The 72,089-nt window shown below is 35.8% G+C and overlaps 2 long non-coding RNA genes across 2 annotated transcripts; one reads left to right on the top strand and one right to left on the bottom strand.

The window, feature by feature from the left end:
- Positions 1-16,234: 16,234 nt before the first annotated feature.
- Positions 16,235-41,675, bottom strand: LOC138695886 (uncharacterized). The gene is made up of 2 exons (XR_011331202.1): positions 41,527-41,675; positions 16,235-30,294 (listed from the first exon to the last, which is right to left on the bottom strand). It is a non-coding gene; the product is annotated as an uncharacterized lncRNA (long non-coding RNA).
- Positions 41,676-49,607: 7,932 nt separating this feature from the next.
- On the top strand, positions 49,608-57,097 carry LOC138697096 (uncharacterized). Its single transcript, XR_011331514.1, has 2 exons — positions 49,608-49,985; positions 56,420-57,097. It is a non-coding gene; the product is annotated as an uncharacterized lncRNA (long non-coding RNA).
- Positions 57,098-72,089: the final 14,992 nt, after the last annotated feature.

The following is a 72,089-nucleotide window of genomic DNA, read 5'->3' as shown; positions in this document are numbered from 1 at the left end:
TTTTCGGGGTTTCATTTATATATTATTTAATTTTATTTCCTAATTCTATTCTATTTTTTTCCATTTTAAATTTAATTTCATTTTCAATTTTAATTTAATTTTTATCCTTAATTTTAATTTATTTTTTCATTAATTTTAATGTTATTTGTTAATTTTAAATTAATTTTTTTACTTTCAATTTCAATTTAATTCAATTTCTCAAATCTGATTTTATTTTTTATTCCAATTAAAATTTAATTTTTTAAATTGTAATTTTAATCTATCTTTATTATTTTAATTTTTAATTCTAATTTTAATTGTATCTTTCAAGTTTAATTTCAAATGCATTTTATAATTTTAATTTTAATTCTGTTTTTTATTATAATTCTATTGTTACATTTTAGTTGAAATGTTTAATTTTTAATTTCAATTCGATTTTTTAATTTTTAATTTAATGTAATTGTTTTATTCCAATTCTATTATTCAACTTTACTTTAAATTTAAATTTAATTTTAATCATAATTTTTAATTTAACTCAATTTTTCAATTTAAATTTTATTTTCAATTTTAATTTCATTTTTTAATATTAACTTTTATATTATTTTTTAATGTTAATACAATTTTTAATTTTAGTTTCATTTTCTAATTATTTGTAAGTTCATTTTTCTATTTTGATTTAAATTATACATTTTTTTTATATTTTAAACTTCCTTTACTTTTCATTTTAACTTTCATTCATACTCAGGTTTTTAATTTTAATTTCTGTTTCAATTTTATTTCATAATTTCAATTTTAACTATACTTTTTATTCGAAATTTTAATTTTGATTTCTAACCTGTTCATAACAGGATGCGGTATTGTATAATGTATTCCCCCTTGACTTACTTCGGACACAATAGCATCAAATTGGTAATCCCGAACAAAGCTGAATTTCCAGAAAAAAATCAACTCCGCCAACATTCTCGCCGCCATAACTCCGCCATATGTGTAGTGAGAACAAAGCTGATACGTGGGGCGAATAGAGCTCCTCGAACCCTATCTGTAGTGCTAAGGACAACCCTCTGCCCCCAGACATATGGATGGTAGAGGCCAGCCAATTTTCAAAAAATGGTCATTTTGACCTTCCAAAACAGACTTTTCTCTACACGAGGAGAACGAAGGGGTTCAGAGACCAGACCTTTTCACTGTAGCATCCCCGCATGCTTACTAGTAATCACCAATAAAATCGAGCAAATCCGTTGCACTTTTTTTCTAGACTTTTTCTGACTACCTACAATGTTTCAGTCTCTAACCTCTGGAAAGAAAGGCGATATCGAGGAACGCGATGCGATGTTGTATTCCCCCTTGACTTACTTCACTCACGATAGCATCAAATTGGGAATCCCGAACACAAGCTGATTTTCGAAAAAAAATACTAAGACCTCTATTCCACCAACACTCTCGGAGCCAAAACTCTGTCATATGTGTAGTGAGAACAAAGTTGATAATAGGGCGAATAGAGCTACTCGAACTCTATCTGTAGTGCAAAGGACAACCCTCTGTCCCCAGGCATATGGACGGTAGAGGCCGGCAAATTTGTCAAAAATTGTCTTTTTTACTTTCCTAAACAGACTTTTCTCTACACGAGGAGAACGAAGGGGCTCAGAGATCCGCTCTTTTCAGTGAAGCATCCCCGCATGTTTACTAGTAATCGCCAATAAAATCGAGCAAATCCGTTGCACTTTTTTCTAGACTTTTTTGCGAATATTTGAAAAGTTTCAGTCTCTAATCTGCGTAAAATAATGACGATTTCCAGGAAGGAGATGCGGTTTTGTATTCCCTCTTGTCTTACTTCGGACACGATAGCATAAAATTGGGAATCCCGAACACAAGCTGATTTTCTAGAAAAAAAAATACCAAGACCTCTACTCCGCCAACATTCTCGCCGCCCTAGCTCCGCCGTATGTGTAGTGAGAACAAAGCTGATAAATGCAGCGAATAGAGCTCGTCGAACTCTGTAGTGCTAAGGACAACCCTCTGCCCCCACGCATATGGACGGTAGAGGCCGGCAAAGTTTAAAAAAATGGTAATTTTGACCTTCCAAAACAGAATTTTCTCTACACAAGGAGAACTAAGGGGCACAGAGACCCGCCCTTATAACTGTAGCATCCCCGCATGTTTACTAGTAATCACCACTAAAATCGAGAAAATCCGTTGCACGTTTTGCTAGACTTTTTTCTGACTACCTAGGATGTTTCAGTCTCTAATCTCGGAAAAAAAAAAAAAATGGCGATATCGAGGAACGGGATGCGGTGTTGAATTCCCCCTTGACTTACTTCGGTCACGATAGCATCAAATTGGGAATCCCGAACACAAGCTGATTTTCGAGAAAAAAAATACCAAGTCCTCTATTCCACCAACAATCTCGGCGCCAAAACTCTGTCATATATGTAGTGAGAACAAAGTTGATAATGGGGCGAATAGAGCTACTCGAACTCTATCTGTAGTGCAAAGGACAACCCTCTGTCCCCAGGCATATGGACGGTAGAGGCCGGCAAATTTGTCAAAAATTGTCTTTTTTACTTTCCTAAACAGACTTTTCTGTACACGAGGAGAACGAAGGGGCTAAGAGACCCGCTCTTTTCACTGAAGCATTCCCGCATGTTTACTAGTAATCGCCAATAAAATCGAGCAAATCCGTTGCACTTTTTTTCTAGACTTTTTTGTGAATATTTGAAAAGTTTCGGTCTCTAATCTGCGTAAAATAATGATGATATCCAGGAAGGGGATGCGGTTTTGTATTCCCCCTTGTCTTACTTCGGATACGATAGCATAAAATTGGGAATCCCGAACACAAGCTGATTTTCGAGCAAAAAATACCAAGACCTGTATTCCGCCAACATTCTCGCACCCAAAACTCCGCCGTGTGTGTAGTGAGAACAAAGCTGATAACTGGGTCGAATAGAGCTCCTCGAACTCTATCTGTAGTGCAAAGTACAACCCTCTGCCCCCTAGCATATGGACGGTTGAAACCGGCAAATTTTCCAAAAATGGTCTTTTTGATTTTCCAAAACAGACTTTTCTCTACACAAGAAGAACGAAGGGACTTTGAGACTCGCCCTTCTAACTGTAACATTCCCGCATGTTTACTAGTAATCACCAATAATATGGAGAAAATCCGTTAGACTTTTTTTTTCAGACTTTTCTGAATATCTAAAAAGTTTCAGTCTCTAATCTGCGTAAAATAATAACGATATCGAGGAACGGGATGCGGTGTTGTATTCCCCCTTGACTTACTTCGGGCACGATAGCATCAAATTGGGAATCCCGAACACAAGCTGGTTTTCGAGAAAAAAATACTAAGTCCTCTCTTCCGCCAATATTCTGCCGCAGAACTCCGCCGTATGTGTAGTGAGAACAAAGCTGATATTTGGGGCGAATAGAGCTCCTCGAACTCTATCTGTAGTGGAAAGGACAACCCTCCGCCCCCAGGCATATGGACGTAGAGGCCGGCAAAGTTAAAAAAAATGGTCATTTTGACTTTCCAAAACAGACTTTCTCTACACAAGGAGAACGAAGGGGCACAGAGACCCGCCCTTTTAACTGTAGCATCCCCGCATGTTTACTAGTAATCACCACTAAAATCGAGCAAATCCGTTGCACTTTTGTCTAGACTTTTTTCTGACTATCTAGAATGTTTCAGTCTCTAATCTCCGTAAATAATGACGATATTGAAGAACGGGACGCGGTGTTGTACTCCTTGACTCACTTCGGACACGATAGCATGAAAATGGGAATCCCGACAACAAACTGATTTTCAAGAAAAAATACAAACTCCTATTCGACGAACTTCCTCACCGCAATAACCCGTCTGAATATGCAGTGGGAAGAAAGCTGATATGTAGAATGAATAGAGATTATCGATCTCTATCTATGGTGCAAAGGACAATCCTCTACCTCCAGGCATATGGACGGTAGAGGAAGACAAAATTAAGAAAGAATGGTACTTCTGAGTTTCAAAAACAGACTTCTTTCTATAAAAGGAGAACAAGGGGGCCGAGGGCCCTAACTCTTTACCGTATGATGCCCACATGTTTACCAGTGACCCAGTAATATAATAGGGAACCTCTGTTGCACTCTACCTTTGGCTAAGAAGAACATTTTTGCCCGATTTCTGCGGAAATAAAGTGATGTCGAAGAACGGAATGCGATGCTGTATTCACCCATGATTCACTTCGGATGCCTTATCATCAAAATCGGAATCCAAGACACAAGCTTATTTCCGAAAGAAAGATAGAAACTTCTATTCGGCGAACTTTGTCGCCGCCATAACCCGGTCGAAAGTGCAGTGGGAAGGAAGCTGATACGTGGAGTGAATAGAGCTTATCGAACTCTGTCTGTGGTACAAATGACAACCTTTTACCCCCTGGCATATGGACGGTAGAAGAAGGCAAAGTTTTAAAAAATGGTATTTTTGAGTATCCGAAACGGACTTTTTTCAACAACAGGAGAACGAATGGGCTGAGGGCCCGGACCCAGGGCCGCCGAGAAGGGGGGGGGAGGGGGCGAGTGCACATGGGCCCGTGAGCAATAAAGGCCCGTCAGATTAAGTGAGTCTGATTATGTTTTATTATTATGGATAATTATTCGTAGATACATACGAGTACTATAAAATTTTGTAAGAATATTTGTTACATAAATTTGACATTAACTCAACAATAGTAGAATTAATACAACTTACCACTTCATATGTAAATATTTGACTTTTATATAGGTAATTGATAAGAACAGGAACGCCACTTCATAGTACTTCAGCAATAACATCTTTAGCAAGACTTCTGGCTTCTGTTGCATTCGAACAATTATAAAATACGATATTTTGGTCCAGGAAGCATCAGTTTTTGGTGTAAAGATAATTAATTATTTTGGCGTGTTTCTTAATTGAAATTACGAAATGGCGTTTCTGTGCTTAACAGTTAATCTTGAAAAATATTATGAAGACATTAACAAAGAGATCAGTGATGAGCCGAAATATTTAAAATCAATTCATGCCTTTAATTTAGGACCAACCTGAAACCTATGAATCTCCTAAATAGTCTGAGGGAATTAAAACTGGTCAGTTTATTTCCAAATATTTGTATAACTATTAGAATATTCTATACAATTCCATTGACAATTGCTGATGCTGAAAGATCCTTCAGCAAAATGAAGAAAATAAAAAATGTATTCAGATAAACAATGTGTCAAGAACGACTGAGTAACCTTAGCCTCCTAAGTCTGGAGAGCGATCTTGCTAGGCTTTTAAATTTTGATGATATAATTGATGATTTTACATCAATGAAGTCAAGGAGAGTTATTCGTTGATGTTGGACTGCAAGTTAGAAATAACAGGTGTTTAGGAATAATATTTTATGAATATAATATATTGTGCTAATGAGGAATTTTGCTAAAAGGTTTCATGTAATAAAAGTGTATATTTTTAGGTTCGTATCTGTGAATGGGGTTATCTTTTATTTATTTTCCAAATAATTATTATGGTTAGAATAACTGGTAACTTGTAACTTACTTTTTCAAGGGGATCTGAGTACAGTATTGCATAGGGGCGCATAAATTCTGTCAGCGGCCCTGCCCGGACCTCTTTACCATAGGATGCCCACATGCTTACCAGTGATCCAGCAACAAAATGGGGCTCCTCTGTTGCATTTCATTTTTGCCTAAGAAAAATATTTTTGCCTGATTTCTGCGAAAAAGGCGAAATCGAGGAACGGGATGCGGTATTGCATTTCCTCTTGACTCACTTCGGACACGGTAGCATCAAAATGGGAATCCCGAACATAAACTGATTTTCGGAGGAGGGGGGGGGTGAAAGGCCAGGCCTATCACAATTCGGTGAACTTTCTCGTCGTCTGCCGAATGTGCATCACAAAGGAAGCTGATGTACGTAGGGCAGACAAGTCCCAGATTCCTAACTGTAGTGCAGCGGGACCAAAGCGGGTGTCGTGATTACATCATGTAATCACAGACATTCAAACGGGTACGAGGAGTTTCCTGTACATTGCTGTGTTTTTCATTCACGTACCGAAGGCAAGCAGTGGCGGTATCATGTCGCTCTACAAACTCTATCTCTACAAGCAGTAAGAAGTGGTTTCGTAAAGAATGAGAACTTTTTTGTTGTTCTGTCGGACAAAATGTAATATGTTTACTTTGCTCAACGATTCAATTAGGAGTACATATATAGAAACATTAATTGCCACGCTGAATAATGTATTATTATTATTATTATTATTATTATTATTATTACTTACTTACTTACTTACTTACTTACTGGCTTTTAAGGAACCCGGAGGTTCATTGCCGCCCTCACATAAGCCCGCCATTGGTCCCTATCCTGAGCAAGATTAATCCAGTCTCTATCATCATATCCCACCTTCCTCAAATACATTTTAATATTATCCTCCCATCTACGTCTCGGCCTTCCCAAAGGTCTTTTTCCCTCCGGCCTCCCAACTAACACTCTATATGCATTTCTGGATCCGCCCATACGTGCTACATGCCCTGCCCATCTCAAACGTCTGGATTTAATGTTCCTAATTATGTCAGGTGAAGAATGCAATGCGTGCAGTTCTGTGTTGTGTAACTTTCTCCATTCTCCTGTAACTTCATCCCTCTTAGCCCCATTATTATTATTATTATTATTATTATTATTATTATTATTATTATTATTATTTACTACTAAGTATATGTGTTGCTATAGTTCTTCTGTACGTCCATGAATATTGATATTTTTAGATCTTCTCCCTAGAAGGATAAAATTATTAGGTTTTATCTCAATTTTAATCTTCTTAATCTTTAGATGAGGGTAACTATTTATTAGTTATTCATTTAAAAATAATATTGTAGAAAAACTGATTCAATATTATGTGCCAATGAACTGTTAATCGCCAGGAATTGACATGCCTTAAATCATAGCCAGGAAGAGAAAGACGAGATAAATAAATGTAAGGAAGTCAGCTACCTAATGGGTTTGAAATATCTCGTGCTCTAAAGGCTTTTAATAAAACAGAATTTCTCAAAAGAGTAATGATTAAAATAGCTCAAATAACTTGTCCATAACAAGTTTTTAATTTTGAAAAACTACGAATTTCTCGACCAAGTATAGAGATAAGAATTTAGAAAATTCCTGATTATATTCAAGAGGAGGGTTAAAAAAATAAGCAAGAAAAATCGTTTATTATTCACTGGCTCTTGAGGACAGCAGTGACATTACTGATACAGCAAAGCTTGAGATTTTTATCCGCGGGATTGATCAAGATGTTAGTACAGGAACCACCACTGGTTGTAGTTTTCATGCCAAGTACCTTTCCTCCGTCTCCTTACTTCATAGGCTGTCTGTCGCATGTAATCACTGCAGCTCGAGTTTTGGTCACCGCTGCTGTAGTGCAAGTGACAAACCAAAGCTTGGGGGAAGCATATGGACGGTAGGAGAGCAGCAACTTAAAAAAACCCGTCAAAACCTGTTGTTCGGAGATTTTGTTAAATGATAACGGAAGGGTTGACAGTCCCACCTAATTTACTGTAGTAGCCTCACACTGTTACTATATAAAGTTAGGAGTTTAGAAAATACCATTGGGTATAAAGGCGTCTTCTTAGCAGACAACCCCTGCTCTATTACTCATTGTAATATATAAAAAAATAATTTATTTACGTATTTTCAGGTTGTGTTGTGTTGAATTCTTTGAAACCACAAAGAATGCCACTACACCATTTAAAGTGAAGCGAGCGTTGAGGGACTTCCGCCGATTTTAGCAAGACTTCTGACTTCTGTTGCATTCAAATAATTATAAAATACGATAATTTTGTCCAGGGAGCATCCGTTTTTGGTGCAAAGATAATTCGTTTGGCGTGTTTCTTAATTGAAATTAACCTAAATGAGTCGGTGTCTATTCCAAAATCGCCCGAAGTCCTCAACGCTCGTTTAACCCAACTTAGTACTTTATGTAATAAATGTACACCTGAAAATGTAATTGCATTAGTGTATATTAATTTTCTTACGGAATAACGATAAAATATTCATCGTCTAATTAAGCAGTCAACCCTGCCTGCAATATCTATTAATTTGCTATCGGAACAGCGATATCAGTGTTGCCAACCATGTTGGTACAAAAGTAGATGGAAAACCCCCCCCCCAAAAAAAAAGGAGAGAAAAAAAGTAAGATTTGGAATATTATAATGGGTATTGTTTTTTGTGTGGGAATAAGAGACAGAGAGGGAAAATATGTCACGTGAAACTGCACGGTCGGTAAATCTGCTGTTTAACACATCATTCCTAATGGCGTTGAGTTCTTTCAATAAAGCCTACTTCGTTAAAGGTAAGCCGACAACCAAACCATTCCTAAGAAGTATAAAAGACTTCAGTTCTTATCATCAGATGTCTGAATACAGAAGTGGCCGACTGCATATGGACTTATGGACCAGAAACAAAACTTGTTTGGCCTACTAGGCAGCATCCACTGACTGCTGCAAACCAAACTCCATAAATAATCTGAATGTTGTTGGCAAGCCTTTCCTTGCTCGTGCGAATGAAATGCGGGTATCTTTAGAAAAGTGATACAATAAATTATTCAAAACAACAATTAATAAACATTGCAAAAATTACATCACATGCACGGGAAACGAATATCCTATGGTTTAAACCATAGCAGCCTTGCAGTGTTGTTTTGTAGTTAACCTGTTAACAGTACGTATTATATTACTCTTTTGCTGACCGCGAAACCAGGTGGTCCGGGTTCGAATCCCGGTTGGGGCAAGTTATCTGGTTGAGGTTTTCTTCCGAGGTTTTCCCTCAACCTAATATGAGCAAATTCTGGGTAACTATCGGTGCTGGACCTCGGGACTCATTTCACATGCATTATCATCTTCATTTCATTCAGACGCTAAATAACCTGAGATATTGATACAGCGTCGTAAAATAACCAACTACAAATAAACAAAAAAATCACTCTTTTGATATAAGACTGCAGACGCTAAATAATCTGAGATGTTGATACAGCGTCGTAAAATAACCAACTACAAATAAGCAAAAAAATACTCTTGTGATGTAAGACTGCAGACTCCAAATAATCAGAGATGTTGATACAGCGTCGTAAAATAACCCACTAAAAATAAGCAAAAAAAAAATACTCCTTTGATATAAGGTTGCAGACGCTAATTAATAATCATAGATGTTGATACAGCGTCGTAAAATAACCCACTAAAAATAAACAACAAAATACTCTTCTGATGTAAGACTGCAGACGCTAAATATCTGAGATGTTGATACAGCGTCGTAAAATAATCCACTAAAAATAAACAAACAATTACTCTTCTGATGTAAGACTGCAGACGCTAAATAGATGTTGATACAGCGTCGTAAAATAATCCACTAAAAATAAACAAAAAATTACTCTTCTGATGTAAGACTGCAGACGCTAAATAGATGTTGATATAGCGTCGTAAAATAATCCACTAAAATAAACAAAAAATTACTCTTCTGATGTAAGACTGCAGACAGTAAATAGATGTTGATACAGCGTCGTAAAATAACCCACTAAAAATAAACAAAAAATTACTCTTCTGATGTAAGACTGCAGACGCTAAATATTTGAGATGTTGGTACAGCATCGTAAAATAATCCACTAAAAATAAAAAAAAATACTCTTTTGATATAAAACTGCAGACGCTAATTAACAATCTGAGAAGTTGATACAGCGTCGTAAAATAACCAAATAGTTTTTTTTCTGACATCCCATGGTAGAAAGTTCACTTACAAGATCACATAATCATAGGTAAGATAGTGATCGATAATTTTTTGGTGTAAGTGTGGTTTCTTTAGTTATTACTTCTATGAATAGGTGGCGTAGATAATAGTCAGTGTTGGTAATAATTTATAGGCCTACATAAATATATCTGAATTACAGAATTCAAAATTTATTCCCCTCTACTGATTGTAAAACAACACTGGGTTTAGCTGGAAACGGCCGATATTGTCAATTATGAGAATTATTTATGCTTCACCTACATCATGATTAACCTCCTCAATAATGATGCTATTCAGAACTAGCAGGATTCTTCCAAAGTTTGTCAATTTCTATATCATTCGTTCTGACTTAACTGTTACTGACACACATGCCAATGTGGACAAAGGAATATTTAAATATAAAGTTTTAAAATTTAACTATTTATTCTTGTGTGTATTGCCATTCTATTCTCTCTTGTTTCATGTGCCTGGAGACCCTACTGGATGAGAGGCAGTATCAAGACTCGGAAGAAAGAAAATCAATTGCCTGCTAGTGTGTGATTACAAAATAATTAGTGAATCTCTTAAAATAAACTAAGCATCTTATTTGAAAGTAACTATTCCAGTGTGTTATGCATTACTGACTGAATTAGTATATTTTTTTACGTTATTTCCTCAGTGACTAATTACATTATATTCTAAGTAACTAGTATCCTATTTAAGAAGCATGTGGCATGTTACCATAGATTACGAGGATTGTAAAATTACTGTATTGTTGTTAGATTAATGTACACTGACGATGCCACGAATAACTGTATTCCAAAAGTTAATAAATTATCTATCTATCTATCTATCTATCTATCTATCTATCTATCTATCTATCTATCTATCTATCTATCTACCTACCTACCTACCTACCTACCTACCTATCTATCTATCTATCTATCTATCTATCTATCTATCTATCTATCTATCTATCTATCTATCTATCTATCTATCTACCTACCTACCTACCTACCTATCTCTATCTATCTATCTATCTATCTATCTATCTATCTATCTATCTATCTATCTATCTATCTATCTATCTATCTATCTATCTATCTATCTATCTCTACCTATCTATCTATCTATCTATCTATCTATCTATCTATCTATCTATCTATCTATCTATCTATCTATCTATCTATCTATCTATCTATCTACCTACCTATCTATCTATCTACCTATCTATCTATCTCTACCTATCTATCTATCTATCTATCTATCTATCTATCTATCTATCTATCTATCTATCTATCTATCTATCTCTACCTATCTATCTATCTATCTATCTATCTATCTATCTATCTATCTATCTATCTATCTATCTATCTATCTATCTACCTACCTACCTACCTACCTACCTACCTACCTACCTACCTATCTATCTATCTCTACCTATCTATCTATCTATCTATCTATCTATCTATCTATCTATCTATCTATCTATCTATCTATCTATCTATCTATCTATCTATCTATCTATCTATCTATCTATCTATCTATCTATCTCATGGGTAAAAAGTTCGCTTACATGATCATAAAATAGTAGGTCATATACAGTGCATTCGCTTCCCCCTGCAGCCAGGCGATGAACAGCAAGCACGCGGAGCAGCAATAATATAGCCTACCAACGTGCTGCCACCCGTGCTTAAGAATCACTCAACAGCTGCCCATCATTTTGCAGTCAGCTGACCTAATTGCATTATGTTTCAACAATCAGTTTGCTTTACTGAAGTGCTTTAAAAAAAAACGCTTGAAGGCCACGCGTGGTGGTTTCCGTGAGCAGTCAGTTTACGCTTGTCAGTGTAGAAAGAGGAAGATGTCAAGAATGCATCAATGCAGATGGACACCACTTTCAGCATCTTTTGTAACAAAGTTAGTACTCAAGTGATAACAATAAATGAGTAGGATAAGCTTGAGGATTGATAACTAATGCTCCGCACTTGCTGGCCGGCCACAGGGGGAAGCGAAGGCACTGTACTTTTAAACCTCAATAGACACTGGAGTTCAAAGATGTCTGACCCCTAGTAATCGATAATTTGTTCGTGTGTTGCTTTTTTAGTTATTACTTCTATGGGCAGATGACGATGATAACAGTCATTGTCACCATAAATATACCTGCATTATGGTATTCAAAATTTTATCCCCTCTGCTGATTGTAGAAGGCATTAGTAGGTATCTCTTTCTCTTTCTCACTTTCTTAACAAATAGAACTCGAAATTGAAGCTTCGCCCGAAGTTGTCAAACATATTTATTACAGTCTGTTCCAATAACGTCCCATCGTATGGTTTGTTTCCAAAAACCTGATATTTCACTTTCAGTTAGGCTATTTATACAGGAAGTAGTTTAAACATAAACGAGTTAATTTAAAAAAATACGCGTTTATTCTAATCTGAGTGATATTTCATACCATTCTATGTACTTAATGTACTATGACACTTCATAGTCTCTAAATTAAAATATAAGATAGTAGGTGTTTGGCCTGAAAAACAAAAAATACAAGGTTTTGGAAAAAAATAACCATATATATAAATATCATTTTCAATGATAAATAGTAGGAATTGATAAAAAAAAACTTTAACTTTGAATTCGCAGTTAAAGATATATGTATATTATGTATTGGGTTAAACCTGTTTTTGGAATCAAAACAAAAATATGCCAGTCATCAGTTACCTAATTTCTATACATTTTGTTTTGTCATATATGGTATGCGGCAAAACAAACGACACTGAAATTATTGATCATCTATCCAAGTTTCCCTGGCAACAAAGTATTTATTTACTGTATATAATAGTTAGACATAGACATAGACATTCATAGCGCGGGCTTCCGGTTGATGATCAGCGAACTAACGTTTTCGTTGTCATAAACCAGTGTTAGCAATATATGATATGAATCCTGTACAAGTAACCAATTGATAGCCGGGGCTAGTTTAGTACGCTCGTAGCGCGGGCTAGCAAAATTCTATGCATAGCACCCACTGTGATTTCAGTGTTGTGTTGATTTCTGCAATTATGGTTCTTACAACAGAGGAGGTGTTCATCATGGAACATTATTTCTGGTCATACGGAATAGGACGTCAGAATGGGCCAAGTTTGCTTCATGTTAAAGAACAGTACAAAGAGCGATTTATTAAAAAGGCACCAAATAATAGAACAATGTTGATAAATTCTGTCATATGGGATCAGTCTTATATCAAAGAAAGGGGACAAAAGGACGCCCAAGAACAGTCACCACAAAAGAGAATCATGGACAACTTCAACAGGTATTACAGTCCCCAAAGCGTAGTCTAGAACGAACATCGCTAAAACTTGGTTTGAGTGATAGATTTGTTTGGCGGACATTTAAAGAACTGGCTAGATTTGCATACTGCATTCAAATTGCTCAGCGTCTAGCAGAAAGAGATGAGTGAGCCCAATTACAGTATTGCAACCGAGTGTTGTTCATGATAAATCAGGATCCAGATTTCTTGTATAACATTATGGTTTTCACATGAAAGCTATATTCACCTTGATGGCAACATCAACCGACAACCAACTGTTTTTTAGGATTTGAACAGCCTTATGTCGTTATACAAAAACCACCGCACAGTGTGTGGGTCAATGGTGTAGCGTCAATGTAAGCTAAAAAGCTCAGCTTGCTCAGTTAATAATAATTTCATAATAAACCTTCAGTCTATGGACAAAATTATTTATTAATTTTAATAGAATTTATATTTACGCGTTAAATTTTGTGATGCGGCAGCTCAGGATGATTTGTGATGCAGCAGTAAATTAGAAGCCTGCACACACCAGCTTCCAAGCAGACTGGTTTCTTACACTTATTCTTCTGTGTAACCCACCCCGCAGATTTTCCATCCCTTTTTTAACTAAACTATCCTGGTCGCAAGGCTCGCAAGAAGCTAGCTTTGACATTGAAAATAAGTAGTTTCCGAGTTATCCCTTTTCGTCAGTTGTGTTCAGTTGAAGTGTTAGTGTGCATTGTGGCTGATATAATAAATAATGAATGAAATAACAGTTCCTGACACCAATTTACTTGAATTTTTTAAGACAATTCTATTATCAAGACTGACTTACGAACAAAAGTGTGATCAAAGAAACAAATGACCGACTCCCTTGCTGTCAATGAAGGACACAACCAAAAGACAGATGCATACTTACGTACTGTATCTATTGACCGTTAAAATTGTGATTCCTCTATGACAGGGAGTGAGCTAATGTTATATGTATAGGTGTCTATTTGTTAGAGATATGTGTAAACCGTGAAATCATATTTTACTACGTACCATTTGAGGTCATGCCTTATTTGTGTTACTTACGAGGTTCCAACCAATCTTCGACTGCTGACTTGACATTGGCCCGATTTCTTCAACCTTTGTTAAAATGCACCTAACATAGCGTTAATTAACTGTAAGTTAAAAGTATGAATTGCTGTTAAAAATATTGCGTTTCTTCAACTTTACATTTCACATTTTAACATTCTGTTTGTTAACTCTCTGTTAGGACCAGAGATTCTAGAGTTTAACCATAACCTATAAACAAGTACAGGCTCACTTCTGTTTTCTGAACTCTGACAATTGCGATTCTCGCTTGTTTCCGTTGTTTGATTCAGAGAGGATAGAAGTCTTTCTATTCTCTCAGGTTTGATTTCTGCTTCTTTCCTCGTCTGTATCACAATAGCTTGGAGTGGCGTATTGGTATTGCTGTTATGAAATGGAAAACACTGGAACAAAAAGAAATTGTGGGACTAATTTCTCTTCGTTCAAAAGAAATCTTCTGCTGGAAATTATTTCGCAGTATAAACCAATTAATGAGAATAAATAAATGGATCTAAGTTGAAAGCGAAAAGTGAGGCTTGGCAGAAAATAGCCTATACCTTTGTATGAACTTCTGGTCTGTCAAATCACAGAAATCATCCCCTCTGTTTATGTATTCATGGATATCATCTTCTAAATAATCCAAATATATAAGTTCAGCATCTAACACACCAGCCATATTGGGTACTTCTATGCTAACGGAGAGTTAAATGATTTAACTGCATGAAATTGGGCAGTTAAATTAACATAGGTTTTAACAGCCTGTTAGTACTAACAGTAGTTGAAGAAATGCTTCAACTGTTAAGTTTACAGTTAAAATGGAATAACACACTGTTATAATTTAACAAAGGTTGAAGAAACCGGGCCATTAACTACTATTTTTTGAAGACTATATTTTTGTAATACATTTTCTCATATTGCATGAAAGACAACATGAATTAGCTTCCCCTGCTCAAAATTTCATGCTATGCCACTGGTGTGGGTTATGATTTGGTGCGCCGTGTCTGGCCATGGAATATTGGACCCTTATTTCGTCGAGGATGCTGCACAGAATCCAAAAACATTAAACCAGCTACTCTACAGAGACCTAATTATTACCCCATTCAAGAGGGATTTTCGTCGTTTCTGTCGCGCCAGGAACTTACCCCCCCAACAATGGATGCAGCAAGATGGAGTTACAGCCCACACCGTGGGGTAGTCACTTGCCCTTCTGCAACGACACTTTGGAGTCACCTAATTCATCAGGCACCAAAAATGAAATATAAAGTTCCAATATCTTTATGATTTGTTGAAAATATTCATCGTTTCTCGTGGAACTCCATTCCCGTACTCTTCTTGCTCCCCAGATATCATGCCTCCAAATTTTGTTGCCAACAATTTGAGGAATGATGTTAACACTTATAACTGAATGTTGGCCTGGATGTAACGATAAACTAGGACAATTGAGGACCGTTTTTTGCAAAACTTGCTAACTGAAAAAACTAAATTTTACAGGAGAGACAAAACACTATAGTAAGCAAGTTTTGCTGTAACTCTCACTTATAGCAGAAAGCAAGTTTTGAAAAAACAATCACACTTTGACACACTACAATGAAGAGAAATAACCCAATTTTACTAAGACGCCTTGAACATCATGTAGAGGCCTGCCTTATGTTAACGAATCCATCAAAATCTCAATTTTGCAAATTTTGCAGTTAGCAAGTTTTGCAAAAACAGTCCTCAATGCTAAACTTTTGCTTATTTGGCAGGCTGAATTCAATTTTTGATGTGGAAACTTGTAATGCAGAAGTCAATGATTCTGAAGATGGGCGACAATGCTGAAAAACATAGTTAAATTTTTAAATAAACAAAAAATGGTTGGTAAATCTTGCTTAGAGCTCTCTCATTCAAAGATAATGTTCTTTAACATGCTGTAAATCTACATCAAAGTCACAGTAATGATTTTTATTGTCCTTAAAAATCCATAATCTACAGCTCAGTTTGAACCAGCAAACCTATAGCCTATCTATTGAAAAGTGTAGTAAATAATTGACCACCTGGGAAAACTATAGTTGACACAAAACAACTATGAACATAGAGTTAAGCTCTTTACAGTCATTTTATAGCGACTAACCACTAAGATAATGCAAATGAAGAACCAGTTCACTGTAACAATAATTTTTATTATTATTTATTTATTGGTACAGAAGTTATTACTGATTTTATTGTTTCAATGGTATAATGAGACATAGCTGAGATTTCAAAACTGACTAACCAAACCAATGTCTTAATGATTAAGAAACCAGGAGATAGTGTCTGTTCTTGAAATTATAACAAAATATAAACAAAATATAAGCAGACCAATAAACGAAGCTGATCAAAATGAATCAATTCTGCCAATTCAGTAAATGGTAATTTAAATATTTTAGTGAATAAAATAACACAATTTTTCGTTATCTTAACAATGAATGTCACATAATAATAACAAAGAAAATTTTTTCTAATTGAAGACCTCCCTGGAAAAGGGTGTAACATCAAATTAATTTTTTTTGTAGGTTATTTTACGATGCTGTATCAACATCTCAGGTTATTTAACGCCTGAATGAAATGAAGGTGATAATGCCGGTGAAATGAGTCCGGGGTCCAGCACCAATAGTTACCCAGCATTTGCTCATATTGGGTTGAGGGAAAACCCCAGAAAAAACCTCAACCAGGTAACTTGCCCCAACCAGGATTCGAACCCGGGCCACCTGATTTCGCGGCCAGACGTGCTAGCCATTACTCCACAGGTGTGGACTAACATCAAATTAATGAAAAAAGTGAAAAAAGTAATTTTGAAACATTCATTTATAACAATAAATTATTGCATCTAATACCTGAATAAACTTGTATCCTTGATAAATCAAATGGTTTTGCTGGTAAATATAGGGTTAACGAAATATGTTCCTGAAATTATTTTCTTTTCTCCTGTAATGTGTATTACAGATTTGTTGGTTACACCCTTACCCTGGGGAGGTCTTCAATTGTAGATACATGTGAGGTACATAATTAAAAAAATTAATATTAGATTAGGACTGTCTCCATCTAACTTCATTAATCTCTTGCTGTAATGAGATATAAATACATTTTACAGAATTAAATTAACAAAACCTATATTGTGTGAATAAAATCTTTCAACAATGATCTTCTTACAACATCCTTTTACCTTTGTCTTACTGTGGAGGAGGTGGAACCAGTAAACATAATATGATAGAGCAGTGCACAATTTCTTTACAGTGATTCCTGCTACAATATGAAAAGTGAGAGCATGGAGAAAGACAAGGGTAAAGGTTTTATAAAATAAAATGTATCTTGATTAGCTACCAGTTCATATCCCTTATAGCTAGCTATATTTTCCTTTGTAAATTATACCCTGTGATAGGAGAGGGGTATACACAAAATGGCCCAGAATAAAGTATATTGTCTGCGAAACTTACCTAGGCAGCTAAAAGAGAGGGACGCGGGGAGCAGAGAAGTAGCTTCTAGCGGTAGCAAGGCAGGAGAGGGGAGGACAGTCTACGAGTCAGGTAAAATACATTTGCTTGCTTGCTGCTAAAGATACCTAGGCAAGAATAAAGAAGTGTATACAGTATTTGTGGACCTAGAAAAGGTGTTTCACAGAGTGGATTGAAATAAACTGATGGGGGATCCTAAAGAAAATTAGCGTGGGTTGGAAACAGAGGAGGTTGTTCAGTAACGTTTTGTATAAAACAAGTCAAAGTCAGGATATGAGAAGAAATGTCAGAAGGAAGTGAAATAGAGAGTACAAGGATGTCCTTTATCATATACCCTGCTCAACATCTACTTGGAGAATTTAGTGAAGAACTGTTTTCAGAACATGGGAGGAGTGATTGTAGGAGGAGGAAGAATAAATTGTGTAAGATTTGCTGATAATATGGCATTGTTAGCGTTAGCACAAGAGGAGACGATACTAAAGGATATGCTACTGGAGCTAAATGACAGATGTGAGCAGTATGGAATGAAGATAAATGCCAACAATGCTAATGCTAATGTTATGTTTTATTTAACGACGCTCGAAACTGTCGAGGTTATATCAGGTGGTGTGCCGGAATTTTGTCCCACAGGAGTTCTACTGACATGAGCCTATCACATTTAAGCACACTTAAATGCCATCAACCTGGCCCGGGATCGAACTCGCAACCTCGGGCATAGAAGGCCAGCGCTATACCAACTCCGCCAACCAGGCCGACTAAATGCCACCAAGACGAACATCATGGTCATACTTACTTACTTACTTACAAATGGCTTTTAAGGAACCCGAAGGTTCATTGCCGCCCTCACATAAGCACGCCATCGGTCCCTATCCTGTGCAATATTAATCCAGTCTCTATCATCATATCCCACCTCCCTCAAATCCATTTTAATATTATCCTCCCATCTACGTCTCGGCCTTCCCAAAGGTCTTTTTCCCTCCGGTCTCCCAACTAACACTCTATATGCATTTCTTGATTTGCCCATATGTGCTACATGCCCTGCCCATCTCAAACGTCTGGATTTAATGTTCCTAATTATGTCAGGTGAAGAATACGATGTGTGCAGTTCTGCGTTGTGTAACTTTCTCCATTCTCCTGTAACTTCATCCCGCTTAGCCCCAAATATTTTCCTAAGCACCTTATTATCAAACACCCTTAACCTATGTTCCTCTCTCCGAGTGAGAGTCCAAGTTTCACAACCATACAGAACAACCGGTAATATAACTGTTTTATAAATTCTAACTTTCAGATTTTTTGACAGCAGACTAGATGATAAAAGCTTCTCAACCGAATAATAACACGCATTTCCCATATTTATTCTGTGTTTAATTTCCTCCCGAGTGTCATTTATATTTGTTACTCTTGCTCCAAGATATTTGAATTTTTCCACCCCTTCGAAGGATAAATCTCCAATTTTTATATTTCCATTTCGTACAATATTTTGGTCATGAGACATAATCATATACTTTGTCTTTTCGGGATTTACTTCCAAACCGATCGCTTTACTTGCTTCAAGTAAAATTTCCGTGTTTTCCCTAATCGTTTGTGGATTTTCTCCTAACATATTCACGTCATCCGCATAGACAAGAAGCTGATGTAACCCGCTCAATTCCAAACCCTGCCTGTTATCCTGAACTTTCCTAATGGCATATTCTAAAGCAAAGTTAAAAAGTAAAGGTGATAGTGCATCTCCCTGCTTTAGCCCGCAGTGAATTGGAAAAGCATCAGATAGAAACTGACCTATACGGACTCTGTTGTATGTTTCACTGAGACACATTTTAATTAATTGAATCAGTTTCTTGGGAATACCAAATTCAATAAGAATATCATATAATACTTCCCTCTTAACCGAGTCATATGCCTTTTTGAAATCTATGAATAACTGATGTACTGTACCCTTATACTCCCATTTTTTCTCCATTATCTGTCAAATACAAAAAATCTGATCAATAGTCGATCTATTACGCCTAAAACCGCACTGATGATCCCCAATAATTTCATGGTCATAGGAAGAAAAATAAAGAAGGTAAACTTGCGAATTTTAAATGAAGCAGTAGAGCAAGTGGACAGCTTCAGTTACTTGGGAAGTGTACTGTAAGCAGTAACATGAGCTGCTGCCGGGAAATCAAAAGGAGAATAGCAATGGCAAAGGAAGCTTTTATTAGAAAAGAAGCATCTTCTGCGGAACTCTGAAAAAAGAACTAAGAAAGAGACTAGGGAAGTGCTTTGTGTGGAGTGTAGCATTGTATGGGGGCAGAAACATGGTCATTACGACGAAGTGAAGGGAAACGAGTAGAAGCATTTAAAATGTGGATATGGAGAAGAATGGTGTGTGAAGCGACAGAGTGAAAAACGAAGCTTTGTTGGAAAGAGTGGATGAAGAAAGAATGATGCTGAAACTGATTAGAAAGAGGAAAAAGAACTGGCTGGGTCATTGATTCAGAAGAAACTGCCTTCTGAAAGATGCACTGGAGAAGAGTTCGGGGCAAAGAAGATATCAGATGATACGCGACATTAAGATATATGGATCACATGAGAAGAAAAACAGGAAGACAGAAAATAGGAAAGACTGGAGGATGCTGGGTTTACGGTGAAACACCTGCCCTTGGACAGAACACTATGAATGGATGTATACAGACGAAGAAGAATGCGATTTATTTATATTTTTGTGGAACCATACACCTTAACCTACCATATCCAATGGAATCCACTGAAAATAAATACCGAATGATGTTTTTGTAACTGTACGTACAACTGCAGCATCGACAGTCAGGGAGCTAATAGTTGGCTACGGGGCAGCGAGTGAGCACTAGGGGACCCAGCTGCCTAGATAAGTTGCGCGAACAGTACCGAAGTTTGATCATGTTGCACTTGCACTTCAGTGAGAAAAAAATATTTATTTATTTATTTATTTATTCTGGTGTAGTTAAGGCCATCAGGCCTTCTCTTCCACAACACCAGGAATACAAATACAATAACAGAAATAAACAGAAAAAGAAAATACACTTACAAAGTAAAGCTACACAAGAAATAAAGAGAGAGAGAGAGAAAAAAAAACACTATGAACAAAGTAAAGCCACACAAAAATATACACAGGTTGCAGTCACACAAACTTTAATTGAGTGATTAAGTATCATAATTAATTGTATCCTAACTAATTAGCTAACATAAACAAGAAACTTGCAATTTTAATCTAGATTAAAAAAGAAAAAAAAAGAAAAAAAAAACACAAATCAATACTTATAGCAATCCCTAAAAAACATTAACTAAGACAAAATTTTCCAATTTAATTTTGAATTGTGATAAAGTCCGGCAGTCCCTGACGTCATTAGGTAACGAATTCCAGAGGCGAGGTATTTATACGGTATAGGAAGATGAGTGTAAAGACGTTCTATTATGAGGGATAGAAAGAAGTGCTTGATGTCGGTTTCGAAGAGTTGTAAGAAATTGAAAGCGCAATAACAGATAATTCGGAGTAAAAGTATGCATGATTCTAAACAGAAAAGACAGTGAATATTGGTGGCATTGTTAATCGTTACTTTAGTTGTTGCTAAAGAAGGCGTGAAAGAAACATAATCAAAATGGTACTCAGTATCCAAGAAAAAGAATTCCTCATAGACCGTTATTCTCGTTCAGAGATGACAGAGCTAGTGTGAGATTGGTATGTGAACTTTATGAAGAAGAGTTTCATAAAGATCCACCATCAAAGTGGACAATATTAATGGATCATTAGTTAAACTGACGTTCTCTTCAGATTTAATTCCTTGGTGCTCCATCGCTGGCTTTTCTTACGAGAATCCACAAATTTTGTCAAACATCATATGTAAAGCACTATATTCTCCAAGCAGAACAATCTGCCATGTTGAGTCCCAAGCGAGTGACGTCTGTGTGGTGGAAACAACAATACGGAAAGTAAAATATCTTGACATGTGGGTGTATTTTAGTTTTAAACATTAAACTGTATTATTAATTTTACAAAAGATATTTGTGATGGCCAAGGAAACGATTGACTGAGACCATAACATATCACATGATCTAACATGAGCAAGAAAGAAGATGATGATGATGATGCTTATTAATTTTACACAATGGATGGTTGTGAAACTCCAAATTGTACAAATAATAGTAGGCATTAAATCTATAAATTGTAAAATTTTCCTGCTGATAAAAAAGAATATCGCAGTGGCTCATAAATTCGAGATGCAAGAAATGGATGCCAACAATAAATAATTACCTGTGTAATTTAAGTATGATTCAACATATTTCATGGTGAAATATTCCAAGAAATGAAATGTGATTTCAATATTCGCATTCAGTAGTCATCAGAGGATTTTAAGTGCATTCATTGAAATATTAATGCATACTTCATATAGGGAGTTTAATTCATTGTTGTCACTGATAGCCTAGTGGTTAAAATGCTGATTTTAAAGTCGGAAGTTCGAGGGTTCGAGTCTCCACATGCAATTCTATTTTTTTTAGTTGTAATTGCTTTAAATTAATTTATTTACTTCCATTGAAACATTAATTGACACAGTATTTACTTTACTTTATATTTTTTTAATTAGTTACTGAATTAATTAATTAATTAACTGATTAATTTTCATCTAAATATTAACGCACACAGGGTCTACTTTAATTTAAATTTTATATTTTTAAGTTACTTCATTAATTTTCACTTAAATTAATACACATATGATTTAGGTATTTTAATTTATATTTTTAATATTCTTTTGAACTTTATTAATTCACTCACATGGATTTACTTTACCACTGTATTTGCTTATTTCACAGGTAACTATAGCAAAAGCTTACCGTTTCCCAACCTCAAACATGCATACATAGGCCTAATCTTGTCCTCGTATACAATCTCATATTAAAATTATGTCGCCTTGACTGTGGGATTCAAAATGGCGGATTGTTCTGCTTGTTATAATAAAGTTCTGTAACCATACCCATATCGTCGGTTTCTTGGTAAAAGTGACCAAGTCCAAAATTCAAAATTGTTGGGAAAAGGCATTTAAAGGTTTAATGATCCATCCAAAGATAACTGTACTTCTTTAGATGTTAGTAATAAGTTACTCTGAAGGTAAATGTGCTATATTATTAGTTTTTAATATAAAATTATGTCTTAAATTTTCATAATGCTTGGAAGCCTTGGAATGTGACTTGGTCACTTTTACCAAGAAACCGACGATATGTGCATTGTCTGTACATGTTTTTCTCCTCTCACTTCTTCCTTTGCATTGACACAAAATTGAAACAGTTCGTCTGAATTTACTCACCAAGAATAATGTTTAAAGCCCGGATTTATAAGCAAAATGCATATTCTTTTCCACACTTTTAAAGGTAAACAGAAAGGTTATACTGCATGTTCAGTTCAAATTGTGTCATGGCTCACTGTATGACGTCATGTGGCTAGTCGATGAGCCTAGACAATTTAATCTTGCTACACTTCCACAGAGGCATATTACCTATGTGCCAGAGAAGTTGCCTAGCAAATACGACGTTCATTCTGAAGAGTACTTACCGATATGTACGGTAACACCTGTAATGGCAGGAATGTGAACTGTTCGGAAACACGTACTGGGGTGAGTTTTTTTCTTACTGTCGGGATATAGGGGGAGGATTAAGACGATTACTTACGTACAGTATTTGTCGACATTAACTTCGACTGTCAACATGGAAACGGAGCATTTGATTTGTGTTGTGGAATGTTGCCGTACGCAACCAATGATAACAAATACCCTGCGTATGACTTGCAAAACACAGTTCGAAAGAGGTTATGGTAGCACACAGACCATACAGACCGCCATCTGTTGCTACGACATTCAAAGTTATACCATACACATTCTCAAGTTCAGATTGAACGCCTTGATTAATAGGAAACTTCTCTGACATAAAAGCTGAAACTCACTTCAAATCGCTGACTCACAACAGTGATGTCATGACACACTTTGAAATGAACACTCAGTACTTCGTAAGACACTCCTAGATAAGCAGTTTTAAGTACGTTAGTGCTTATATAAATGCTTATTTGGCAGGAAAAAGGTTCTTGCTTACTTATTTTACGATTTTTAATTAAAACAGCATATTTTACACAAAACTGTAATTTTAAAAGTCATTTATCATCGAGTCCCTTTCTTTTATTGGCTAATAAAAAGTTAACTTCAGTCGAATGCATAAGAAAGCAATGCTAGGGTATGACCCAGGATGTTGTGAAATAATACTGTGTAGTTTTAATTAGGAGAGAACCTTGGGATTCCCCGCTAAGCTTCTGCATCTAGGCAGGCCAACAAGTTAGATTACTATAGAGAGGCAGTATACCTCTGATAAGTGCTGCCTGCAGAGGCTGGCAGTACTATGGACCGTACCAAACAAAACATGGCGGTCCATGCCTCTGCAAGGAGTGCTTATCAAAGGTATACTGCCTCTCTATACTAAACTGTGAAACTGAAACAAAAGCGTATTGTAATCAAAGTAACTCTAGTTAGTTATATGCACAACTTGTGCGCATTTCCGTATTGTTATACTATAGTATTATAACTAGTATTATAACTCGTTGGCTTTAACAAGTGTTGGCATTGTAAGCTTGGCGTAAAAGAATTTTTTAATGCTGGAATAATGCCGGCTGTGTGTTCAGCATACAACTGGACAAACAGAAGCAATAAAACAGAAGATATATCTTATTTTATGTAAGGGTGTAAGCTTCGTAAAGCATATTTCTTTTGGTGTATATTATCTTTCACGAAGGTCCTAGGTACATAATGAAAAGACGTCATGTACTGAAAAAATGCATAACACTTTGTGCTGCGATTCTTCATGAAGTGACAAGAGTGCTATTGGTGATAATGTAATTTAATTCTTTAAGTCATCTGATGAGATGTTTATTTAAAAATCCGGGAGTTAGTGAAAAATTGTGTTTAATTTCTAAATATGTTCGCTGATTTGTTTCAATATAAATGTTCTTTCATGAGCAGTAGTTAGTGGGTTAGTATTAATTTATATTTCAATGCAGAAATGTATAAGAAGCAGAAAATTGTACCTTAATTACTGTTAAGGAAATCTGCACACTTACAGCTCGACCAAGTCAAGTCTGCGACCCGAGAGGGGAAGTTGGAGGCAGTTCTGTAGTGAAAGGAGGCGGTAACGAGAGAAGACCAGTACAGTCTCATATGACAGCAAAGTTTTCCTACTGTGCTTCAGTTTATAGAGCGGTAACAATTTAAGACGCTTTGAAATAGACTGTACTTCTACTTCTGCTTGACAGTGAGGTTTGGCGTTCTGATTGGCAAGCGTGGAGAAAGTTGCATGAGGGGAGAGGCTGGGAGACAGCGTAACTGTTGCCTTTATCTGAAGACAAGGACAAAAAATGCGTGTGCTCCGTAGTGTATTCTAAACGATGTGCTTACGTTGAAATCTGAGCATCAAGTGACCTATGTGGCAACTGTGTTTTGCCTCTACATTCCATCCCGATATCCCCACTTGCAGACTTGACTTGGGCAAGCTGTAACAAAAATAGACTAATAAAACATAGGCCTACAGCTGTTATAAAATGTGAAGTTTTGTCTGTATTTTACCTTTTACTTATTAACATTGACTTAATATGTAACTCAATTCACAATAATACTAACTTCATCACTGTCATTTCCTACAACATTCGAGCCACGCCCCTTTGTTTTGACTAAACAAAACATGGCGGACTAATGTTCAATTGTTTTCAACTAGAAGGAGTTGTGGCCTCTCTATAGTATCTAACTCGTTCAGGCAGGTCAATCGGTTATCGCACTTATTGCATTATCGGAATGATGTCATGTGCATGGATGGTGAATCCCCAAGTTCCAAGCTGCAGTGTGCAAGTTGTGAAACACGCGTTGTTTCAGTAAGGTGTGAGTGATTGCTCACTGTTGTACTTAAGGAATCCCACCCACAAAAACCTCTCAATCAGCATGGCAGTGTCTTATTTTGTTTGGTGTGTGAAAAGAGAGTTTCTGCAAAGAAAAAAATATGACATTGTGCAGCATATTAATGTTGTTGTTTCCTAATGCCAGGCGTTTGACAATAAAGTCATTTGACCTCTTGCGCTCCAATATTTTTCAAGATATTATCATGACCAGCCACTGAAGCACAGATTTTGAGGTGTTCCGAATCCATTTCTTAGTTTGAGTTGCACAATGGGCAGTTAGGGGACTGATATATTCCAATTCTATACAGGTGTTTGGCCAAACAATCATGGCCTGTTGCCAATTTAAATGCAGCTACAGACGATTTTCGTGGTAAATCAGGAATTAACTGTGGATTTTGATGCAGAGAGTTCCATTTTTTCCCTTGGGATTGAGTTATCAAATTTTGTTTGTTGAAGTCTAAGTATGTAGATTTAATAAATCTCTTCACAGAGTAATACGTAGATTTAGTAACAGGTCTGTAAGTAGCAGTGCTGCCCTTCTTTGCTAGTGCATCCGCATTCTCGTTTCCCAGGATTCCACAATGGGATGATATCCATTGGAATACAATTCTTTTATTGAGTGATATTAATTGAGAGAGCATTTTAGTTATTTCTGCTGTTTGAGATGAAAGTGTGTGCTTAGAGACATTGATAGAATAGCTGCTTTGGAGTCTGACAGTATAACTGCATTCCTAAATTTATTGATGTGGCATAGAAGATTCCTGAGACTTTCACTTATTGCAATGATTTCACCATCAAAACTTGTTGTTCCATATCCAAGAGATCTATAAAGTGAGAAGAGACAGCACGTAGCACCTGCACCGGCACCTTGTTCTCTGGAGATCAAGGATCCGTCGGTGTATAAAAGAAGCCAGTTTTGTGGAGAGTACCTAATATTAATTGTCTCTAAAGATAATTGTTTCAGTATTTCAGTGTTTACTTCTGATTTCAGTATTTCTTCTGTTAAATTTAGTTTATATTCTATATTTAATAGAGTTAAAGGGCTTGGTTTAATTTGTAAGTTTTCTTTTAAATTCGGGATATTGATTTTCTGTTTTAATTCTTGAACAATGGATATGAAACTTTTTTGAGTATTCAATCTACAGAGAGGACTGTATGAATGCCAATTGTTTCCTGGTAATCTGATAAGTTTTTCATATTGAATCAGTGCTTTTTCTTCTATTGTCATTTTGATGCTGTTAATATTAGTGAGGAATCTCATAGAATCTATTGGAGTTGTTTTGATTCCACCAGTAATGAGTCTGAGAGCTTGGTTTTGAACATATTCTATGTCGTTTATGAAAGGCAGCATATTAATACAACACGGCATAAGGAGAGGTTTAAGAATAAATCTAAGTTAAACCAGCAACTGATTAAAAGCAATGTGGGTGAACAATCGAGTTTTAGTGATACATTTTTCAAAGAGTTGTGTTTAGCATTAGCAGGTTCCGACATTCCGCTGAAAGAACATTTTCACTGACAAACGCAGGAGCTTCACATAGGAAAATCTCTTTGTATACTGGAACAGCCTTCAATAAGGTAAGAGTTCTACGAAACAAATAATTGGATACTTTAAAGTAGAAGGGTGCAAAGTGCCAAATTGAAACATTGGAGATAAGACAAACAAATGTAGCTATAAGAATAATTCTACACATATCTGTCATGGTTTTTTTTTTACTGATAGGCAACAGCAATAGTACAGTGTCACTCATTAATAATAGTAGTACGTAAAGACATTATTTCTCCAGATTTAATTATATAACACAAATTGTGAAAAGGGTTAAGTAATGGGTACGGTTGCAGTAGAATGGTGCAAAGTCCAATGCCTATTTTTTCCTATTCTGGAGCAATTGTTATTCACAGATCTGCCTGTAGAACTGCCTATGCTCCTCATTTGGAAGGTAGGGAATCATTGCTAGTAGATCCCTCTTTTCTTCAGTAATTTCCTTATTTTGTACTTTAACTTGAATCAACGCTGACTGCACATCTTTCATGTTTTTTTTTCCCCCCTTTTTAAGCACTTTAATGGTATGCACTGCTTCATTATTGTAGGACTGTTTCGCAGAAACACTACCTGCTTTACTAACATCATAATGAATGCAACATGCCTTAGAAATATTCAAGTTCTTGATAGAAATTAGTTGATCAGCAACATCTTGGATATTAAAAAAATCTGACTCTAGCATTGGAACTGTATGAAATGGTTTTACAACTTTAGAGTCTTGTACGATTTTAAGTAGGTCACTATGAATGAAGGCTTTTGTCACTTTCTTTCGTTTCTCAATCAAAGCGAAATCAGAATCGCATTGCAAGAAACTGTGGCTATTGAGAAGGAAACGTTGTTTTATGTGCTCAAATAAACCAATGGCAACTGAAAAGAGGCACAAGAAAACCATGACACGGTTTTTGTTTTGAGCTGCACAGTTATCAGATTCTTCTTGTTTGTTATGTCCATACTGATCAGTTTTAGTAGACACGAGGCAATCTCATTGGCACCTCTACTCGCGATGCTTTCGTCCCACATACACATATAAGACTGCATTGTATCACATCCACAAACTCCAAAGTTATAACGCGAAAGCTGACATCTGTAAAACATTTTGCTGTGTGTAAGTTTGGGCACAAACATGATCTGTGAAAGACTGATGTCAGTCTTCATAATATTTTGTGCACACTCTGCCCTCCTATGATGCAGCTCAAGAGGGCACTTACCGTCTGAAACCGCACGGTGCTGGCAACGTGACATCTAAATATCTCGCTTATGAAACACAAGTGGATGTAGCCTCTTTCATACATCATCCTCCTAGGCACATTGCACTTTTCTGCGTAATAATTTCGTTTTCTATGATTTTGGCACTTTGCACCTTTCTACTTTAAAGTATCCAATTTATCGTCATATTTCCGTGTATTCGTTTTTGCTTATTTTCACCATTTTTCGTGCTTATTTGCTTGCTTATTTTACTGTTTGATTTTGCTTAGAAATCCGGGCTTTAGTAATGTTTCTTTCACAGCCTTCTTTAGCAACAACTGAAGTAACAACTAACAATGCCCCCAATAATTTTTTCTCACTAAGCTGCAAGTGCAACATAATCAAACTTCGGTATACTTTATTCTGGGACATTTTGTAAATTCTTCTTATAGGCCTAAGGAATACTTTCATTATTGACACACAACTTATTAATAAGGGACAAATATTATCACATGTTACAGCAGGAACATCTGTATAAAGTTAATCACAGACTAAATTCATAAAACCAACCTATACCATTATTCAAACCGTATATCAATGTTATTTTTTCTCATTTCCAATCTAAAACATTCTAGTTCCTTTGCAGAAATCCCTCGCCAAGTGCATAATCCACCAAGGACGGCAAGATTACTACAATGTTCTAACAAAACTCTCACAGTTCTTAGGCTTAAGAATCCACAATTATAAAGCCTTAATTCCACAAGCTGCTTCAGAGCGTTCTTCGAAACAACACCAAGCACAAGTTCGTCACATATATCACCGAAGAAATGAATCTTCAATACTTTGACATTTACGTAATTAAGTGGTTGAAAATGAATATTTATTGGTGAAAAATTTGTTATATCAAGATGTAAGAGACTATGAAAATGAGATTTTGTGTTTTCAGCAGATGCCACGAGTGAACTTTCAATGAACGTGTAGACTTCCCAACTCAGTTTCTTCAGATGAGTGCAGAAGCAGGTGATAGCACTTATGTCAGCATTCCATACGTAACTCAGCTGAAGAGAATCAAGTTCGTGGCCTTTGATACGCAGAAAACCAGTTAGATTGGTAACAAGACAATTGCAACGAGAAAGTGATACGTCCTTCAATTTCTTCAGCTGACCGAGGGCAGATAAATCACACGTCACGTAAGACAGACTAACTTCTATTAGGTTTGGGCAGAGTTCAACCATCAAATGAGGTGTTGTCAACTTGCTGCAGGCATAACTCTCCAGATTGCGCAAGCCTGTCAAAAGCCGAAAGGATCCTTCTTCTGAGAGGTTAGTACAACTAACATCCAATTTTCTCAAATCTTTGAGTTTGAGTATGGACTCAACGCTATGGTCTGAAAGCCTCGCTGATAGTGATATGTCTAAAACCTGAAGCTTCCCACAACTGTCTCCCAGCTTAGATACAATGTGATCAGAACAACCTCCTCTGTAAGTGAAAACAACCAAATTCTTTAACAGGCAGACATACTGTTCTATAAAATCCTTCATCTCTTGATCACAGGCAGATATTGAGTGTAACTTTAGCACCTCTAATCCTGTTAGCTTGTGTAAGTTCTTACAAAATACCATCCACATAAATTTTGGCCACTGTAGAAAATCCATAACACGAATATATGGACTAAGTACACACTCGATCAAGTCCTCTACTATATGCATGCATTTTCGATCACCTTCCCAAGTAAAGAGAAATGACATGCAATCTGTCTCTTTTACAATCTGGGTGATAGCTGAAAGGGCATATCTAGTCACATCATCAGCATACACACTGGGTAAGTTGGTCAGCAACAATTCCTGGAGCCAGCAAACATCGTAAAATTCCTCATTCATGTCCATTGCTTCATTGTTCAAAATCCTTGGTGATACTGTACACACAGTTTCAATAAGATTGTTTCCTACAACACGTATCATCTTCGCCACAGTTCTTAATGTCAGATGGACAAGGGACAATGGCTGCTTATGTCGTGGCATATCTCCAATGTTGCTTTCAAATTGCGAGTTACCATTCCTAGAGAAAAACAAAACAAATCAAGTGAAGTAAGCAAATAGGTTGAAGCAGCAATTAACATTTCAATTGCCTGAAAAAAAATTTAGAAAAATATTTGCGTTCAAAATTCATAATCGATTCCGTCCTCTGTTGTGGTGTGAGCATTTGTGTCTAATGAAAGTGACTGAGAATAAGTACAGATAGAAGGCAAGGACTAGTTGGGGTAATTTGAGTATAATAAAAAAACAGTCCTTTTTAAGGGGAGAGGATGGTATTTTTTTTAACTTTTTTCCTATTCGGTGTAAATTATTAATTTTTTGTATGTAGAGAGCTCATAGCTGTGGAAACTCAACCAAATAAAAATATTTTGAAAAAAATTTACCCAATGCAGGATTGTACTAAAACCGATATATCTAAACCGTTTTTAAAGATAGATTCAAACAGTTTTTGCAATGTATTTGCAAAAGTATGTTCTACAAACTGTCTGTACAGTTGGGACGTTCGTTCTGTGCCGGTGAGAATCATGTGGTAGCTAGCCAGTGAGCCTACACTCTCGCGCATGCGCAGAATATGGCAAGTGGCCAGTCTCGCAGAAAGCCTTGGCTGTGTAACATCGTCCTGCCACGTGCGTGATAATTGCAGTTTGTTAGTTTAGTTAGTTCATATTCATATTGTTTATTTATTATCGTGGCAAATTGCAGTTGTGTGTGTTTGTGTAGACTAAAATGCCTCCTATTCAGTCTAAAGTTGGCGCAAAAACACTGCATAGCCAAACTCGGGAAGTTGTGAACAATATACATTCTTTCATGAAGAGTGAAGCAGCTTCTGGAGACTTTTTAATACCGCTGAAAAAGGTGCAAGAACGAGTGAGTGCAGCAGCTAAAGTGCCCGAAAGAACAATAAGAAAGATAATTAAAGAAGGGAAACAGTGTGAGGAAGAAGGGACCTCTTTTGGAACGCCCGGTAAAGTTCATCGTGTACCGAAACGCATCACAGATGTTGATGATTTTGATAAAAGAGTTGTACGACAGACAATTTATAATTTTTATATAAATGACAAAACAGTGCCCACTGTCAGTAAACTGCTACCTAAACTAAAAGATGCCATAAACTTTAACGGGGGTAGTACAAGTTTAAAGATCATTTTACGTGATATGGGGTTTAAATGGAAGAAGACAAGAAATAATAAAGCGGTATTACAGGAAAGGCATGATATTCGAAAACAGCGCGTATCATATTTACGCGCAATAAAGAAATACAGAGAAGAAGGTAGGCCTCTAATATACGAGGATGAAACGTATATTCATAGCACCCATACAAGACCAAAAAATTGGAGTGATGACAAAACCTCAGGTTTACTGGCGCCTATTTCGAAAGGACCTAGGCTTATTATTGTTCATGCGGGGGGTCGAGCGGGTTTTGTACCTGGCGCATTTCTGATGTTTAAATCAAACAGGAAAACTGGAGACTACCAGCATGAAATGAATGCCAACAATTACCAGAAGTGGATAACGGAAAAGTTGATTCCGAATTTGCCCCCTAGATCTGTTTTTATAATAGATTATGCACCTTACCATAACATGCAGTTGCATAAAGCTCCCTCAAGTAATTCAAAGAAAAGTGATATGCAGGACTGGCTTAGAAGAAACAATGTGCAGTTTCAGGAAAATATGCTGAAAGTGGAGCTTTACGGGCTCATTAAAGCACATAAGCCACTTCATAAAACTTACGTGATTGACAATCTCTTAGCTATAAATGGACACTGTGTACTCAGATTGCCGCCGTATTCACCTGAGCTAAATCCATTGGAATTGATTTGGGCAGATATCAAGCAGTGGGTAGCCGGTCAAAACACAACTTTTAAATTAGAGCAAGGGATGAAATTGTGCCAACAACGGGTTGATGACATTAGTGTAGAAAAATGGGAAAAAGTATGTGAACATGTTGAAAAAATCGAAGATGAATATATTGAACAGGAAGGAATTATGGAAAATGTAATTGAAAGCTTCATAATTACGGGCGGAGACAGCAGTAGTGAAAGCGACGACGATGAAGATGATGATCATAACGAAAATCACGACGACAATGGTGGTGATATATCTGGTATCGAAAGTTTGTCTGATGAATAGATATATTGACTGCGTCTGTTTCTCTTCATTGCTATATAATTGAACCATGAATATCATTTTATGTTTATAATCAGTTTGTATATATTATGATAACACGTGTGATGTGATAAGTGACACTGGACAACTGTGAGTGGAATGCACCGTTCATCGCACGTCCTGGAACCAACAGCGCATGATGATGTCACTATACGCTGCAGATCCCAGCCGAGGCGGTAAGTCACGTGTTTATATAAACTCACTCTGTTGCTCAAGTAACCAAGCACACCGGCACAGAACGACCGTCCCAACTGTAACTGAATTTTGATATTAGTCCCTACATTTGTAAACTAAACAATTAAAATTTAGTAACAATTTTCTGATTTCCTTTCTTGCAAACAAACGGACGTATTTTTTAAATGAAATCGATTAACAAAATTCTGTTACAGAGAAAAGTTTCCTAATAGTCTAAAGAATGTGTGTTTTAAATTTCTTGCATGTATCTTTAATAGTTCAGAAATTATATCCATTTTGTCTGGCAATGTAGCAAAAAAAATGAAGTTACGGGAAACCGATAAAAGCGGGAGTGTGATTTAAAAATCCATAGCGCAGGAAGTTTAAGAATGACGTCTCAACATCCGATAAGGGCACAAATACCCACAGAATGTATGCAATGGATTCCACACATATCAAAGGGTATTTTAAAGAAAAAATATTTTTGAAAATTTAATTTCCAGAAACAACAATAAAAGTGGGCGAGTGATTTAAAAATCCATAATGCAGGAAGTTTAAAAATGGTGATCCACACATATCACAGGGTATTTTAAAGATTTTTTTTTTTTTTTTTAAATTTAGTCATTTTTCGTCAAAAATACCATCCTCTCCCCTTAAGTTTAGAGACCCATAGCCTGTTACCATGATAAAATTTTTCAGTCAGTTTTTTTTATATGTTAGCACTGTAATCTTCTCGAATGATTCATTTCATTTTCAAGTATCCTGGCCTCTTCCTATCATAATAATAACTCTAAGTTTAACTATATACTCAGTTTACCGCATGGATGTGGGAATTTAGGTATAATGTGTGTTATTGAAGTAAAACATGCTTTAAAGTCCTTATAAAATCACATTATCCCAACCATAAGTTAGTGTATGTATACTAGAACAGAATGTAGAGGTTAGGTAGACATTTTTAAAATGTTAATTAGATCTAACAAGATAAAAAAATTTCAGCCAAGTTCTTGATAAGGTTTATTTTATAAATGAAGAGTCCACTGCAAGAATGATGGATGTCACTTTCTTGTCGAAAATGAACCAAGACTGTCAATGGATAGCTTAAGACATATAGAATGTACATACAGAGTTATATGGCATTAACACTGATAGTCACTGTCCAGTAATGATCGGAAAATCACAGTTAAGCTTTGAGCGATAAGCATTTCAAACTTTCAATTGCTTCTCCTGCAAAATGTATTCCAAATGACATCCATCATTCTTGCAGTGGACTCTTCAAATGTAAAATATATCCCATTAAAATCAGGGACAGAAAACACTTACGATATTTGTTTTTCACCAATCCATTAATTTATGTAGGTATGTGGCAATTTTTTATTTTAGTAGATTATTTTACGACGCTTTATCAACATCTTAGGTTATTTAGCATCTGAATCAGATGAAGGTGATAATGCCGGTAAAATGAGTCCGGGGTCCAGCACCGAAAGTTTCCCAGCATTTGCTCATATTGGGTTGAGGAAAAACCCCGGAAAAAACCTCAACCAGGTAACTTGCTCCGACCAGGAATCGAACCCGGAGCACCTGGTTTCGCGGCCAGATGCGCTGACTGTTACTCCACAGGTGTGGACTGTATGTGGCAATCTTAAAAGATTAAGTTAAGTTTAAAGTGCTCCGTGTAGGCTACTGTTGTAATGACTTATTCATTACGTGAACATACTTATCCATAGTCTATACAATACACACATAAGGAAACGAAAATCTTGTGCGGCAACAAGACACAAATTTCGGGAAAAGTTTCCAGAGAGACCTGTTCCAGCTGCCAGCACAATAAGAAGACTTTATAAGAAGTTCATGTGGACAGGTTCGGTAAACGATGAAAAATAGAAAAGAGAATGCTGTGTTCTTTCGGAAGAGAAATTAGACGAGATTGGTGAAAGATTGGAACACACCCCTCAAAAATCCCTCAGACTTTAGCACAGGAAACTGGAATAACTATGAATTCTGCTTGTGTAGCGATAAAATTATTTAAATTAAGGCCCTACAGAATGCAAGAAACTCACACTCCATAAACGAACTTAAATGGAATAAAAGAGATGTAATAAATTCTATCATCAGTGCTAAAGAACTTGCAAGAGTGAATGCAAATTTTATAAAAAGATGTCAAATGTATGTTGTAGTAAATGGAGGACATTTTCAGCAACAAATGTGAGCTTGGTAAGTTCTATAACTTATAAGTAGAGGCCAGATGTTAGGCAAAATGGCTTTTTTAAACTGAGTGTATGTATGAAAGACCTATTAGAGATAAACACATTTCCATAAATTTGGGAACGATAGGCCCAATTTTTATTTTGCCTTTTTTGCCTCTTTTAAGGTTAGATGCCTTTTTTAGCCTTTTCACGTTGTTATTGTACATTTTATATATTTTTTAATGCATTTAAAATAAACCGCACATAAATTATATCAAAAAACAAAAAAGAACGGTTGTACAAATTAAAAATATATATTCACCTCACACAAATATTTGCTGAGAATCTTATTCTTCAGCAATACATATGTTTCGAAGAAGTCATAAACTTTTCTCCCCTACCGATTCCACCTTTTATGTCACTTAACAAAGATGTTTGAAGAGTATTACCCTCAGTGCTCAGGTCACTTCAGGGTTTATCAGCGAAAAAAAGGGGATGAGGGAAGTATTAAAAGCAAGTCTCCAGGTCCCGTTACTGTTGTCGCTTGCACACACAAGTCACGCATACTTTGAAGTCTCTAATCCCTTCTCACACCCCTCTTTTTGAGACAATACACAGTCGGTTTTTCCCGATCTCTGAAAGGAAGTAGAGACAGTCCTTCTGAAATAAGTTGTTTTAAGTTTGCTCCAATCACTTCAGTGGAAGTAGAAAGATCTTTCTGACAGGCAGCTCACTATGACAGTTGACAACTTATAAAAGCATCTTGTTGTGACATGTAACCAAGGAAAGTGAGTATTGTATGGGATAATTCATTAAGTATTTGTCTGTTTCCATGAATAATAAATGCCTATTTCACTGCTTATTTTTACTATTTTTAATGCCTATATGCCTGCCTATTTTAACCAAAATAAATGCCTAAACATCCGGGCTCTACTTATAAGCATTGTACCAGTAGGATTGTAGGCCTAAAAATGCCGGAGACGCCAACACATTGATAGCCATAGCTGGGCCTGTTCTGGATGAAAACTCGAGTATCCCAAACTAACCTCACTTTATAATAGGCTAATAGTAATCACTGTTCCCAACATAACAATGATCTGAGAAGCCTTGGAACTCCTTTCAACGCATTTACAGTGTTATTTAGACAACAGACGTTGTCTGAAACTACATTATGTTGCTTTCTCCATTTGACTTGTGGTGAAAATTGCGAGTCAGAGGGTTGCTTTCTATCTTCACATTAATTGTCCTGATTCCCTTATCACAGCCTGAGATTACTGGACGAAATGTTTTGTACAACCTCTACACATTGATTCTCTATTACAACAATTATAAAGAAAACTGGAGTAAAGACAGAATAATTTGCTGATGGTAGTTTGGTATTCACAGCAACAGAACAACTTTAAAAACACTGAAGCAACTATATGGATTGCATTGAAGCAACTCTCGAAATGGTGCAAAATCAATTTAATGAAAATAAACAATAGACCTACACAAACATTTATTTTCAGCATTTTACTTTCAAGACAACATCAGCTGGAATTAATATGGAATATGACGATACCAAAATACATAGAACAGAAAATTCTAAATATTTAGGAAAATTTTAATCACAATATAAAACCTGTTTTAAAAAATTGTTCAGAAGTCTTCAAAGAGAAAATCCAGAAAGGGATAGTTGCCCTTTAACAAGGGGTACCGTTCGGTTACAACCATGTAATTTCTTTGTTTATGTACAAAAAACAATATTTCTACATTTAAATTCTTCTTTGCTCTTTAGCAGCCATCCCTTTAACCGAATTACATATTTATTCATTTATAAAACTCTATAAATGGTGATTTACAATTAACAAAGAGGAATTTAAAATTTGTATAGACACAGCCCACAGAATTGATCTATGGAAAAAATGTACACAAAATTTTGAATTGTTCCACGTGCTCCAAACACCCAGTGATTTTCAGGTATGTTGTATTTTTCTTTCATAGCCTATATTTAAAGCAAGGTTCAAAGTGCATCTCCTTTTCACGATCTACTTCTTTGCTCTGTGCATCAATTTTTTCAAAATGTGTTGGGTCGATAACAAAACCAATGTTCATCTTCCAGTTGATTGCAATGATGTCAGTGCATTTGTTGCAACATTCGGTTGAGATACACAGTACTTCTTCATAGATTTCAAAGTTTTCAAATTTTCTAAGGCATTTGGCAATGTTACTCCTTACCCTGTGGTATCTGTTATTCTTAATAGCTCCCCTTTGGGACAGAAACCAAGAATAAATGGTACAATTAAAACTACACCCTTTGAAACATTAAAGTCATCACTTCAATTAAACCCACCAATCTAGAATTTGACATTTAAGCCCTGTTAAATTATGAAAAATTAACCAGACAAAAAAACATGGACCAGATATAAAAATTCCAACATCATATTAAAAATACTTGTTGCTTTTATACCTACAGGAGGTGAACAAATAATGGGATAGATTAGGCATACTGTAGCTACCAAACTAGACTTAATCAATCAATCTTCTTAATGTATGCAGCTGTTTGCTGACACATAAAGTCCACTATAGTCCACTGTAGTCTATTCAGTTGTTGTTTTTCATGAGAAATGAGGGGTATTTTGATCGGTGTTCATTATAGATGGCTGTTGCTAGTAGCCAGAGGTGGAGTGTAGTCAATATATACTGCAGGGCTGTGTCTTCTGCAACTGGTACTGATGATTTTAATTTACTTCTTTTGTGGTTTATGGATGGACAGTATAGAAGAATGTGTTCCAGATCTTCATCATGATTATTACACCACAGACAAGTAGGATTATCAGAAATGTGAAATCGGTGTAGGTTGTGTGACAATGTGACCTGTTCTGGCTCTTGTTAAAAATGTTTGAACATGTCTGGGCAAGTTTTTGTACATTTCCAGGTCATTTGGTTTCTTTTGTACAGACTGTAAAATTTTTCCTTTGTCAGAAGAGAGCCTATTGTTGATCCATAGGTTTGTAAAATGAGACTTTACAGAAGCAAAAGCAATGGATAGAGATATCACTTGAAGAGGTCTTGGTTGCAAATATGTTGCCTGTTTAGCAATATTATCGACTTTCTCGTTTCCAGGTATACCACAATGACTAGGTATCCATTGAAATGTTATTTCCTTTTGGAGTTCTTTTAGTTTACTTAGTTGTTTCTGAATTGGAATAATTCTATGTGCATATAGGTTTGGTACATATTTAATTATATTAAATATAGCCCCCTTGGAGTCGGTAAGTATGCAAATAGATTTTTCAGAAATTTGAGTAACACACTGAAGAGCAGCATCAATAGCTAGCAATTCAGTGTCAAGACTGGAGGAGGATGAACATGATATGAAATAACTTTCTTGATATTTTGGAATATAATACCCTGCTCCTGATGTCCCATTATTAGGATTTAGAGATCCATCTGTATAAATTTGAAGGTGAGTTATTATATTGGGTTATTTTACGACGCTGTATCAACATCTAGGTTATTTAGCGTCTGAATGAAATGAAGGTGATAATGCCGGTGAAATGAGTCCGGGGTCCAGCACCGAAAGTTACCCAGCATTTGCTCGTATTGAGTTGAGGGAAAACCCTGGAAAAAAACCTCAACCAGGTAACTTGTCCTGACCAGGATTCGAACCCGGGCCACCTGGTTTCGCGGCCAGACGCGCTGACCATTATTCCACAGGTGTGGACAATTTGAAGGTGATCCTTATATGTACTGCAGAGTAGTTCTACGGAATCTAATCACAGACACACTCATTGCTAAAATTCCAGTTGTGAACGAAATTCCTCCATGGGAATGGGTGATTCCAGAACTTAGCATACAAATTCCAGGAAATCATTCAAAAAAAAAAAAAAACCTAGACTTAAGAAAATGTTATAATTAGGCCTACATCAATAATCCAATAGATAATATCTCAGTAAAATTACAATCTAGACAAACTATCCATCACATGAATGAAAAATATAATTATATTGACGCTTTCCTCTCAGATGAACCTGAAGGAATTGGAGCAGATGAAACTTGTCGGTACCTCTCTTTTTATAGGGAAGTAGGCCTAGGTGAAAAATACCACGAATCATGATGGTGAAATTAAAGAAAAATATATATTTATGTGGTTACAACACTGTAAAATCATTGATATTTTAACTGATTCTAAGGCTGTGATTCAAGTATCAGCATCAGTTACATGCCATAAAATGGAAAGATGTAGAATAACCTTATGTCAACGAAGACATTCATTTATTGACGAAGTTGTCTGTCTGCAATCTTCAAGAGTAATGACGAGACAGTTTTATTTACAGACAAGAATTATTGCTTGGGGCTAGGAGGGAGGGTTGTTACTTATGCTCAGGCATATAATGTAAGAGATGTCACGACATAAATCTAGCTTTGCAAGACAAATGATGGAGAATTTGTAATTTAAAAAGTTTAGAGTGTCGGAGACTCGAACCTTGAACTAAGTTAGTTCTATTTAGCCTACTTATGTCCCTGGCACTGTAGGAAATTGTTAAAATACCTTGGATTATCTACTTGGAGAATTTGGTGAAGAACTGTTTTCAGAACATGGGAGTGGTAAAAGTAGGAGGAAGAAGAATAAAGTGCATAAGATTTGCTGATGATATGGCGTTGTTACCAGAATAGAAGGCAATACTAAGGGATATGCTACTGGAGCTAAATGACAGCTGTGAGTAGTATGGGATGAAGATAAATGCCAACAAGACGAAGACAAATAAAGAAGGTAAATTTGCGAATTCTAAATGATGCAGTAGAGCATGTGAACAGCTTCAAATACTATAAGCAGTAACATGAGCTGCAGCCAGGAAGTCAAAAGGAGGATAGCAATGGCAAAGGAAGCTTTTAATAGAAAAAGTAGCATTTTCTGCAGACTTCTGGAAAAAGAACTAAGAGACTAGTGAAGTGCTTTGTGTGGAGTATGGCATTGTATGGGACAGAAACATGTACATTACGATGAAATGAAGAGAAATGAATAAAAGCATTTGAAATGTGGATATGGAGAAGAATGGAGTGTGTGAAGTGGTCAGACAGAATAAGAAATGAAGTTGTGTTGGAAAGAGTGAGTGAATAAATGATGCTGAAATTGATCAGAAAAAGAAAAAGGAACTGACTGGGTCACTGGCTGAGAAGAAACTGCCTACTGAATGATGCACTGGAAGAAATGGTGAATGGAAGAAGAATTCGGGGCAGAAGAAGATATATTATATACGACATTAAGATATGTGGATCATATGCGGAGACTAAGAGGAAGGCAGAAAATAGGAAAGATTGGATTGGAGAATGCTGGATTCGCAGTGAAAGACCTGCCCATGTGCAGAACACTTATGTATCAGTATGTATGTAATAAGCTATATAGTATGGAGTAGTAGAAATTGGAGCTGTAAGCTTACCCAACCCGCCCCAAATATGTACTTAAATTACTTATATACGAAAATCGTCTTGAGTGAATGAAGATGACCATATTTCGTTAATGTGACGTAATTTTAATGAAAGAATGGAGAGGGGGTTCAGTGTCGCCAACATAGTAACAACACTACACACCTAATCTAATGTAACCTAACCTAATCTCTCACATAATACTACACATATAACCAAATCTAACCTATCCAGTCACATAATCTTATACACCTGTAGTAACATTCCTCACAATTAGTATCATTTCTTTTCCATATATTGCCATCCCTGCTACGAGCCATGTCGGCTGCCATCTATGAAAGTTGAATGTGATGGCGGGAAGAAAATATTGCGACTTTCATAATTACATTTACTTCGTTCAGTGTATGTTTTGTGAAAAATTAAATATGTTAATGTAGTAATAAGAATTTAAATGTGTTGTGACTGTGATAAAAGTGTTGAGAATTGCTTCATAGCGCCACATTGGCAATGATAAAAGTGTGCAGTATTCATTACATTGGCGGATGGATGTTCTACCTTGTCCCGATCAAAGCCTACAACTACACAAGGCATGCGATCCTGCCTCTCTGCCGGCTATCATTTTTACAGCAACTTTTCATGCTTATTTCGGTTCTAAATTGACGTCGCAGCTCAATTTGTCTCTTGTTTACGGAATGTATGACTCGCCTAAAAACAAAGTATTGAAATACATCTTACCTTTCTCTGGTAACGCAATTGTAAAGAAATTTCTATAATTTTGCTGCAATACAATATTATTGATTAAGCCCATGCAAAAATCCAAAAATTGCCACAACGAATGAGAAGTATTATTATCTTATGCAACTGTCCTTCGAACATAATACAGTAACTAAAATATACCATATATCATAGCCTACTACTTAAAACGTTAAATCAAATAGGCCTGCAGGTGTAATAATTTTTAAGTTTTAAATTATAAAGAACTCCACTTCTCAGTGCGTTGTCTGTACCTATGCTTAGAGTTAATCCGGTAGGTACATCATCTATTCAATTTTACATGAAATAGTTTACATTATGTAAATAAATTTCAAAATTCGAACCAAGGACCCTTGAGAAACGTTATAGTTAAAAGTAATTGCTGTCAGGAATATTATTAAGTAGCCTACACTATGAAACTATTTTGTTAATAAACTGGGTTAACAGGCAATTAAACGTTTTATGGCGCACTTATAACTAAACAAAGTAAATGTGTTGACAAACATTGAAAACGTAACCTCACCTCACCCACACGAAACAAAATTCACAAGAGTTCTTCACATATTTACCTTATACTTCTTATCCATTTGGAGAAGAATTACTAGGTTGGGTTTTTATGATTTCGAAAAGTCAAACTTACATGTAATAAAATAAAGTACAGCACACAGCAATGAATGGAATAACACCTTAATGCCGTTCGCTTCTTCACGTCCATTAAAAGTACTTATCAATGTTGCCAACATTAATAGAGATGCAGTTTGAAATTCTGTGTGTGATCTGTGGTTGAAATTGCTTTACCATTAATTTCATGAAAATTGTAAATATAAAAAATTGAGGAAATTAAACATTTCTCTTACTCTTAATGATATCCTATACATTCACTACTTTCGCATTCTTACTTCAAAATTTTTGCGATAAATATTTCTAAAAAAAAAAAGTTGTTTGTTGGAGCCTTGAGAAATAAAGTATCATCCCTGTGTCTTGAGGAGGACACATTTTCTCATTGTACGGTAGGCTTAATACATTTTACGCGTTTTGTAACAGTTTAGATCTACATAATGTAACCAAACGTTTCGTAATTGTTTAGCCTCTTTCTCGTGTAAATTAATCTTTACACTTGCCGTATTATATTAGGCTATATTTAATTTTTAAGTGCAAGTCAAAAGACGCGCTATGAGCCTGACCTACGTCACAAAGAAAGAAGCGTAGCTAACGAAAAGGAGCGTGGTGAGCGAAATAAGGGGTTTATTATTCTGTAATGCGAATTGTTATGTGTATATATTAAAACTCAGAACATCGACTACTCACCACTATCTAAAAATTGCACCTCTGTCTTATTGAAGTAGGTTAATTGAGTCTGACAGAGACAGTGAGCGGATGTTTTTAATTTCAGCATTGTGAAAGATTTGTTTTTATATAAATAATGTCACACTCATCCCTTTCTCCCGCAAGTACGCTTCCAGGAATTGAAATCGTTGTCGTAACGGCCTTCGGGCTCAGATATAATATTCTTTGTCTACTGTACTGAATTCATTGACTGCAGCAGGGTCGCCCATAGAAATTGTGTCCTCCACCAGGTCCTCCACAAACATTTGTCCTTTTCCTTCGTCAATATGTTAATGAATGTTGAAATTATACACCGTGTTCCTTTCAAACCTCCCAGATTTTAATTAATCATTGCTAACAATTATGAAATGAGACTGCTATTAAAAGAAAGAGAAACTCAAAGAATTGTTATTTCAGTTGTTTGAAGTTAATTCATCTGTCATATGTTGGGCAACAATGACATAAAACAAAATGGCGACTCCGCAGCAACGCGCAAACTGTTTTCTGGTATGCAGAGACGAAATCAATAATTACAGTGCAAAGAAATTACCGGAGAGAATGTGGAGGAAATGCACCTGATAGGAAAACCATTAAGGCATGACGTGAGAATTTCTGGCGACTGGAAGTGTTATTACTTATTTGAACAGATAGCGAAGATAACAGTCAGTGTCGCTAATAGTACATATAAAATTCAAAATTCCAACCCCCTCTAATTATTGTAAAAACGTTAGATTTAGCGGAAAACCACTAGCACTGTCAATTGAGGCGCTCAGCGCACAAATGGCGCAACCCAAAAAATTGACATATTTAGTTTATTGCTTTATAGAGCTCCTCATATTGTTTTCTTCAAAGTGTAAATCGGCCTAATCCTCATTCCCAGTTTTTCCATAAAATTTCAGCACAATTATTTTCGTTTGTGTATCGCATTTCGCACACTGTTGCAAAGAGGTAAAGTGGAAATATAATTTTGTGGGCTGGGCCATTTGTGCGCTGTGCACCACAATTACGATAATAATTCATATTTGATCTACATCATCATTTTCCCAAATATGTTTTTTTAGCAATAAGTTCACATATCGAGAACTAGCGGAACTATCTCAAAGTTTGTCGATTTGTTATATCTTTGGTCCTGACTTATCCCGTAGCTAGAAAGTTCGCTTACACGATCAGAAAATTGGAGGTCAGATATCTTTGAATGCCAGTGTACGTATTTTGACATACGTCTGTCTGGCTGTCTGTGCACAATGATTTCTCTTAAATCATAATACAGATATTTTTCATATTATCCAGTATTTACGAGTTAATTCATCTAGGGATGATAATGTACTTGAAATACACCAGTATCGGTGCCTAACAATTTTACTCAATATTTAATGAATGCTTATTAAAAACATTATAAAAGGTTTCTGGACTATTTTGTCCTATTCCTGTTTCTTCCATTCTCTTTGGATCTTACATGGTCTTATCGTTCAGTAGTGTATTTGTGTGAATCATTTTCTAGTAAACCATCAATTTCAACCTACAAAACAGGTAAAGCCCAAATTGTACTGGTATTTCTGTATATTATATTATATTGTGTTCAAATTTTAGTTTTTCTCGTCTGTCGGGTATCTTTGAGAAGGAAAGTTGAGAGGCTTCAAGTTGTCGGAACTCTTTTTGACCTGTTACGTCTACATTAGACTTAAATGAATACGTAGGAAAGAAGGAATTTGGTGAAACGGAAATTACACTGACATCATTAGTATTCGGTCGCTATGGAAATGTTTACTTCATATGCGATAATGCTATAACTCAATAATGTGGACGATTCCATTCCTATATAGAAGGGGAGTCTGCATATATACGAGTACATAACACGTGGACGATTTTGTTATAATCCATAGGATGGATTGCAATATATTAAAAAAAAAATAATGTTATTCAGTTGTGGTTTGACATGGCCACAAAATAGACTAGTGCACAAATACATGCTAAACTATAGAAAGTTAATATACGATGGCTGTTCAATAAAGACTGGAACTAATGCTCATTTATTATGGAAGATTATCATACAGACTTTTTCCCCCCGTCAAAATATAGAGTGGACCGCTCGAATGTACCTAATTTCAATTGTATGTGACTGGTAAACGGTTGAAGATAGAAACCTACAGTAACGTTTATATGAAAGGAGAACTCAACAAGTTTCGATATGCACATCACCATATCTCTACGTGAATTCCAGCTGTCACTGTGACGATATCGAGACGATCAACAATTTCTTGCCATGCACGTTGGAGCATGTCTTCTGGAATGCTCTCAATAGCCTCTATGATGCGCTCCCGAAGATCACGAAGGTCTCTGACTGGGGTGGCGTACACTTTATCTTTGACGTAGCCCCAGAGAAAAAAATCGTATTGGCGAATTTCCACTCGCTTGGGTTTGTCATTCGGCTCCAGACATTGCATTAACTGCACTTTGTATGCGTACAGTTTGAGACGTTTGTGGACAATTCGTTGCAATGTTGATTTTTGGTACTTGAGGTTCCCGCGAAACTCTTCTTAATGACTTCCGCGGGCTTCGCTCATACGCGGCTTGAACATTTTTCGTCGGATGTTCTACGACCGCCACCATGCTTCTTCAACACCGATCCTGTAGCTAAAACTGTACCGTGCCACTTCTTAATCCTTTTAACAGTTGGAGCATCATGGTTAAACACTCGCCGATACTCCCTCTGAACTCTAACAATTGATTTAAACTCCGCATACCATAACACAGTTTGCTCTTTCATCTGCTGTGTCGCCATTTTGACAATCGATACAATCTACGAAAATAAACCGTGCCTGCGCACCATCTACCGACAGGATTCGAAACTTGTTGAGTTTTCCTTTCATATAAACGTTACCGTAAAGTTCTATCTTAACCGTTCACCAGTCACATACAATTGAAATTAGGTACATTCGAGCGGTCCACTCTGTACTTCTCCCCAATGTAATGCACTTATCCCATCTCTTCTGCCATTCCTGGAAGACGTGCATGAAGCCATTCCTTGACATCCTCTTCAGAGTCGCCTCTAAAGCTTGCACTGCCTTGGTCTCGGTGTCGAACCGACGTCCCATAAGGTCCTTTTTGGCCGTGGGGTTTAGAAAAAAGTCACACGGAGCCAAGTCGGGACTGTAGGCCGGATGGTGTACCGTAGAGATGCCTTGTTGTGCCAGGAACTCGGTAACAGTAATGGCAACATGAGACCTGGCATTGTCGTGATGGAGCTTGCACTTCCCAATGAGGTTCCTTCGTTTTCGGGGAATGTGATGTTTTATCAATTGCTTCAGGACAAAATGTCCTGAAGCAATTGGTAAAGGATCATGGGAGAGAAGAATATACTGTACTCCAGCCACGAGAAAGTCTCTGCGGAATGAGACGAAGCGGGGTAATGCTGTGAATGAATTTTTATTTTATTTTTTATTTATTATATTGGGTTAATTTACGACGCTGTATCAACATCTAGGTTATTTAGCGTCTGAATGATATGAAGGTGATAATGCCGGTGAAATGAGTCCGGGGTCCAGCACCGAAAGTTACCCAGCATTTGCTCGTTGAATGTTGATGTCATAAGATGTCATAAGGTCACACACGTGGGTACTCGTGTCTCTATTGGCTAACTCTCACAGCACAAACAATAACATTCATACACATATTTATACTATCCTAGTTACAAAATTAGATCACTGTTAATCTCCTGGTCTTTTAATCCCTTCATACAGGAAATAACATATGCAGGAGAGCGCATGGTTTTTAAACTGACGTTATAACGGTAATACTGTATAATCTATCTACTTCGCTCCAATAGATGACGCAATAATAAGCACATTCCTTTCACGGTTGATCTCCTGGTTGGAGGACAGTATATTTTGCAGTACGCGACTGTAGACAAGAAAGTTTATATTCCTAATGAAACAGCTATGATGGGTGTACGCATTTTCGTGTCACCCTATTGTATATTTCTTCTTCCTAAAGTATAGGTTTCCTTCCTTGACGTCAGAATCACGTCACGCAGTTCCTCTGCCACTTAACTGGATTATCGTCGCAGTAACCTCTCGGTGACATTTCATCTTCGACCCAATGAGGAGGACCAGGAAATCAGCAGCAAGTGTCTGCCCTTTGATTTTAATTGAGGAACCATGAAACACGTTTGCTTTAATCTGTAGGTGAGGACAAATATACGCAAAGCACGGATGCTATTAAATGTCAAATATTTTCTGAGTAGGCCTATACTTATAGCTAGGGCTAGGATTTTGATGACCTATAAATCACAAAAAAATGTCCTAAAAACAATGCATTTATGACCTAAAAATCTTTAAAAAATACCCTAAAAAATGTCCTAAAAATTGATCTTACATTCTAAAATTGGCTTAGTAGGAAAAGGAGTTTTGTGATACTTAATATTTAGACTAGTAATTAAATTAAATTCTAGTTCCAACATTTAAGTTTATTTAATTTTACATATTTTTTTCTAAGTGGTACACTTTAATTAATTATTTCACCTGATGTAGTTTCCATGTAGCCCATCACAAGGCCACTCTTACACGGGATTAGCAAGTATAGAGGAGTCTATATTCAAGCGATGGTTGGACTGATCTATTAAATGGGGTGTACTACTTTAAAAGGACAATATTTGTGTAGAAAAACGATTAAAATATTATACAAAATAATGGGTATTAGCCACCGGCGTAACTCGGTCGGTTAAGGCGCTTGCCTGCCGATCCGGAGTTTCACTCGGGCGCGGGTTCGATTCCCGCTTGGGCTGATTATCTGGTTGGGTTTTTTCCGAGGTTTTTCCCAACCGTAAGGCAAATGTCAGGTAATCTATGGCGAATCCTCGGCCTCATCTCGCCAAATATCATATCACTATCACCAACTCCATCGACACTAAATAACTTCGTAGTTGGTACAGCGTCGTTAAATAACCAATTAAAAAATTATGGGTATTAATGGATAAAATATGTAGACAAAATATCAAAGGAAATGAACGTTATTTTATATTAATAATGGGGATTTGTGGCCAAAATTAAATGAAACTGCCTCAAAAATGTCCAAATAACACAAAAGATGCTCTTACGAGTTGAAAGAGACAAAAAATGCAAAAAAAAAAAAAACCCTAAAATGTGTCTCAAAACACTCAGCTTATCACATAACATATAAATACTAAAGCGACTATGTTTCTGGCTTACTATAGAATAGATGCAATTTCATCAAAATCCTAGCCCTACTTATAGCATAGCAAATTAAATACCTTTATTTTAATTTACTTTAATTCATATCTCACTAGTAGGCCTACCACAATTACAATTGAGAGTATAGTTACGAGATGGCATGCGACATATGAGGGGCAAGGGTTGTTACTGCTGACTTATCTGAGATGAACGGACAGGTGTGACTTCTGCCTCAGACGTGTGTATCACCCATGTACAGTAGTAGCAAAAAAAAAAAAAAAACGGACCGACCCTTGTAGCTGATTTCAGAGCCTTGTTCACTCCAGAGCACGATAGACTGGTAACTAAGATTTTCGTGGTTCGAATCCTGCCTGTGAAGGAAACTTTTTTGTTCCTTATTCAAATTTATTCCCAATACTTTTCGAATGCAGCGATATTTTACTACTTAATTAACTTATTATTCCCAGAACATGAATTTTACCAGCTTATTTTCTAATGGCTTTCGAAACGGGCTACGTCAGCAGTCGAAACTACAACAATTTCAATAGATTACTCGCTATCTTGTGAATGCAGGCGTGGCATGCGCAGTGGCTCATTTCGGGGACTTTGATTATTCCGTCGGTCCGGTTTTTTTTGCCACTACTGTACACTGGCTTTTAAAGATACCTGACCCTACTAATCGATGTCATCTATTTTCATATAATAATAATAAAAATGATAATAATATTAATAATAATAATAATAATAATAATAATAATAATAATAATCACTTCCTTTTCCTCCCAATGGAGTATAGAACATTTGTGAAACGTTTCCATTTTTCTTCTTCTCTTGACATTGCCTTTACTTTCCCTTCTTCAAGATTTCCTCTTCTACAGTTTTTCTCCACTCCACTCTTCTTTTGGAGGTCTCTTTTTCTAACACCACAGTCTAGTATATACAGTCACGAAGCTCAATGCGTAGCAAATATGCATCCATAGATAGTTGCTAACCACTAGGATCGCTACTATCGCCTCATCACAGACAATGCGAAATAGTATTTGCACAGTCTATTGTTCCTAGTACCCTCATAAACTCAAGCTTTGTGACTGTATATACTAGACTGTGCTAACACAATGATTGGGGATTCCAGTCAAGGTCTTCTTTTTCGACGGCTCCTTGTATTTTCCTTAATATATGTCCAGTCCAAGTCAATTTTATTTATTTTTATCTATATGCTAATTGGATCTTGTTTAGTTATATAATGTCATATATATATTCATGAAGTATCATTTCTCTCACTCATAACACTTCTTAAGTATCGATATAAGAAAATGTGTAATCTATTTGTATTTAGTTTAGAGATTTTTCAAGCTTTACATAATAATGATAATAATAATAATAATAATAATAATAATAATAATAATAATAATAATAATAATAATAGAATGTTGTATGTTGTAGGCCTAATGCAGGCATCGCAAAACGTCACAGATTCACGACGCAACATAAATACTACACGATACACACAAATTGAAGACAGGGAGTGGGTAGCATCGGTCGCAATAAGCTAGACAACAGAGGCGGTTTGTGATCGTCACTACCTTCCGTGTTCATAACAAAGAAATAATAATAACCTCATTCAAGAAATTAAACTACAACATCGCATACAGAACAAATAACACTCTACAAAAACATCTCAACACACAAACAAACAAATATAACCACACACGCGTACACAAACTCAAATGTAACACCTGCAACAACTTCTACATAGGACAGACAAGCAGATCATTTCAAACACGTTATGAAGAACACATCGCAGCCATAACAAAATTACAAAACATCTCCACATATGCAGAACACATCACAAATGCCAACCACATCTACAGAGACATCAACACAGACATGGAAATACTGCACATCCAACCAAAAAGCCAGAAACTCAACACACTAGAACAATATGAAATATACAGACACACGAAAAAAAACACACTCCAACGATATTCTCAACACACAACTCAATTTCAAAACACATACACTCTTTGACTCTACACTACGAATGCACCCACACAGGAAACAAGAGGCGCCAAGACCAACAACGACCAGTTCCGAAGATGACCGAAAATAGGTCGAAACATGTTAACAAGGTACGTTAATATTTAACACAAGAAAGTTCTTATCATACATATTCCGAAGTGATACAGCGTTAAAAGTTGTGTAATCAAGATGTAAAATTTGTAAGTCCAATGGCTCTGACTTAGAGCATGTATAACCCAGTTATGACATTTTTAAAGTTTTTTGTAATAAAATAAACTTTATATCAACAAGCTTCAACACTGCATGGCCGAGTTCGTGCTGTACACAGTTTGTTCAGCCTTGGTGAGTCGAATGGACGTATGACTTGTTTTTCAAGGTGATGACAGATAACATATACGACCTGTAGGTGCAATTATCTAGAAAGTGTAGCAAAGGCAAGGGACGCTAGTTGTAAAGAGGACACACTTCTAACTTCAAGCTGCCACGATACCCAGGTAACTTTTAACTTTCAATTCTTTACAAGAAAAAATCAAACTAAAATTTATTTTAAAACATAAAGACTCAAGACATTGTTAAAAAACAAGATTGCCATGGAATATTACAGTCCATATATTCGTCTAGTAGAATTTTTAGGTTACATATATATAAATTCAAACCAAACTTGTTTTATTATAAAGACATGTCCAAAGAAATAAGTATATTATCTTAACCACGACTTTATAGTCCGTTATTATGTGTTCTATGTATGTACAGTATAGGGTGCGAATTAACGGGGGGGGGGATTTCCCCTCCCTGTTGGAAAGTTATCCCCCTCTCATAAATTCATATTAACATCCCTGCCAGGGATAACTTCTATCCCCCGTCACAAAATATAATTGTTTTAATACGTGTATATGTACTTTATAAGTAAGCAAAGAAAATAATACTGATGTATTATCATCACCAGCAAGCTGACAACAATCAATAACTTAGGAATTACACATCTTATCTTAAGCCTGTTAATGGATATAATTATTATTATGATCAAGATGCAAGACAAGCAACTCAGTGCGACCAAGCGTTGAGCCGTATAGAATGAGGATAATAATAATTTTATGTTTGGTATTCTCTATCTAGGATTCTATCCCCCCTCATCAGAAATCTTGATTCGCACCCTGGTACAGTATAGGCTGTATGTTATAATACGTATGTACTGTATGTACGTACGTACGTATGTATGTATGTATGTATGTATGTATGTATGTATGTATGTATGTATGTATGTATGTATGTATGTATGTATGTATGTATGTATGTATGTATGTATGTATATATGACTTGGTTAAGAAAGAAGTTTTATATGTTATCCTTATTGAATTTGATATTCCCAATAAACTAGTTCGATTAGTTAAAATGTGACTCAGTGAAACGTACAGCAGAGTCCGTATAGGCTAGTTTCTATCGGATGCTTTCCCAATTTACTGCGAGCTAAAGCAAGGAGATGCACTACCATCTTTACTTTTTAACTTTGCTCTAAAATATGCCATTAGGAAAATCCAGGATAACAGAGAAGGTTTGGAATTGAACGGGTTACATCAGTTGCTTGTTTATGCTGATGGCGTGAATACGTTAGGAGAAAATCCACAAACGATTAGGGAAAATACAGTAATTTTACTTGAAGAAGGTAAATAAATAGGTTTGGAAGTAAATCCCGGAAAGACAAAGTACATTATTATGTATAGTGACCAGAATATTGTATGAAATGGAAATATAAAACTTGGAAACTTATCCTTTGAAGAGGTGGAAAAATTCAAATATCTTGGAGCAAGAGTAACAAATATAAATAACACTCGGGAGGAAATTAAACACAGAATAAATATGGCAAATGCGTGTTATTATTCGCTTGAGAAGCTTTTGTCATCCAGTTTGCTCTCAATGCGTACTTTATAATGCCATAAAAATGTTCTGTTTTGCGATGCTGTACTTTTTTTTTTGCGTATTTCTGGCTGAAGCCGACACAATATTCCATTTTTCGGTTAATTATTATACTTACTATTCAAGGTTGTGTTATTTAACTCACAATTTCGTTAATGTAGTAATATTACATTTTTAAACAAGTAAAATATTGTAACAAAGTATTCTACAATATATTTTTATCTAATGGGTTATTTTTAAAAACCTTTTACATTCGCTCGAATAGCGATCCTGAAAACAGAGCTAGCGCCACTCGGCGACGAACCACTGAACTAGAGGAAGTAATGTCACTTTCTCTTCTAGCTCTTGTTCGAAAAACCGATGGAGAGCTAGTTAACGGCAAGACTATGACGTGCTCTGTTATGTAGGCCTATTATCGTGAATAAGTTCGTTACCGACAAGGACAAATTTAATCACGTTTCCGAACAGTGTGAATGCGGCAGACTTATGTAAGACTACCACTTCGCTGTTATCATATTCTTTGTATTCATGCGTTACTGATTTCAACTTTGATAGGTGTATATAATTTATGGTTAACATTTTCACTACAAAGGCAGTCTTCTCTAGCTTTCATTATATTCCTTGACGTTTCAACAAATCACAAAATATGATGTTATTTCTGCTGTTGCAGGAGGAACCCAATAGGCGTAATTTTCTTATCGATATGATTTTACATCCTAAATCAGCTACAAGTTTCTGACCGGACTGAACTTTTTCCTTTGGACTTATGTGCGAAATTTCACTGAGATTGGAGAAAAACTGCATTCATTAGAGCAGCCGTGGCGAAAATGTAATCGTGCGCCGAGCCATTGTGTAACCTGCAACGTGCATAGCACCTATGGAGGGAGGCGGACACCCGAAGGGGAAGTGAAGCAACTGTCTGACATTAACGGATTTTCATTTTCCTTACGTCAAGCACTTAAATATAATTTTATAGAGTATAAGGTTACAAACTAATGTTTAGTACGTGTAACGAAGAAAGAAATGAACAAGAAAACATAAGACACATTATCACAATCTAAAGTTAACTGTCTTCAGAATGTCTCTGCGACAGTTTCAAAATCAGGAATTATGTCACTTCCAGTCGTAGTTGATCACGAAGGTATTTGTCTATCAGTCATAATCTAAATTAGGTTTTTACTATTTTCATTGTTGAAAATAATTTTTCACAAACGTAAATTGTAGCGAACATGGCTTCAACAGAGCAAGCGAAAGAACGAAGCTTCGGATATTTATTTTTTGGAAAATATTTGAAAAGTTCAACATTTGTCAAGTCTTTACTGTACATCTAGCTTTCATTGTAACATTACATTGTAAATCTGTGAGTTTACATTGAAGACCTAACGGCATTATTCGTACATCTGCTGAAAAAGGATCGAAATAATAATAATAATAATAATAATAATAATAATAATAATAATAATAAGAATAATAATAATAATAATAAACCTTTTAATATTTCATCAATAACATGTAGTATAAAGCCGTTTTATGTCATACAACCGTTTTCCTCGTAATACTTGTGAACAAATCATATATTTAATATTCTCACCATATTGGCAGCAAAAAAATGCGTCCTCTCATCCTACTTGAAACTTTCGTTTTTGTAGAGGTACATGGTTTCGAGAGAGACATTGCGACGATACGCCACTCGCAGGTCAGAGACAAATACAAATGGAACGGAGTTTGACTCCAGTAAGTGAGAGGGTGGGGGTTGGGGGAGGAAGAGACATGCACAGCTATCATTGAAAGCCACAATGTGCTCGTGAGTTACATTTTCGCCACGGCTGCATTAGAGCATTTTGAATGTTACAAAATGTTGAAAATTGGAAAATGGTAAAAACGAGTGCCAGAGTACAACATGCATATATATAGAAAATTCTATAGCTTAATACTGCCCAGCACCTTATGTTGGACCTTCTTCTTCTTCTTCTTTTGTTGCTCTGCAGATATTTTGGTCAGTTGAGTCTCTTATGTGCTGACGTACGTGCTACATTGTTGGAGAACTTTACGTTGAATTCGACGCTTTCCCTTGACTGGCTTAATTTCTTAGCACTGTCAGTTATGTCCAGCCCAGTCATACCTGCCTTCACTTTTACAGTTACTTCAGACCTCATATTGAATACACTAACTGCTGAAGTAGCTGCTATGTCAATCTTTTTCAAGGATCCGAACACCTCTTTGGAAACCTTATCCAAATACCTTACTATAATAATACCGGACAGCTAGCAGTTCTGCGCGCAAACGATGCTGGTGCTGCTACCTAGGCGGCCGGTGTGGAGATACTCGCGAAACAAGCTGTAATCAACTGCAATGTATATCGTTGCTGGGCTAGTTAATAGTTTTATTAAGTAGTGCTGTGTTAAAATGTCAGGTTATATATGTGCTGTTTATACAATTGCTACAAAATTACAGCATTACAAACTGCTCCAAATCGTACTTTCGATTTCCGAGGGATCAAAAACGTGAGTCAACAACATTCTTTAGTAGGCCTAATTCCTTCGTCTTTGTGTTGATAGAAAAATGAAAATTAGCTTTTTTATTTAGACCTAATAATAATAAATAATAATAAATGAATAGAAGTTAAAATGTATCGGAAATTTTAAAGTTTTATCAAATCAAGTTTTAATGTTGTCCACTTGCCTTTACTAATTATTACAAGCATCAGATTACTATCAATTTTATCTTTGCAGTTGTCAGCAATGGGTATATACAACATTATTGTAAATTCATTCCTAATGTCAGAATTAATTTTGTCTGACTAAACCAAAGAAAAAATATGTAACAATTAATTACGGAAAGTAATATGATGTATGCAATATTTCTCATAATATACAGCTTTGATATAGAATAATAATTTCACATTAAATATTATTCAACATTTCTTAAGTGTTTCATATAATATTATGCCACATTAGTAACTCACGTTTTAAACAATAGTCCGAATCCCGCTATGTTAATATTTGTATTTGTGGACGTAATTCCACACCGCTCCGCTAGATGTCAGATCCGCGATATTTCGCACTCACGTCAAGGTTGCTAGTATACAGCTGTCCGGTATTATTATTATAGTAAGGTATTTGCCTTATCCATACAAGATAAGTTTCGATATATATTAGCGATATCCTTCCTTCCTTCCTTCATATACAGGTCTCCTACATAATTGCGTGAAATATGAAATGAATGAAAAATAAAATTAGTTAAAATGAAGAACAAAGTCTTTCAGAATGACAGCTGAGTGTCAGTTTAAAGGGCCAAAATGAGCACAGATTTAGAAAACTGAAACATTATTTTATATTTCTTTCGAATTAAAAACAAACATTTTATGTTTATGTTTTTTTTTTTTTCGTTTTTCTTCCTCATGAAGGAAAAGAGAACATGCTGGAGCTCTGTTTCCAAATTATAAATTGTACTTACACTCCTGTATTTTACTGTAGAATCTGTCCTACATTCGTAAAATTGAAAAATGAGTCGTCTAGAATCAAACTGAACTTTCTCCAAAGTATCAAATATGGGATTGAGGTATGTTTCAGTGTAGAATTATGCAGGGAATGTGATAAACTGCTCGTTTGGAGGCAAACTGGAATTTATCTGTCTTAAATTTAGTAGTAAAATCATCGTTTGGAGTCTAACTATACTAGTTTTTTGTCTTTCCTGAAAAATAAGATTTTTTGATAAAATGTAGGGGAAACTCGGGCAAAGCGGATAAGCTAAGAATAAACATTGCCACAGGCTATATTTTGGTGCTCCCGAAATAAAAACTTCATGACTTTGGTTGTGACACATGTTGTCCACATAGCTACCAAACAGCAATTCGTACCCGGGCAAAGCGAAAAATTAACCCGGGCAAAGTGAATATCCCTATATTTTCACCTTTCTGTTTAATTTCCATTCACTGATAATAAAAATAAATCAACACATAAACACGATGTTAATGAGTGTAATTGATGTATTGAATATTTCGTCAATCTCTGAAGATGCAGACATCACAGATGTGGTTGATTCTGAGTGAGCATTAACAGTTTCTTCAGCCGCTGAAGAAGCTGGCACCGCAGAACTTGTTAAATCTGAGCCAGCTGTCGTTTCGCTGATTTCTGTCTCAACTGGGCGATCTGTAAGTTCATCTGGAGCAAACTCTTCATCAACAAACACATTATGGTTGTATGGCCAGATAGCAGAACCACTGATTGGAAGATTCTATTTCTTCAAGTGCTTTCTTCATGGCTTCTTCAGACCATTTGGCTTGCTCCGTCTTCCGTTTGAAAAATTAAACCATCTGAAATCACATTACGACCTTTTTAAGTAAAAATTAAGATCAGTGTTGCTGATTTATAATTTAATTACTGTGACTTAATGCCTCCACTATGTGAAATGATCTAACATGCTTTATTACAATAGACAAATACACACAAAAATACAGCTGACACTTATATAAGGATAAGTTATCCACTTTGTCCTATTCACTTTGCCCGCAGACGCCACTCCCCTTTTCATTTTAGGTTATACAAACATAAACGTCAATAATCGTCTTCGTAAGTATGGCATTTTAGAACTAATTCTATCGCCTATACCCTGGGTATATTACTATCATATAACAAAGAGTTTCTGCAGTACTGTATGTTGTACATATGTTTCTCTTACCTTGAAATATTTTAAGAAAACAGTCAATTTTCTTCAAACACACGCTGACTTCTTCTCTTACTAGCTGGAATGACGACAAGTCAGTTCCAGCAGCAAAATCTGGTAGGGATTCTTCCCCAACATAGCAGAAAGCGCTACCTGTTGGCGTTTCTAAGAAATGGGTAGTATTCTCTTTGCCCGGGTTATTCGTTTTGCCCGGATCTCCCCTACTTTGATTCTAGGGGTTTCAAATATTAAAACATGTCTTAAATTTCTTAGCACAGAGATACACAATAACACCACTCATATGTACAGTACATTACTTAATGGTTCATTTCATACAATAATGTTCCAGGTGGAATAGGACAACACTTACCTCTTCTGCAAACATGTGGGTATCACCACGTCTACTGCTGCTGTTGGCAGCATTGTGGTGTTCAGCAGAATTCGCAGTAGAAGCGCAAGAAAATGGAAAATATCCTGTTGTTGTTGGTGGAAGAAACAGAAGTCCACTACAAAAACTTTTTGATTTCGTTGTAAATCTCCCTTTCGTAGCAGATATGATTACGCGTATGACGGGAGTGTTGGATAATATTTTTACAAAAATGGTTAATCTTGTTGTAACTCCGTACATAATTCTTATTGAGAAAGGGCAAGACTGGAATTCGTAGCCACACAATATTATTAAGTTCACTTTCAAGACATGCACAAGCTCGTCCTGCGACGGCGTCAGCAGCGAAACTTCAATGGCCTGTTGCCCACACAAAATTAGTTCGTGTCCATCATTCCGCCTTCTTCACTCCACAGAAATATTGAAAATTCAGCAGATGCTTGTTTCAGAACACCAACACTCCGATTTTATTATGACTTTAAGTATTTTAAGTACTTTAAGTACCTTATAAATTACTCTGCAGCTTATTTGAATCAAAGACAAAGATATTGATTCTTTAACAAAAAGAATAAAATTTTATCGTGTATTTCTTTGCAGTATCTGTAAAAATGTAAAATAAGGGAATAAAACATTCTCTCTTTATCCGAATTGTTTTTAATGAATGGAAGAATTATTAAGTAATTTAATTTAATTATGTAACAAAGTTTTATCCATTGCATTTTAATAAACACTGTTTCTTCTATTTCCGAAGTTTCTATAAAGTCTAAGCGAATGCTGAGATTGCAGGCCTACCAATTACGACAGCCACGACTCGCTTTCTTCTTAATCCTACAAGCCGTCATAACTATACTTGTTTTTTTGAAAGATGGGACATGACAGTTAAGCGGCCGAGCTTGAAACTACAGTGCTATGTTGCCAATATGGACTACCATGCTGCCAGCTGATGGAAGCTAGCAATCGACGTTAAGATGGCTGTCCTTAAACCTTCATTGACAATTGACGCAAAGGTAAGAAAACAATACAAAAATCGACAGAGAATCAAACACGAAACGTACCAATGCTAACATTGTGTGCACAATAAATGTCGCCAAGAGAGCTATTAAGCACTCGCCACGTGGAAACGGTAAGTTTGGCAACTCAACCGTTGTTACCATAGCAACAGGCCTACCACGCTATGTGACATTCAGTTGTTTTTCCGATCGCAACGCTCCTGTCATGTCCCATCTTTAAAAAAAAACAAGTATAGGGGGCGGATGTTGATGAAAAGTCATCTTCTTATTTTTCACATTAGGACGATGCCTATTAATATAGAAATCCTTTCTATGTTAATATCAACGTAAAAAATTAATTTCTGATATTGCATTTTTTTGCATATTTCGACGTTTTTGAACAAATAGATCATTTTTATATTTTGTTCGGCATATTTTGGTCATTTTTAATACTCTGAAGAACTTTTAGATCATTTGGAATGCATTTTACTTTTTTCTTTACCGACAGATTTGTTAAATCTTTTTCTAAGCAAACAGGTCAGTAGTAATTACCTACTGAATAAGTGAATAATAGTGAAGTTTGAGTTTTATAGTTTGAAACAAAGTGTAAAGACCATTCCTCATTCCATTGAAGGCTTCACCTCACACAACGGATATAAGGTGGGTGCTCCTGTTATGGCCATGTTCCTGATATGGCCATCCCCCTATTGTGAGTTAGTTAACCAAAAAATCTGCTAAATTGCAGCAGCATTCAGTGAAAGGCCATCCTGGTATGTCACTTGAGCGTTTCCAATCCAGTCAGTTTGAGCAATATGGCGTCAGTTGCCTGTTTTGCGGTTTTCATGTGACCTCTTCTTATTTTTCTCTGTTAAGTCTCCTTTGTTTTATGCATGTTTTTCAAATACTTGCTCATGAAAACCATAGTACTCCATTAAGTTTTTAATGTTCTGTTGATTGGTATTGTCGTTGATTGCGTATCTTTTACGAGCTGTTCATAATCAAACGATTTTCGTGAAAGCTTACCTGCTCCTGATATGGCCATATCAAATGCATCATGGCCATATCAAGTTCATTTCACTTTTATTTTTTCACCTTACAAATTGACATACCTTATAGCTGGGATTACGCAAAAATTTTGTATTTTAAGAAAAACAACTTAATTTTTTATGGAAATACCTGTTTTGACTACAGTTTTGAATTATAAAGAAGATTATTAAGTGTCATGTTTATTCATTTTACACCAAAATTATTTAATTTTGGCACAACTGCGCTATCAAACTGAAAACAATCACGATTTGTAGAACATGGAACAAGGGTGGCCATATCATGTGCACATGTTCCTGATATGGCCACTAGGTAGGCTTTTGGAATTTGGGACTTTTTAGACAATTAAAGCTATTTTTATGGGGAAAGGAAATTGTTTTAAGAAAGTCCATTAGACTGAGAACGAGTAAGAAAAAATTGGTTTACATTTTTTTCAAAATGGCGACTAGAAAAATTCTCAAACCTTAGCATGGCCATATCAGCTTAGTACAAAATGTTTGACAACAGCTTAGTTTAAGTGAGGACTTTGACCGCTACTGTTCTTTTGTCGGCAAAAGGGTGTCTTTAGAATTTATGTTTGGAAGGGGAGAAACTTTCACCGTATCCTGGACAGGACGTTGTGTCCCCATGGAAGGGAGGGACAGTATTTTTAACACAAAGATTGCAAGAATGCACGCTGCACCCACAATTTGTTTTGTCATTCACACTCCCCCATCTGGAAGATCTGCTAACAAAAGTGAAGAACAGAGGAGACGGAGAATGAAGGCACTGACATGGACCATCACCGATTAAAATACATTGTAAACCCTCATTAAAATCTATTATCCATGTGCTAAAATGGATAAATGTTCATCTTCCCTCTTGCTTAAAAAAGTCCCTTGTGCAGACGCTTGTATTTCCCTATTTTGACTATGCTGACATTTTACTGACTGACCTTTCCAGCGACAACAAAACGAAACTTCAACGTGCTCATAATTTGTGTGTACGTTTTGTAAGCAATGTTCGTAAATATGATCATATTACCCCATCCCTGGAAACAATAGGTTGGCTTAAACTAGATAAGAAAAGAAATTTATATTCATTCTCCTTCTCTTCGAAATCTTGAACTCTTCTATTCCTTCATACCTGTCGTCTCGCTTCACTTACCTTTCTTCCCACCACAATCTGAACACACGCTCTCGCCATGAAACAATACTAACAATACCATCCCATCGCACCTCCTCATACTCATCCTCTTTCACAATAGCCCTTCCAAGACTCTGGAATTCGTTACCTGCTAGCATCAGGGACTGTCGAAATAAAATTGAATTCAAACGCAAACTTACTAGGCACTTGATCAGTAATTGAGACTCGTTCAGACATGGTTTCTTGTAAATACTTCTCTTAATCTATCACAAAATATTTCAATATCCGGTAATTTCATCACTACAGGATTTTGTTATTGTAGGTTGAATTTGTAATTCAGTAAATACAAAAATATTCTTTGTTCTTAACTTCTATGATAAAATGTCTAGCTTTCATTAATCAGGTAATCTTGTCGTACTTTAATTTTTATTGTGATTGTAATTGTAAATTTAATATTAATTATTCTTCATATTATAGTTGTAATCCCCTGGTAGAGGGGCAGAGAAGGCCTGACGACCTTATCTCTACCAGGTTAAATAAATACTACTACTACTACTACTACTACTACTACTACTACTACTACTACTAAAATCTATAGTTTTCCCTTAAAGCCTTCATTTTGTTGCATGTTCTTTTCCTATATCTTAGCCAAATTCCAGAAAGTTGCCTCCTCTCTTCGAGATTTGAGGGCAGTCATTGAAACAAGGTCACTAATTTTTAAGAAGTTGTGGTGCGAGTACTTTGAATAATATTTAAATGTCATTTTCTTTTAATTTCGTGTCATTTTTTCATTAGTTTAAAGGCACTTTAATGATCATTTAAAGTAGATTTTTAGGTCATCAACATCCGCCCCCTAGTCATAACATAATTAAAGTTATAATGCCATCTTCCGCGACAGGCTGGCCATCTGTCCGAGAAGTACTGCACCTGGCTGCGTGTACTAGCCTCTATCGAGCGGAAAGAGCATTAGAGGCAACCGTTGGAAAGTAGGAATGCCCAATAATAAAAATATGTGCAGTATAATACGAGTAACAGCAAAACTGTCGGTAGAGCTATGTGACGCGATTCATAATACACATCATAAATTCATAAATGTCACTTCCTGTTTGTATAGTAGATAAAGGCCTAAAGTACGACCGATGTGCTTCACTTCATCTTCCTGTGTTTCGTCTTGCGGTACCTCTATCATCTGTTGAACTATAAAGAACCACACAGCTAAAAAATAAAATTCTGACTGTAGGGGCGAACTTTGTCTCCACCTGTGAATGTCATTAAAGTATATTACTTACAGTTATTTTCCTCGTCAGATCTGATGTATTCGGAACTTGATCCATGCAATCCACGGCTCCTTTTCTCCTGAGGTATTAAAGGGGATGATCATAATGTTTTAAGTCAAAAACGGAAAATGACTACCATTGCTTTAGCTAGAAACGAGACAGGTGCCACTGGTTGCTTCGTCTACTCCCTTTCTGAAAATAAACTCATAGAAATTTAGAATATCACTATGTTATAATATCCCTTAAGAAATGCATTTTTATAAATGAATGCAATTTTCTTCAATATTTACAAATAAAACAACGGAATGTAATTTTGGATACATACGTACAGCTGGACGAAATTTACTCTGCGTTTTTGTCCACAAGGAGAATGCTGTGTCTGTTTATAAATTTAAAGAATCTTCCTTCCCTGTGAAATTCATTCAAAACGACTATAGATTGACAAATCGAACTGAAACCCTGACCGAGTTACTACGTGAGCGCTGGCTGTCTTGGGGAGGAGCAAGTGAGAAAGCACGGGGGGGAAGGGAGAGAGCACTATGCACTATGTACTTGCAGGTCCACTCACAGTTTGTCAAACCTGCTAACGAAAGCATTAAAAGGTTGACTAGTTGTCTAGCATAATGGAACCTTCCTAGCCGACAGTCGAGGCAAAAATGAAGAATCCGTTATTGTGGTAATACTGGAGAGTGGTTCTTCTATTGGTCGCGATGCCCACACACACCCTCTCAGATATTTACGTGGTGATTGGTGACTGAATGACGAGGAGCGAGGGAGAGAGAAGAAAGAAAGAGATTCCAGAAGTTGGCGTGTTTTACGGGGTTTCACTTGAAGTTGTCGAACTATAGGGCTAATTCAATTTCATATTCGCCGAATAGTGCAGCGTTTCTCAAACTTTTATGAAGTGGGGACCACTTTTTAAAAGTTAGAACAGTTCCGCGGACCACCTTACTCTTGTTCCCTTCGAAAGCAAATTTATCATTTTCGTAGCATATTTTAATACCAGTATACTTATATTTTAAAACAGAATTAAGATTCGGTACTTTGGTCCTCTGTTATGAATTAGGGTTGTCCCTGGCTGGATTACAGGCGCGGTGCCAGATGTGCAGGGAAAAGATGACGAGAAGCACCACGTTCATATTACTTTTATTACTGAGAGTAGAGTGGGAAGTCGGTAGACGGGTAGGGTAAAAAATTTCATAAAATATCAGTACTGGGAGAAAAAGTTAAATTCGATTGCCATGTGTCATTTCCAAACTCTGAGATTTTAAGTTACAGTGCGAAACGCAGTTCGTTTGAATTTTATCTTTTCTTCTGTCTTTTTTGAAGGAACACAAGGGCAGACCTCGAGGACCATAGGTGGTCCGCGGACCATAGTTTGAGAAACGCTGGAATAGTAAAATAATTCTTATGACTAAGGTTCGGAAGTTGATGACCTAAAAATCACAAAAATGACCTTAAATTTATGATAATATGACATTCAAATTAGAAAAAAAGATATAATAATTTAATAATAATAATAATAATAATAATAATAATAATAATAATAATAATAATAATAATAAAACTCCTCTTTACTTCAACTGATGTCATGGACGCATACTTGAAATGACCAACATCCTTTTTTTTTTTCCTTGTATTGAGGAAGGACCCGAAGGCTTGCACTGCAGCCTGAGGCTTATTGTGCTTACCACTCCTATTCTTTGAATGACTGGGTAGCCGAACGGCCGCGCTCTTGTACAAGTACAGAACGCCGCATCGCGAATTTAACACAGGATATTGTATTGTAAAAATGATGATGAAATGTGAGTTAATGTTGGCGAATTGAGTCCGAAGTCCAACGCCGAAAGTTACCCGGCAATTCTGCTTCAATTGGTTGAGGGAAAACCCTGGGAAAAAAACCGCAACCAGATAACTTGTCCCAACCAGGATTTGAACCCTGATCCGTTCGTTTCACGGCCAGAATTGCTAACCGTTACTCTATAGAGGTCATTTGTAAATGTAATATATTTTATTTTTTCAGACTAGGCCTACTAATAACATAATATGAACATGAACTTAAAACAGAGTGATTTAAATTTCCAAAAACGAGACTTCACAATTTTCATACATTGAGGGATACTCGAATGTTTAGCCTTAGAGTCATCCTTAAACTTTCATAAGAGAATTGGTAAAATACAGGGTGTTTCAGAAATACTTTGACAAACCTTGGGAGCATGTTCCTAACACCAAAACAAGAAAAAAAAGTTAATATAAACATATGTCCGAAAATCCTTAGTTTTTCAGTTATTAATGAAAGAACATAATGAAACATCTGTCAGATATTGTCAGCTTGGTAGCAAGTGTTGCAACTTTAATCAATTCAGAAACTCATAACAAATGTTCAAAATGTTCTCCTCTTACTTCCACTTTCATTGTTATGAGTTTCTGAATTGATTAAAGCTGCAACACTTACTATCAAGCTCACAATATCTAACAGATGTTTCATTATGTTCTTTCATTAATAATTAAAAAACTAAGGATTTTCGGACATATGTTTATATGAACTTTTTTTCTTGTTTTGTTGTGATGAACATGCCAAGGTTTGTAAAGTATTTCTGAAACACCCGATATATAAATGAACTCTGTATCAAGAATGTCACTAAATTGTTTACAGACTAGATGACTTGCAATGAGAGATAGGTAAATACTGAATACTTATTTCTATGCACTTTATTAATACTCTACATTCTATCTCAGTTACATTATTATGGCATTGAACATTATTTTATCTAAAGATTATTTACAAAAGTTTTCTTTCATCACAAAAATAGGTGTTTTTAAGATATCATGAATTAAATAGTGATATAGTTCCATTTTACATGTAAGAGTTGTACATTTACAGTCCATATAGCTCACCACTTAATTGAGGACAGCACAACATCCTATGCTGTTGAGGTCGTTACTTTACAGTCCACATCAAGTTTATGTTAATGACAATACTAACATCACAGGTAACCCATGTATGAATACTAGTACACAAGCTCTCACAGACGATTGGAAGGATGAGATGACGAGTACATGAATGCATATTCGAACAAATAAGTGAACGAATGAATTATTTATCCATTTATCTCCTGTAACTATACTGTATGAATCATATGGATATATCATTCATTCAATACAGTTGATTGCCTAATGGATCTCCATAATAAAATAGTAGTTTATCGATTATTTACATCGTGTAAGTTGTTTATTGGCATATCCAGGTGAAATTAAGAAATTTCTTCTTATAGAATTCTTAATTTGTTTCAAGTTTTCTGTTCAAAATTCATTTTGTGGCTGTATTATACAGAGTGTTTTATTTAGAACTAACACATTTCTTTCTTTCTTTCTTCCTTTCTTTCTTTCTTTCTTTTCTTTCTTCCTTTCTCTCTCTTTCTTTCTTTTCTTCCTTTCTTTCTTTTCTTCCTTTCTTTCTTCCTTTCTCTCTCTCTTTCTTTCTTTCTTTCTTCCTTCTTTTCTTTATTTCTTTTCTTTCTTCCTTTCTCTCTCTCTTCCTTTCTTTCTTTCTTTCTTTCTTCCTTTCTCTCTCTCTTCCTTTCTCTCCCTCCTTTCTTTCTTTCTTTCTTTCTTTCTTTCTTTCTTTCTTTCTTTCTTTCTTTCTTCCTTTCTTCCTTTCTTCCTTTCTTCCTTTCTTCCTTCCTTTCTTTCTTTCTTTCTTTCTTTCTTTCTTTCTTTCTTTCTTTCTTTCTTTCTTTCAAAACGAATAATGCTAGCCACAATTTGTTATATCTCAAAATATGTAGAGTATCTTTGGGAGATTACTAACTCTATAGCAAATGTTGAACATTCTTTATTTATTCTGCTAGAAATTCACTTTTTTTTTTTCGTTGTTGGTAACTCTATAACATTTATTAGGTGCTTTATGGTTGTGCTAACAGATGGAGTTACTTGTCAACAATGTGACGCTGAAACGTGTGGTCAGGTTACTGTCCAGTGACAGTCCTGACACAGTATAAAGAAGATACAGTAGAGACAACTCTTGTCGGCACCTTTGATGTTGTTGGTACTAAAATCAAACTTAGGGAGGTGTAGTTCTCAATGAATCCAACCATGTCGCTAGTATCGGCAGCGCTAACAGCTGATTTTAGCGATCAGCTGTTCAGACATGCTAAACTTTCAGATGAAACTTTGTATTAACTGTTGTAATTATCCCTTTGTTCTGTAGTGATATTTGTGTCTTATTATGTAGGTCTAATGAAAATTCACTTTTTCTTTCCAAAATACATATAAAATTGCAGTGTTTATGATTGAAGTAAAACATAGACTATTATTAGCGAAGTGCTTACCGTTTTATTCTGTTTCTTCATATCCATTGCATTTCTTTCCATATAATGTTATTAGCTAGTCAACAAAATTTTATTATATCCATTGTTGACGTAACTTCATCGAAACGAATGTCATGATCTATGTAGCTAATGATTGAATATTACGTTACCAACATAAGCATCTACCAGTGACTTTAAAATTAGCGTCAATTAGTAAATATTTTCATGATGTTTATATACGGAAGTAATTATTATTATGATTATGTTGCCATTCCTTTGCCTCATGTCTTTCATATTGTTAAAAGATGAGTAATAAATCTTTTCAGTTAATATTAAATTATGCCAGCCTGTCGTAGATGGAGAACCATCTGGTGGAGGTTCCAGACAATACACCCGGTTTCGTGACATGCGCACTCAGAATTTGTTCCCACGAAATGGGCTAGTTGACCTTACTGTATCTTCTTTATACTGTGGTCCTGATGTATTTTTATATTTGTGATGATTGGGTAATTAATATTAACCGGCACATGAACTTCACTTAATGACCAGTTTTTAACGTCAAATTAAGCAGGAGTTTTATTTCTCTGTCACGAGATGCGCAGATGTTTATTGTTTCGTCTTTATTCCTTATTGTTGGCAGCTGTTTTCGACATTTTGTTTTAGTCACTGAAAATGCAGTACACATTAAATCAATGGCTCTTCCTCGTGAAGCAATACTGGATTACGAATTCAATTACAGCTACTAAAAGGGCATACTAGAGAGAATTTGGTTTTTGTAACCCCTCCTCCAAAGAAACACGATACTAGGACTGGTAAACAAATTGGAAGCAACTGGATCTCTGGTGAGTGAGAAAGGTAAACATAAGGAATAAAGAATAAACATCTGCGCATCTCGTGACAGGGAATCAAAACTCCTGCTTAATTTGACGTTAAAAACTGGTCATTAAGTGAATTTCCAGCAGAATAAATAAAGAATTTTCAACATTTGCTATAGAGGTTAGTACTGTAATCCCCCAAAGATATTCTACATATTTTGAGGTATAACAGATTGTGGTATTCTACATATTTTGAGGTATAACAGATTGTGGCTAGCATCATTCGTTTTGAAAGAAAGAAAGAAAGAAAGAAAGAAAGAAAGAAAGAAAGAAAGAAAGAAAGAAAGAAAGAAATGTATTAGTTCTATATAAATCACTCTGTACAAAGCAGGGCAGTTTTGTCTCGAGAACAGGGATCACGTGGTCAAAATCTCGTCACTAGACTCGCATAAGATATAACACCGTTTATTAATTTTATTCGATGATACTGTCTAGCACAATAAACTACTATGTTTCATGATTTAAATGAACGAGATACACTCTAAAGCTGTCACAAGCAAAGAATCGACTTCTGATATTTCCGTAACGTCTATTTCTGAACACCTTTCTACCTGCTGTTAGCTTGGAATAGCCAATAGAAACTGTATTAGCTTTTTGGCGCCACAAGGGAAGTGAAGAAAGCGTTGCAGATTCTTAGCTGAGTTATTACCGTAATTTGAACACTTTTTTCTGTTAAAGTTATGTTCTCATACTGTCTGCCTCTAGGGAGGGGAGAGAAATGCTTCTAGGTGCAACGCTCTGGCCCTGTACCTTCCACGTGCTTCACTATTGACATCAGAAGTCGCTTCTTTGGCTGCGAAAGCTGTATAAGTTATCGATATCCCATATTACTGTCCATATTGCCGTCTGATTTACATAAATAACTAACTCCAATCACACGTCTTTCCTTTCATTATGCTATTAGACCATATACAATGATTGCAATGGTTTCATTTTGGGACTGACGTCAATTGGGATTAAAGTAACTCATACAAAGGCCAAGATTCAATGTTTATGAGTTCCATCTGTCACAAAGTCTTTAATTAAAACTGTCTTCTATCTTCATACCTAAACTTTATTTCAAATATTTGAAATGCTGTAATTGATTACGTGTTTGTTGAGCGGTGAAAATGAGCATAAACATCTTCTGGTCTTGGAAGGCTGGATATTATCATTTCTAGCAATGTTGTAGCAATAGTTATTTGTTACAGCTGACATACACATTAACATTTTTCAATTTAACATATTAAAAAAACACACAGGATTCATATTCGTGAAATTAGCTATGACAAAATGTACCTATAAGTTGTGCGTGACTTCGTAATATTATCTTGAGAAAATTTTAGTAGCTTGTTTCAAAATAAATGCAACAGCGAACAAATATCAACACATATTATGGATTGCAATTGCATAAAATGTTTCATGCTCGACCATGCCGAAATGTAGTAATTATACACCTGGTAGCAGTCCTTTAATGCATGTCATTAAAGTACACCTATTCATTACAGTTCAGGTTTTCGATTATTCTCGGATATGCAATCGAAAGACGAGGGAAACGTCACGGAGGCTGGAAATCCAATACTGTCGCCAAAAGGTTATGTTCTGTTACTATAATAATTAGCGTTAATTGTAAATAATATTCAAATAAATTCAATTTGTCATCTCGTTTTTCAATTCTAAATCAATTTCCAGGTTATATCAAAATTAATTCATGTTATTCTCTACATTACCTCAAGGTCAATGTCATTATTGTTCCTCGGAAAAAAAATCAATACTTTCGCGTCTGCGCACATCTCACAATTCACGAGCATGCACAAGGTCACTTCCGATCATCAGTCAGATACAAATAAAATGAATACTTCTAAATAATTTCAAGTTAGAAATATGGTCGAGCATAAAAAGTTGTATGAAATTTGCCTATAATGGTAATTAAGACGCTCGTATGAAAATTATGAAACTCGCTTGCGCTCGTTTCATAAAATAACATACTTGCGTCTTAATTACTATCATTATAGGCTCGTTGCATAATGTACTATTATTTCAGATACTGTACTTATTTTATATGTTTTTTTCTATTAGCTATCGATAGCTTTTCATATACAAAGAAGGAAGCACTGGTTCGTACAAATTCACATCAAAGTTTACACGTTCAGCATCTCTAGGAGTACATTAATAATCTGTCGTAAACATTCTAAAATAATATAAAATAGATATATAATTTTCGAGCTTCAAATTGGATGTAGTTATGCAAAAGTTATCTAGCATACAGAAAGTAGGAACAGAGATTTTTAAGCCCAAAGTTTTCCTTTCTTTTCAAAATAAATTTAATAAAATTTTGAAACAGATCTTTTTCTACATATGTATCAAGAGGTGGATTGTGTCATTTTTATATAATGTATAATAACCCTTGCTCTGCTTCCTGGTAATATTAAAAAGATCACAATTTTGTGGATTGGTTCCCTTTTGCACTACTGCATCCAATTATACAATTCCAATAAGTATGCCAATTTGTGCTCTGAAATAAATTGCAAACACCGGAAACATGTCAGAGTAATATTAAAGCTATTTACTGAGACATCCGCAGAATTGGGAATGAAAGGGAATAGAATCTAACTAGAAAGGGAATGGGTTAGTGCCGTTGCACAAATAATCACTAAGTAGCGCTTCCAAGTGGTTCTGCTGTATGGTTGAAACAAACCAACGATCAACATGACTTATATTTAATTTACAATTATTGTGAAGAGTTCCATTGTCTTGTAATTCTGCAGCGCAATTAAGCCACTGTGACGGTCGGTGATCGATTCTCAACAAAGTGGCTCGGTTGCACTGCAGGTGTGAAAGCCTTAATTTAAACTAATGTTTGTCTATCGGCAGCGATAATGAGAAGCGTCACTGGGTAACGATGTGGGAAATGGCATTCAGTATGTATTAAGGAACCTCGACTGTTAAAAACTGAAGGTTTCACATTTTCCTAAATTTAACGGTTTTTAAACTTTATATATAATATTGTTCTAGTGTGTTGAGTTTCTGGCTTTTTGGTTGGATGTGCAGTATTTCCATGTCTGTGTTGATGTCTCTGTAGGTGTGGTTGGCATTTGTGATGTGTTCTGCATATGTGGAGGTGTTTTATAATTTTGTTATGGCTGTAATGTGTTCTTTGTAACGTGTTTGAAATGATCTGCCTGTCTGTCCTATGTAGAAGTTGTTGTAGGTGTTACATTTGAGTTTGTGTACACCTGTGTGGTTGTATTTGTTTGTTTGTGTGTTAAGATGTTTTTCTAGACTGTTATTTGTTCTGTATGCGATGTTGTAGTTTAATTTCTTGAATGAGGTTGCAATTTTATGTGTGTTTTTGTTTTCGTATGTTAGTGTGATGTATTTTTTGTGTTCTTGTGTTTGTGTTGTATTCTTCTGTTTTTTGTGGTTTTGTTTTGTCTTACGTATTATGTTGTCTATTACCTACAGAGACACCAACACAGACATGGAAGTACTGCACATCCAACCAAAAAGCCAGAAACTCAACATACTAGAACAATATGAAATATACAGACACACGAAAACACACCCCAATGATATTCTCAACTCACAACTCAATTTCATTACACATGCACTCTTTGACTCTACACTACGAACGCACCCATACAGGAAACTAGAGGCGCCAAGACCAACAACGACCAGTTCCGAAGATGAGCGAAAATAGGTCGAAACATGTTAACAAGGTACGTTAATATTTAACACAGTTGTTATCATACATATTCCGAAGTGATACAGAGTTAAAAGTTGTGTAATCAAGATGTATATATATATATAGTATATAATATAAAACATATAGTTATAAAATTTGGAACATAACATTACAAAGCATCACGGCAACTATAGTTATAATTATACATATGTAAGTACATTTACAGGGTGAACAATAAGTCTGGAATATTGCTAATAACTTCTTACATTTTAACTTTACAGAAATAATTTTATAGAAAAGATGTTGGAAATAAACCATACAATATGATACCAGTATTCGAAAAAAGTTTGTTATACAGACATACAAGTATGACAATCAACTTTATTTTTTAAATGACACCCTATATTAAAATTTACATATTCCGAGTTTTCATTAAATTTTACATATGAATGTGGAGAAATTTTACCCATTCACCCTTTTCATGTCTTTTAACTATTTATTAAACTTGCCTTATGGACGTCAAAGTTGAGACATATAAGTACGTAAAATCATGTTGAGTAGATCATAAAAGTAAACAAAACACTAGACTAATCAAACTTTACTACAGATACTCAAAATAGGAACCATTCACAGCCAAACAAGTTCCAGTATGTTACGAAAACAGTCCATTGTGATATGAGGTGGAACAGATCTGTCATGTAACTGTAAGAAAGACAATGGTCTGTTCCCGTGATAGACTGGGACATTGTTTGGATGTGAATAGTTTTTATTTTGAGAATCTGTTGTAAAGTTTGGTTAGTGAAAGTGTTTTGTTTAGTTTTATGACCTACTCAACATGATTTTATATAGCTACTTATTAATCTCAAGTTTTAAGTTCAATAAAGAAGTTTAATAAATAGTTAAAAAAACATGAAACGGGTGAAAGGGCAAATTTCTACACATTAATAAGTTACGTATAATTCAATGGAGATTCAGAATATGTAAATTTTAACATAGTGTGCCATTTAAAAAATAAAGTTTACTGTCACACCCTATATGTCTAATAACTTTTTTTTAAAGAATACTGATATCATATTGAATAGTTTATCTCTAACAGCTCTTGTATACAACTTTTTTTTGTAAAACTAAAATTTAAGAAGTTATTAGCAATATACCATACTTATTGTTCATTCTGATACAGTATCAGTATAGGCCTACTTGAAATAAACCATAAATTATCAAAAATCTTCATAGTACTCGTATTTGTGAGATTTCGTGCGTTTCTGGACAATGCATTTACAGAGAGTTGGACTGACCGTAGCGGATTTGCTTGGCCACCAAGATCTCCTGACCTCACCAGCTTGTAGTTCTTAAGGCGCGTCTCCACTATTAAACTTTAACAACAACATGTTAAATGTTAAATTGTTTTCCGTTAACATCTCAACGTGTTGATTGAACATGTTAATGCTAATTTCATTTATCACTTTGTCCACACTGTTAAACATGTTAAACTTGACTTTCTTTGCGTAGTCCACCATAAACTGTCTATGAGATTTTAATATAGATAGTGTCTTATTTTCAAACCTTGGACAATGGACTCAGATGACGATCTGACTTTTGTAATTGCCTCTATTGCTTGTTACAAGGCTTTGAAAAGGAAGAAAATGAGAATGTGGATGCGGCAATATCTTAGTAAAAGACACTATGCAGGATACATTCTAAACGAGCTTAAAGTTGAATACAGTATCGATTTGGATTCAAAAACTTGCTGAGAATGTCAGAACACGATTTTAATATAGTGCTGCAAAAATACTTCCTGTTACATCAAAGAAATACACAATTTAAGAGCAGCCATTTCATCTCAATTAAAAAAAAATATAGCGCGATTGATTATCATAGGACCTACGACATGACAGATGTTAAAGGAGAGGGTAATATCGTATAATTATTCTTTCCGAAGTTTTACGAACTTTAACATACATCACCAAATAAGACCATTACTGACGTCAACACAGCATTAACGTTTAGCGTACGACGAGGGTGGGAAAACTTTCTATTGTATTCTCGAGAACAATTAAATAATAATTCCATTTCTCTAAAACACTCGGCCTTCTTAGTTTTGCCCGTGTATTCTTTTGCAGACACATCCCACAAACAAGGCCTTTCCATCAGTGCATTAATTTTATTCTAATGTATTTTCTTTCGTCCACTCCATTACTTCGAACAACTTACAGTCAACACCAAGGACCAATGATAGTATAAAATGATCAAGATACGCCACAAAATAGGAACTTATAGTTGTTGCTATGAGCGTATTTCGAATCTCACCGGTAAGCAATCCGATGGCATCACGGTGTTCCGAATTCCACCG

This window comes from Periplaneta americana, chromosome 3 (assembly GCF_040183065.1).
Source record: "Periplaneta americana isolate PAMFEO1 chromosome 3, P.americana_PAMFEO1_priV1, whole genome shotgun sequence".
NCBI classification, from domain to species: Eukaryota; Metazoa; Arthropoda; class Insecta; order Blattodea; family Blattidae; genus Periplaneta; species Periplaneta americana.
This window is presented reverse-complemented; position numbering and strand designations above follow the sequence as displayed.